Source organism: Triticum urartu, chromosome 6A, assembly GCF_056163025.1.
Source record: "Triticum urartu cultivar PI428250 chromosome 6A, HENAU_Tu73, whole genome shotgun sequence".
Lineage (NCBI taxonomy): Eukaryota > Viridiplantae > Streptophyta > Magnoliopsida > Poales > Poaceae > Triticum > Triticum urartu.
Window position 1 is genome coordinate 200,668,906 of NC_141878.1, and position 69,749 is coordinate 200,738,654.

The window sequence follows — 69,749 nt, forward strand, 5'->3', positions numbered from 1 at the left end:
AGTTAAGGGTGAAGTGACGATGTGTGTTGGAAGTGGTTCCAAGATTGATATGATCATCATCGCACACTCCCTATACTTTCGGGATTAGTGTTGAACCTGAATAAGTGTTATTTGGTGTTTGCGTAAGCATGAATATGATTTGATCATGTTTATTGTAATACGGTTATTCATTTAAGTAAGAGAATAAATTGTTGTTCTGTTTAAATGAATAAAACCTTATATGGTTACACACCCAATGAAAATAGTTCATTGGATCTCGATCGTAGTGATACACATAATCATAATATTGAAACCAAAAGATGCAAAGTTAATAATGATAGTGCAACTTATTTGTAGCACTGCCGTTTAGGTCATATTGGTGTAAAGCGCATGAAGAAACTCCATGCTGATGGGGTTTTGGAATCACTTGATTATGAATCACTTGATGCTTGCGAACCATGCCTCATGGGCAAGATGACTAAGACTCCGTTCTCCGGAGCGAGCAACTAACTTATTGGAAATAATACATACTGATGTATGCGGTCCGATGAGTGTTAAGGCTCACGGCAAGTATCGTTATTTTCTGAACTTCACAGATGATTTGAGCAGATATGGGTATATCTACTTGATGAAACATAAGTCTGAAACATTTGAAAAGTTCAAAGAATTTTAGAGTGAAGTGGAAAATCATCGTGACAAGAAAATAAAGTTTCTACGATCTGATCGCGGAGACAAATATTTGAGTTACGAGTTTGGTCTTCAATTAAAACAATGTGGAATAGTTTCACAAACTCATGCCACATGGAACACCACAGCATAATGGTGTGTCCGAACGTCATAACCGTACTTTATTGGATATAGTGCAACCTATGATGTCTCTTACCGATCTACCACTATCGTTTTGGGGTTATGCATTAGAGACAGCTGCATTCATGTTAAAAGGGCACCATCTAAATCTGTTGAGACGACACCGTATGAACTATGGTTTGGCAAGAAACCAAAGTTGTCGTTTCTTAAAGTTTGGGGTTGCGATGCTTATATGAAAAGGTTTCATCCTGATAAGCTCAAACTCAAATCGGAGAAGTGCGTCTTCATAGGATACCCAAAAGAAAATGTTGGGTACACCTTCTATCATAGATCCGAAGGCAAGATATTCGTTGCTAAGAATGGATCCTTTCCAGAGAAGGAGTTTCTCTCGAAAGAAGTGAGTGGGAGGAAAGTAGAACTTGATAAGGTAATTGTACCTTCTCCCTTATTGGAAAGTAGTTCATCACAGAAATCTGTTCCTGTGGCTACTACACCAATTAGTGAGGAAGCTAATGATGATGATCATGTAACTTCAGATCAAGTCACTACCGAATCTCGTAGGTAAACCAGAGTGAGATCCGCACCAGAGTGGTACGGTAATCCTGTTCTAGAGGTCATGCTACTTGACCATGACGAATCTACGAACTATGAAGAAGCGATGGTGAGCCCAGATTCCGCAAAATGGCTTGAGGCCATGAAATCTGAGATGGGATCCATGTATGAGAACAAAGTATAGACTTTGGTTGACTTGCCCGATGATCGGCAAGCAATTGAGAATAAATGGATCTTCAAGAGGAAGACGGACGCTTATAGTAGTGTTACTATCTACAAAGCTAGAATTGTCGCAAAAGGTTTTCGACAAGTTCAAGGTGTTGAATACGATGAGAGTTTCTCACTCGTATCTATGCTTAAATCTGTCCGAATCATGTTAGCAATTGCCGCATTTTATGAAATCTGGCAAATGGATAACAAAACTGCAATCCTTAATGGATTTCTTAAAGAAGAGTTGTATATGATGCAACCAGAAGTTTTTGTCAATCCTAAAGGTGTTAACAAAATGTGCAAACTCCAGCGATCCATCTATGGACTGGTGTAAGCATCTCGGAGTTGGAATATACGCTTTGATAAGTTGATCAAAGCATATACTTTTATACAGACTTGCGGTGAAGCCTGTATTTACAAGAAAGTGAGTGGGAGCACTACAGCATTTCTGATAAGTATATGTGAATGACATATTGTTGATCGGAAATAATGTAGAATTATTCTGCAAAGCATAAAGGAGTGTTTGAAAGGAGTTTTTCAAACAAAGACCTCGGTGAAGTTGCTTACATATTGAGCATCAAGATCTATAGAGATAGATCAAGACGCTTGATAAGTTTTTTCAATAAATACATACCTTGACAAGATTTTGAAGTAGTTCAAAATGGAACAATCAAAGAAACAGTTTCTTGCCTATGTTACAAGGTGTGAAATTGAGTAAGACTCAAAGCCCGACCACGGCAGAAGATAGAAAGAGAATGAATGTCATTCCCTATGCCTTGGTCATAGGTTCTATAAAGTATGCCATGCTGTGTACCAGATCTATTGTATACCCTACCACTGAGTTTGGCAAGGGAGTACAATAGTGATCTAGGAGTAGATCACTGGACAGCGGTCAAAAAATTGTCCTTAGTGGAATAAGGATATGTTTCTCGATTATGGAAGTGAAAAAGGTTCGTCGTAAAGGGTTACACCGATGCAAGTTTTGACACTAATCTAGATGACTCTAAGTCTCGGTCTAGATACATATTGAAAGTGGGAGCAATTAGCTCCATGCAGAGCATTGTTGACATAGAAATTTGCAAAATACATGTGGATCTGAATGTGGCAGCCCCATTGACTAAGATTCTCTCACAAGCAAAACATGATCACACCTTAGTACTCTTTGGGTGTTAATCACATAGCGATGTGAACTAGATTACTGAATCTAGTAAACCCTTTGGGTGTTGGTCACATGGCGATGTGAACTATGGGTGTTAATCACATGATGATGTGAACTATCGATGTTAATCACATGGTGATGTGATCTAGATTATTGACTCTAGTGCAAGTGGGAGACTGAAGGAAATATGCCCTAGAGGCAATAATAAAGTTATTATTTATTTCCTTATATCATGATAAATGTTTATTATTCATGCTAGAATTGTATTAACCGGAAACATAATACATGTGTGAATACATAGACAAACAGAGTGTCACTAGTATGCCTCTACTTGACTAGCTCGTTAATCAAAGATGGTTATGTTTCCTAACCATTGACAAAGAGTTGTTATTTGATTAACGGGATCACATCATTAGGTGAATGATCTGATTGACATGACCCATTTCATTAGCTTAGCACCCGATCGTTTAGTATGTTGCTATTGCTTTCTTCATGACTTATACATGTTCCTATGACTATGAGATTATGCAACTCCCGTGTGCCGGAGGAACACTTTGTGTGCTACCAAACGTCACAACGTAACTGGGTGATTATAAAGGTGCTCTACAGGTGTCTCCAAAAGGTACATGTTGGGTTGGCGTATTTCGAGATTAGGATTTGTCACTCCGATTGTCGGAGAGGTATCTCTGGGCCCTCTCGGTAATGCACATCACATAAGCCTTGCAAGCATTGCAACTAATGAGTTAGTTGCGAGATGATGTATTACGGAACGAGTAAAGAGACTTGCCGGTAACGAGATTGAACAAGGTATTGGATACCGACGATCGAATCTCGGGCAAGTAACATACCGATGACAAAGGGAACAACGTATGTTGTTATGCGGTCTGACCGATAAAGATCTTCGTAGAATATGTAGGAGCCAATATGGGCATCCAGGTCCTGCTATTGGTTATTGACTGGAGACGTGTCTCGGTCATGTCTACATTGTTCTCGAACCCGTAGGGTCCGCACGCTTAAGGTTTCGATGACAGTTATATTATGAGTTTATGAGTTTTGATGTACCAAAGGAGTTCGGAGTCCCAGATGAGATCGGGGACATGACGAGGAGTCTCGAAATGGTCGAGACGTAAAGATTGATATATTGGACGACTATATTCGGACATCGGAAAGGTTCCGAGTGATTCGGGTATTTTTCGGAGTACCGAGTAGTTACGGGAGAAGCAATGGGCCTTGATGGGCTTTAGTGGGAAGAGGAGAAAGGGCCAAGGGGCTGCTGCGCCCCCCCTCCCCTCTGGTCCGAATTGGACTAGGGAAAAGGGGGCCGGCCACCTCTCCTTCTCCTCCACTTCCTTCTCCCTTCCTCCCCTCTTGGTGGACTCCTACTAGGACTTGGAGTCCTAGTAGGACTCCACATCCTGGCCGCACCAATTGCCTTGGCCGGCCTCCTCCTCCTCCATCCTTTATATACTGAGGCAAGGGGCACCCCATAGACACAAGTTGATCTTCGTGATCGTTCCTTAGCCGTGTGCGGTGCCCCCCTCCACCATATTCCACCTCGGTCATATTGTAGCGGTGCTTAGGCGAAGCCCTGCGACAGTAGTACATCAAGATCGTCACCACGCCGTCGTGCTGACGGAACTCTTCCCCGACACTTTGCTGGATCGGAGTCCGGGGATCGTCATCGAGCTGAACGTGTGCTAGAACTCGGAGGTGTCGTAGTTTCCGTGCTTGATCGGTCGGGCCGTGGAGACGTACGACTACATCAACCAAACGCTTCCGTTGTCGATCTACAAGGTACGTAGATCATACTCTCCCCTCTCGTTGCTATACATCACCATGATCTTGCGTGAGCGTAGGAAATTTTTTGAAATTACTATGAAACCCAACACCTACTCCCTCCGCTGGCCTGGTCGCACGCAATCAACTGCCTCCTTAGTACGCGAAAAAATGATTCCTCCCACTAACATCTGGGGCGCATCGGTTGGGAGGCTAACCTGTGGGCCTACTAAGTTGACGCGTATGCAGGGCTTGTCAACTTAGACAACAAATGATTCTAGCAGCAGTGATCGTTGGATTTGAATCAAACGGTCTTGCTGCTTGTTCAATCGCTGCTCTTCTTGCACCAGCCGCCCAAACCAGTGCCGGCGAGACCGCCTGCTCCTACCTCCCGTGGCCGGCTGTGCTTCCGCGGAAGCCTAACCGCCCCCTACTACTCCCACCGCTGGCCAGGCCCTGCGACAATGGCAGCCTCACACCGCAGTCGAACCAGTGGACTCTTGTACTCCTCTCCACGTGGGCATCCACTGGCGCGTCTTCCCCGTCTCCGCGTCGTCCCTTCCTAGGCCTCGCCGTCGTCCACCGCCCTGGTGCTCTTGGCGCGGCGTGGTCAACGTGGTCAAGGAACGACTTTCGTCGGAAGAGTACTGTACGTGGAGAGGCTGACGGCTGGGTCCACGGCTGCAGCAAGGAAGTGCCTCCTTATTATGCGGAAAATAATGATTCCTCCACCTGACATCAGGGACCCACCGGACGGGCCATCATATTTCGTGAAAAAAATGTTTCCCCCTGACTATTGGGACCCACCAGCTACATCTTTGCATACAAGGAAATGCGTCCATATTACAGGCAAAAAAAATGATTCACCCCCCGACTGCTGGGACCCACCAGCTACATCTTCGCACGCAAGGAAGTGCCTGACAGTCGGGACCCACCTGGTCGAAGCGTACGTAGCATTGTCATTCTGGTCGCGAACGTGTACGTACATACTGGTCGATTAGTTTGTCTGCAGGCTGCAATGATGAATCGTGGCCGTGCAAGAAAGGGCACGTGTCGTAGTAGAGGCGCGCACGTAGCATGTACACGTACGTACAACGGCTAGGGTGCAAGAAAGTAAATACGGCCACCTATGTCCATACGGGCGGGGTCTCGAACGCCTACACGCGCATACGTACGGCCAGGGCTCGTGTACATGGCTGGGTTAGAACGAAGAAACTGCGTCATCGTCGTGTTCATGGGGAGCCAACCAGCTGGCTCGGAATGGAATGCGTCGTCGTTTTCATCGGGAGCCAACAGGCTTGGACGAAGCAGCCGATGGAAACAAGGCCTGACGTACTGCAGAACGGAGGAAACAGCCTTGAGTTCAACCGGCCATGATCAAAACGGGATCTTGTTCATCGGGAGGGGTCTGGCGTACCGCAAAACGGAGGAAACGGACTTCTGTTGGACCTCCTACGGTCGAAACAGGGTCCTGTTGACCGGGAGGGGTGTGGCGTACCACAAAATGGAGTAAACGGACTTGTGTTGGAGCGCTACGGTCGAAACGGGGGTCCTGTTCATCGGGGGGGTGTGGCGTACAGCAAAACGGGACTCCACGGGATACTGTTCATCTCCACCATCGACCTCCTCCAGCCTCCACGGGCTACTGTTCATCTACCGTCGACCTCCTCCAACCTCCACCTGTGATTGTTCATCCACGGGCTCCTGTTCATCCAGCCTCCACCGCGCGCTCCTCCACCGGCTACTATTCAACCAGCCCTCTCCACAGAGGTCCTGTTCAACCACCCCTCCATGGGCTACTATTCATCCAGCCCTCCACCGGCTACTGTTCAACCAGCCCTCCACCGGCTCCTGTTCAACCAGCCCTCCACGGGGTCTTGTTCATCCAGCCCTCCACGGGGTCCTGTTCATCCACCGGCTTGATCGATCGGGGTTATGTTCATCCAGTGGCAACGGCCTCTACTACCACAAGTTCCTGTTCATCCAACCCCCACCGAGAACTGTTCATCCAGACCCCCCAACAACGCTCACTGTTCATCCAGAGGCAGCATCGATCGGCTTCAATTAGCAGCAGTAGCGAAGGAATCGCTCGATCGAGTTCAGTTAACAGCCATCGATCGATCGCTCGGATTCAGTAACGCGTAGCCTACAATGCAATCGCTCGGGTTCAGTTAGAGCGCAACGCCTCGCACACACGCGCGTATGTACGAGAGAAACGCGCATCACTTGGCCCCCGACCACCCACCGTAATCAGGAACTCCCCGATATTTTCCTCGCCCTCGCTTCTATGAGGTTCTTTCCGTCATGGACAGCCCAAAAAAATTCATGCAGCTGCGTCTCCGGCCCGCCCAGGACAAAAAGCCCATTTTTTGTCATGATTTTTCATAGAAGTAGGACCCCACCACATCTATGATGATACCGGGTTTTGTCACAATTATTGTCATAGAAGTGTCATAAGTATGACAGATTTTTTTTTGTTCGGCCCAAAATGTCACCGATATGTCTATTTTATAGTGATAGTCCAAATTTCCAAAACTAACCTGGTGACCTCGGGCGTAGCTGTCGATCTGCTCTAGATGGCCAAGCGAGTTGGCTCGTAGTGCGAAGCCGCCGAACACAAAGATCTGACCGGGGAGGAAAACCTCCCCCAGGGCAGCATTGTTGTAGATGATTGATGGAGCCATCGAACCTTCTGGTGACGACGTAGCAGAACTCTCAATGAAAGCACCAATGTCGGTGTCAAAACCGGTGGATCTCGGGTAGGGGGTCCCGAACTGTGCGTCTAGGGTCGATGGTAACAGGAGACAGGGGACACAATGTTTACCCAGGTTCGGGCCCTCTTTATGGAGGTAATACCCTACTTCCTGCTTGATTGATCTTGATTAATATGAGGATTACAAGAGTTGATCTACCACGAGATCGTAATGGCTAAACCCTAGATGTCTAGCCTGTATGATTGTGTTCCCCTCTACGGACTAAACCCTCCGGTTTATATAGACACTGGAGGGGCCTAGGGTTGTACAGAGTCGGTTTACAAAGGAAGGAATCTACATATCCGAACGCCAAGCTTTCCATCCACGCATAGGAGAGTCCCATCTGGACACGGGAGGAAGTCTTCTGTCTTGTATCTTCATAGCCCATTAGTCTGGCCCATGTTACATAGTCCGGACGCCCGAGGACCCCTTAATCCAGGACTCCCTCACCTGCTGGTTGCCGTACTCATCGACATGCAAGTCATGAACCTATTACAAAACATGATCATCTCATACACCAACATATATCACATCACGTTTTGGCCATACCATATCACAATATGCCCTGCAATAACAAGTTAGACGTCCTCTACTTTGTTCTTGCAATTTTTACGTGGTTGCTAGGGAAAACTATAAGAACCATTCTTATCTATGCAAAACCACAATAGTGATATACAAGTTGCCTTTTAACATTCTAGAAGGACTGTCGTTGTGAAATCATATTCAACTAAGGTGGGAGAGATATATACCCGCAAAGCCACTTTTATGCAATACAAGTTGCATGCTAGTCAGTGGAACCGGTCTCTTGTGTGAGAACAAGTAAGGTTGGCCCGAGCCGCTTCATCCCACAATACCGGTGAATCCAAATAAGACAAAGGAAGTAAGCAATTTGAACATCAACGCCCACAACTTCTTTGTGTTCTACTCGTGCATACACATCTACGCATAGACCTAGCTCTGATACCACTGATGGGGAACGAAGCATGAAAATCAAAAAAATTCTACAAACACCCAAGATCTAATGTAGGAGATGCATGGCAACGATAGTGGAGTGTGTCTACATACCCTTGTAAACCAAAAGCGGAAGCTTATATAATGCGGTTGATGTGGTCGTACTCTTCGCGATCCAACCGATCTAGCGCCGAACAGACGGCACCTCTGAGTTTAGCACACGTGCGGCTCGGTGACGTCCTCTCCTTCTTGATCCAACAAGCTAGGGAGAGGAGGTAGATGAGATCTGAACCAACACGATGGCATGGAGGTTGTGGCAGCAGCGGAACTGCAGCAGGGTTACGCCAAGTGTCTGCGCGAGGTAGAGGTGGTGTAACGGGAGGGAGACGGGCAAGGGTGGAAGGGTTGCTGCCCCAATGCCTTCCCACCTTTATATAGGCATAGAGGGTATGGTGGCTTTCCCTTCAAGCCCCTAGGGTCATTGGCCAAGGGGGGGAGGAGATCCCTCTTTTGCTTCCCCACCGACCGCTATCCCCTTTTTTAGGGATCTTGATATTATCTCTTTGGGATATGATCATATTACTTTTAGGGGTCTTGGTGCGCCTAGACTAGGGGTAGTGGGGCCTTTCCCCAATACCCACATCCATGTGGGCCCCACTCCAGAACCTTCCCGGTACAATACCCCCAAAACCCGAACATTTTCCGGAACCCTGAATATGACTTCCCATATATAAATCTTTACATACGGATAGGCAATCGTTCGATGCCCAATTAGAAGGTGAAAAGGTTTCAGGGCATGAGAATAAGTATTGCGTCTGATACCAGAGTAGATCACTAGGAAGGTGACCCGTCAATTACATACGTAGCCAGGCTCAAGGAATAACTTTGGCAACAGGGTGTACAGGAGAGTCAGGTTTCGATCCTATGAAACTGTGGGTTATGGGCCCACCATGTGGGTTAAAAGTAGGAAGGACGAAGACGTCTTGCGTGATCATGCAAGAAAGGCATGTCAGAGGGTAGCCTGTCGATTATGTCGGCAACAACATCGATACCAAGGGCGAGGGACGAAGAGAACCATTTTCCTACTCGTTGAACGAGGCGGACCAATAGGCAAAGTTCTCGTCCATCGGTGGTTACCGAAATGTCATCAACAATGGTAACAGGGTCTTACTGACAGAGTTGTACACCGAGGTGTTTACATAAGCAGTAGAATAATACTGCTTAGATTATAGACCTCAAGAAAGGTTAACCAAACAATGGAAAGGACATATGATTATCAGATTAATCAGGCGATGGAAAGGAAAAATGTGTTTTAGTCATATAATTCAGGGATATATCCTTCCCAAGGACAAGCAGAGCATGGTATTCGTGGCAGGATATCATGTAGAAAACCCTTTAGGTAAGGGGAGAGAAATTTCATGACACTACCCATACAACGGTGTTTAGATAATTTAGCAAGAAACATTTAGCATTGGCTTCAAATGTTCTTGTTGAAATTCGGAGTACCACAGACATGCTTCGAGATAGCCTTGACATGGTCATTAGGTAAAGATCAGGCTATGGATACACAAAGGATCCATCAGGAACAACTTATAGAATAAGTCTTACAATTTCCTCATGGAAGAATGGATAACCTTACTAAAATGGAAACTATAACAGCAGGTCATCCGGCCAGGTGTGCTGGGCATGCCATCACCTTACCGGGTCATAAAAGTCCAGTGTTATAACTCTTGGAAAAATGTTCCAACCATCATATCTGACCGAGATTCAGATTCGATTGGCATCAGGATACCTCAGGCTCAGGATGCTTGAGAAGAAAAGGTGCAACACCAACTGACGAGATGACAATGTAAGATTCTTGGGAAATGACTATGGAAGTGAGTTCCGAGACAAGGGTTCATCATCATTAAACCAAGGAGAGGATGAGGGAGGGGGTGGCTGATAGACTCAGCGACCATTCATCGAGAATTCCAAAAATATGGATTTCCACAATCATGTGAACAAGGAGATAACATTTTTCAGATCAAATGACATAATGATGTATGCTCGAGGGAAACAGACACAATTTAAACATTGGTTGAAAGGTGCACCGAAATATGGGCTTAGGTAGCATGATCAATACTAGAATGGTGATTCAATAAACAATAGAATTAGAATGAAATTGTAGACCAATAACTTCAAAGCAATAGGGTTGCTAGAAGTTTATAATTTACACATCACAGACCATTTGTCGGTATTTCGGTTAGAAACAACACGGAGACCAAGAAATGCACGCAAAAGGCGAGAGATATTACTATATCAAGAATTCTCAAGAGGTGGTAAAATTATCACGACATTCTTGACATAAAAAGGTGGTAATATTCCAAGGTAAAGAAGAACAAATGCTGGATAGCAAGGATCTCAAGGTATAACACCAAACACGAATAAGTTTGTGGTGAACGGAAGGCAATAAAGTGGTCGGTGATAACACAAACCAATGAGGGGTGAGGATGGTATTTCTCATCAAGAATTCGATATATATCTTGGAAGAGCTCAGGATGTTGATGATGACCACGACACATTTGTCGAGAGATTTCATGAAGATGTAATCGGTCGGCGATGACATCTAGTCAAATGATGATGCAGCGAAAGTCAAATAATACTGGAAGAAGAACTCATAAGAAATTATGTAGTTCCATGATAATCTCGAGATACCAGAGGGGGTAATACTCGATGACAGATCAAAGTAGAGGTTGGACTGGGGTATTGCTCTACAGAAGACAAGCGCTTAAACTTGCACGTGAAATGGTATTTAAAGGAGAACATGGTCGGAACCACGATTGCAAAAGGCCAGATCCCAGATATAAGATGAACTTATACCAAAGGAATAATTAATTTAAGAGAAGCTTTAATGATAAGATCTACATCGTGTCCATGGGCATGAACACAAAGTTCAAGGTCGACTCCCACTTCTCCAATGCATAACCTTTCATTCACTTCTCACTTTCGAAGAAGTTGTAGTGTTGAAATTTTATCTGGCAAAATACCAGAAGTGTATGACTCGTGAAAACTTTTGAGTTCACACGGTTTAGAGAAGGCATATGGTCAACCCATAGGGGCTTCTTAGAAACATATACCACAAGTTTCAAGAGTAAATATCACAAGCTCGAAAGTAGAGCAAGGTTGAGAAAGTAGATGATACAATTTACCAAAGGCATTATGTATCCGAGGGAAGGCTCACAAGGTTATTGAATATGAAGGACACTGTTGGATAAAATCCATTAAAGGATCTGTCGGTCCATAACAGAGCTGATGTGAGCATCGGCACACCACCAGAGGAAGTAACAATGCAAATGCATTGGATTATGGAAACAACTGACTAATCCAGAGCTCAAACGCAAAGGAATTATGATTTTCAAATCAAGGGATCAGAAGCAATGTTCTGATTAGGGATGGATAAGTTGAATAGCCTTAGGGGTACAATCGACGGCAATTGGATTTGTTGAGAACCAGCTCATGTTTAAAATGAGTCTGAGCCGGAAAGATAATTTGAAAGGATCAAATGATGATTGCGTGCATTCGCACTCATGTTGAATCAAAGGGATCAAAATGACGGTGCCTAAGGATACTAACGAATATTGCCAGACATATGGAAAGCATCCATCATGCAAGCAGACAAGTATTGCAGAGCAATAAGCTACTAAGGATTTTTGGAGGATCGAATAGTATTTTGATGACCATTGTGAAACACATGAACAACTGGGGGATGAGCGGATACTCGATAAGTGCGAGAATTATCCGTAGGGGTATTCAGGTGACAAAGAACAGCAAGGCAGTAAGCTCAAAGGATTATCGAAACAACGACGAGTATTTCGGGGTATCTTGTAATAACAAGACCAACTGGGGATGAGTGTAAGAATGGCATGTGCATGTAGTTATCCATAAGGGTTGACGGTGGAAGGGGAATTGCAAACGCGATGAACACAAGTTCTCGAGATAACATCAGAGAGAAACTTTGGGGTCTTCTAATGAATCAAGCCATCATCTGGAGTGGAGGGGCTCTCCGGGTGAAAATGATCACGAGATCCTAATGTTAGATTTATCAAAATGCATTTAACCCGAATAGAAGAGAGATGAGAGTCCCAGAGTATGGTCAAGGAATAAAAGATCCTAATACCACCCAAATGGTGACGTGGGCCCGTAAGACACATAGCCATGTTAGTAAAAGTTTTTGCAATGTCTAGACTCGACTTCGGCCAAGGAGTGTGGAAGGGGGATTCCTACAGGCAGTCGGCTCTGATACCAACTTGTGACGCCCCCGATTCAATCGTACACTAATCATACACGCAAACGTGTACGATCAAGATCAGGGACTCACGGGAAGATATCACAACACAACTCTACAAATAAAATAAGTCATACAAGCATCATATTACAAGCCAGGGGCCTCGAGGGCTCGAATACAAGAGCTCGATCATAGACGAGTCAGCGGAAGCAACAATATCTGAGTACAGACATAAGTTAAACAAGTTTGCCTTAAGAAGGTTAGCACAAACTGGGATACAGATCGAAAGAGGCGCAGGCCTCCTTCCTGGGATCCTCCTAAACTACTCCTGGTCATCGTCAGTGGGCTGCACGTAGTAGTAGGCACCCCCCGAGTAGTAGTAGTCATCATCGACGGTGGCGTCTGGCTCCTGGGCTCCATCGTCTGGTCGCAACAACCGAGTATAGGAAGGGGGGAAAAGGGGGAGCAAAGCAACCGTGAGTACTCATCCAAAGTACTCACAAGCAAGGAGCTACACTACATATGTATGCATTGGTATCAAAAGGAATAAGGGTATCATATGTGGACTGAACTGCAGAATGCCGGAATAAGAGGGGGATAGCAAGTCCTTTTGAAGACTACGCTTCTGGTAACCTCCATCTTGCAGCGGGAGAAGAGAGTAGATGGTAAGTTCACCAAGTAGCATCGCATAGCATAATCCTAACCGATGATCCTCCCCTCGTCGCCCTGTGAGAGAGCGACCACCGGTTGTATATGGCACTTGGAAGGGTGTGTTTTATTAAGTATCCGGTTCTAGTTGTCATAAGGTCAAGGTACAACTCCAAGTCGTCCTATTACCGAAGATCACGGCTATTCGAATAGATTAACTTCCCTGCAGGGGTGCACCACATAACCCAACACGCTCAATCCCATTTGGCCGGACACACTTTCCTGGGTCATGCCCGGCCTCAGAAGATCAACACGTCGTAGCCCTACCTAGGCACAACAGAGAGGTCAGCACGCTGGTCTAAATCCTATGGCGCAGGGGTCTGGGCCCATTGCACACTTGCACGTTGCGTACACGGCCGGTGAGCAGACCTAGCAACCTCCATTACAAAGGAGGTTGCGTTACGCGGTCCAACCCGGCGCGCACCGCTCAGTCGCTGACGTCACGAAGGCTTCGGCTGATACCACGATGTCGAGTGCCCATAACTGTCCCCGCGTAGATGGTTAGTGCGTATAGGCCACTAGCCAGACTCAGATCAAATACCAAGATCTCGTTAAGCGTGTTAAGTATCCGCGAACGCCGACCAGGGCCAGGCCCACCTCTCTCCTAGGTGGTCTCAACCTGCCCTATCGCTTCGCCACAAAGTAGCAGTCGGGGGCCGTCGGGAACCCAGGCCCACCTCTACCGGGATGGAGCCACCTGCCCCTTCAGCCCCCATCTCCGTACAATATCATAAGTAATGTAACAGTATAAAGTGTATAACATATGCCCGTGATCACCTCCCGAAGTGATCACTGCCCAGTAGTATAGCATGGCAGACGGACAAGGGTGTAGGGCCACTGATGGAACACTAGCATCCTATACTAAGTAGTAGGATAGCAGGTAAGGGTAACAACTGTAGCAACAATGACAGGCTATGCAGTAGAATAGGATTAACCGAAAGCAGTAACATGCTACACTACTCTAATGCAAGCAGTGGAGAAGAATAGGCGATATCTGGTGATCAAGGGGGGGCTTGCCTGGTTGCTCTGGCAAGAGAGAGGGGTCGTTGACACCATAGTCGAACTGGGGTCGCCGGCAGTCTCTGGGTCTACCGGAAAGGAGTAACGAAGGGGGAATACAATAAATAATAAAGCAATCAAAGTATCACAAAGCATAACAAGACAATACGCGGTGCTAGAGGTGACCTAACGCGGTACGAGATGATACCGGTGAAGGGGGAAAACATCCAGGAAAATATCCCCGGTGTTTTGCGTTTTCGGGCAGAGGAGCCGGAGGGGGGAAAGTTGTGAGTTCGATAGGTTAGGGATGCGTGGCGGACGAACGGGCTACGTATCCAGGTTCGTCTCGTCGTTCTGAGCAACTTTCATGTACAGAGTGTTTTCGTCTGAGCTACGGTTTATTTTATATGATTTTCTAAAGTTTTTAAGCATTTTTAGAATTAACAGAATTAATTTGATTTAGAAAATGCCATTATGATGTCAGCATGAGGTTAGCGTGATGTCATCAGTCAACCAGTCAATTGACTTAGTCAAGCTGACTGGAGGGTCCCACTGTCATTGGCTATTTGTTAACAATTTAATTAAACAAAGTTAATTAGTTTCGTTAAATGATTAGGTTAATTAAATACAATTAATTAAGTTAATTAATCTTTTAATTAATTAATTAATTAATATATCTTTAGTTTTATTTATTTTTTAAAATGTTTAATAGGGGCGTGCCCCACATGTCAATGGCCCAGGGGGCCAAATGGGCTAACGGGTGCGGGCGCCGGGCGGCGGATGCACACGATGCCCAAACGGGCGCTGGCGTTCGGGGCCGCACCCGAACGGACGTGCGCCCAGGACAGCAGGGGAAGCGCCGGCCACGGCAGCAGGCGCCAGCGCCGACGAGCGGCGACCAGTAGGAGGCGACAGTAGGCGGCGCGAGAAGGGGCGGCCGGCGCGGCGAAGCAACAACGGCGATGGCGGGGCTGCAGGGCAGGGGCGGCGCGGGCGAGTGCAGGGGAAGAGGTGGCCGCGGCCTCAAGCAGCGGGGCAGAGGTGGGGCGGCGCCTGGGGTGAGCAGCAGCGGCTGAGCGCGGGTCGTCCGGCGCGGCGCAGGAGCAGAGCGCCGGCGTAGGAGGGAGGCAGCAGCAGCGCGAACGCGGGCGGGGCGAGGTTGCGGCGTGCAGGATGAGTAAGGGATACGGGTAGCGGGGGGGGGGGGGGGGGCGACCGTGGGCGCATTCAGGGGCGCCGGGGCGTGCGCGATGGTGCGAACAGCGCGGGGTGCAGCGCGCGCACGCTTCGGCGCGGCCAGGAGAGGGCACAAACGAGGAGCGCGCCGGGAGCTACATGGGGAACGACGTGGCGGGCACGGAGCGGAGGCAGGGAAGGGGGGAGGGCGATGCCCTCACCGGCGTTTGAAGAGGAGCGGGGCGGCGAGGCTCGACGTGGTCCGGTGGGGAAGAGGTCGGGGACGAGCGACGGAGGCGTTCCGGCGAAGTGGTCCGTGACGTGGTGCTGACGACGACGTGTGTGGACGGCGTTCGGCGAAGAGGGGGGCGAGGACGAGCGACGGGGAGGCGGCACCGACAACAGCCGGTGGCGGGGCGGCCCCGACGAGGGTTCCGGGCGGCGGCGGCGCACACCCCTGATTCGATCCGGATCGAGGAGGCCAGAGGAGGAGTGGAACGAGTCAGGAGGGAGTGGAGCAACAGGGGGAGGGGGTGGTTTGCCCCGATCTAGTAATCGGGGGGGGGGGGGAGTGGGGGAGCGAGCGAGAAAGAGTGGGGGTCGGGGTAGTGGGGGAGAGGGGCTAGGGTTTCTAGCGCCCAACGAGGAGTAGTAGCGGGCGCGGTTGGGCCGGACTGGCGGCCCAGTAGCCTGCTGGGCCGAGGCCCAGCTATGGGGGGTCCTTTTACTTTGTTTTGCTTTTGTTTTAATCATGTTTAGTCTTTTCTTTTTATTTATTTTTCTCTTTACTGTTTTATTTGTAGTCCCATCTTATCTGAGTTTTATAAAAACATAAAAGCTGTATCAAAATCAATATTACTAATTATACCTCTGTTACCAAAGTTTAAACCCCTAGATGAAATATTTTAACATTTTATTAATTATAAATCAATTTAAACATTTATTCCTGCTACCGTTTTAATCACCTAAGAGTATTTAAACATTTTATAAAAGTGTGGTTCCTCCACCGTAGTTACTTCTGCATCATTGGGAACAACCCAAACATTTTAGTTTTAAAGTTTGAAAATTTTGATGTTTGCCTTTTATTCAATTTTGAATTTGAATTGGTCTTTGAACTAACGCGGGATTACCAACAGTAACTGCGGTGATGTGGCGTTATTAACGAGGGATTACTGTAGCCTAATTATCCGGGCGTCACACCCAGCATTCTCAGTACTGGCCTTCATCGGAATTAATGAATCATCTACAAATAATAGATTAGCGATGGTCGGTGCTTCCCTGCACACCTTCACTACCTCAAGTTTCCCTTCTTCCTTAGCTTTATTTAGCAAAGTAGTCAATCCTTCGGTAGATAACAAAAATAAATGAGGCAACAATGGATCTCCTTGTCTCAAGTCTCTAGACGGTTTAAAAGTTTATGTTTCTTCTATGTTAAAACATACACGGTATTCTACTGTACTAACACATTGCATGACCAGTTTAACCCACTCTTCATGAAATCCCAATTTCAGCAGAATACCTTCCAGAAACGGCCTTTCAACTCGGTCATATGCCTTGTGCATGTCCATCTTCACCGCACACCAACCATTATGGCCATCTCTCTTGTTCTTTATCTCATTAAAACTTTCATAAGTTAGCAAGACATTGTCTATGATCAAACGCCCAGGAAAAAAACACTCTACATTGGGCTAATAATGTCTGGTAAAAAAACTTTCAGCCTTGCTGCTAGCATCTTTGGTATTACCTTGTAAACAACATTGCATAGGCTAATAGGTCGGAACTGAGTCACTTTCTCCAAAGAATTTACTTTCAGGATCAAAACTATAGTAGTGTCATTCCAATCAGTGGGATTGTACCTGAATTGACGGCCTTCAACACTTCATCAACAAGATCTTCTCCAAGCAAGGGCCAAAACCTCTTGTAAAATATCGCATGTAAGCCATCCGGTCCTGGGGCCTTCAGATCGCCAATATCGAACAATGCTTTCTTGACCTCTTCGACCGAATAAGGAGGTAGCAAAGCATTATTCATGTCCTGTGTTACTATTCTTTTAACCGATGCCAAGACATTCTGATCAGCAACATCAACGTCAGTTGTTAATAAACTAGAAACTTACTGCATACTATGGTCACTAATTTCAGCCGTACCCTGATGCCACATTCCCGTGTCATCGAGCAACTTCTTTATACAATTTCATTTCTTCTTGTCATGGCCATATTGTGGAAAAACTTCATGTTTCTATCGCCATGTAACAACCATTCCGTCCTGCCTCTTTGAAGCAAGAAGATCTCCTCTTGTCCCATAATATTCTCCAACAAAAGAAGAATTTCCTTCTGCATGGCAATGGAATCGGGAGAAAAAACCCCATGTCTAAGTTTCTCAAGTTCCTTTTCAATTTACCCACCCACTTCTTCGGGCCTTTTAAGACATCTTTGTCCCATTGGTGCAAATCTGCATGTACAACCTTCGTCCTATCAACCAAGGACGGTCACATACCAGCTAATCTCTCTTTTTCCCACGTCATATTAATGATTTCGTTCACTGTTTCTTCACATAACCAGCGGGCCCTAAACTTTTTGCAGTACGATTTCCTGAACTGAGATCCATCATAATGTTCAACAACAATAACCGATGATCAGAGTACACATGATGCTCGTGAACAACTGCCACCAGTGGAAACTTTGTTAACCATCCCTCGTTGCCTACCGCCCAATCCAGTCTCTCCCGGATATCACCATGTCTCCATTTAAACTGATTTCCCAAAAACTCAACTCCGTCCAGGCCACATTCAAATAGACAATCACTAAAAGCTTGTGTGGTCAAGTATTCCCACCTTCCTTCTCACTTGGCATTAGAATTTCGTTAAAATCTCCAATTACTAGCCATAGACTTGTAGCATCTCCCTTAAACTCCCTAAAATAACACCAAGACAAATGACACCGGTCCCAAGCTGGTTCCCAGTAGAACCCGGTTAATCGCCAATCTGACCTATCCCCCTTCATAACCAGAACATTGATAAAATTTCGTGTCATATAGTTCAGAACCACTTCCAACTCATTATTATAAAACAAAATGAGGCCACCAGAGCGACTATCGCTTTCAATAACATGAAGGGAATCAAACCCTAAATTAATCCTCAACTGAATTACCTTAACTTTGTTCAGATGAGATTCAGACAAAAAGATCACATCTGCTCTCACCCGCCCTTGAAGATCCAACAGCTCACGTACTGCCGTCGTTGAGAGCATACTGCAACAATTCCATGTAAGGACTTTCATTGCCGTCGACAATCAGTGCAACGAGGAACATCGAAGAAAAAAACTCTCGGCGACAGGAACCGCCAGAGGACAACAATCCCTAGCTATTCTTGCTAGGCGACAACAAATCTATAGAGAAGCCTCCTCGTCGGATCATCAAGACCAACAAACTCTAGCAGGCAGCGACCGTCGAAACGACGACGAACGTCAAAAGAGAAACTCTAGCCGACCAAAGGACAGCAAACCCTAGCCTTCTTTGTTAGGGGACAGCAAGTTAAGAAAGGAGAACCCTAGTAAGATCATCTACATAGTTTCAAGAAGAAACTAGCAGGCCAACAGCCGGCGGTGGCGGTGGTCCTGCGTGCATGCGTTTATAGAAATAAGTGCATGCATGAGTGTATGCGAGTTTAAAACAAACTCAGGTAAGATTTTTGGTGTTTCCGTTCATTATAAGTTCCAACTTTTAAGTTTCAAGAGTGAGCTCGACCCAAGCTGAACCACACCGAGATCAAGCCATGACAGTCCTGGCCTTTGGCGCCGCCGCTACCTGGCCGGAGGCCGTCGTCCAGTGCCTCCTCTTCGTCCTCGCCGCGGGTATGCTCGTGGCCCTCCACTCCCTCCCCCGCCGAGTTGCCCATCGTCTCCGCCGCGGCGCCGGCGGCTCCTCGGCCGCTCAATCGCGCCGGCACTTCGCGCTGGGTGCCCAGCTCCTCGCCCGCGCGCGAGCCGCTGCTCCGAAGCCCCCGGGCCCGCTCGCCCGCGCGGCCCTCGCCGAGGCCGACCGCGCCATCGCGCTCGACCCCCGCGACGCAGCGCCGCTGATCCTCAAGGCCCTCGCCCTCGACCTCCAGGGTCACCGCCTCCCGGCGCTGCGCACCCTCGACGTCGCCCTGGCGCCGCCGCTCGCGCGATCCCTGGAACCGCGGGAGCGCGGGGACGCGCTCGCCAAGCGCGCCGAGATCGCGCTAGCGCTTAACCGCCGCCGCCGCCTCGACCAGGCCGCCGCGGATCTCACCGAGGCCGTCCGCCTTAGCCCCGAGAACCCCCGCGCTCATGCCCTGCTTGGCGAGTGCTACGAGAGGAGGGGCCTCGCTGCCGAAGCCAGGAACTCCTTCAAGACCGCCGCGTCAATCGACCCATCTCTTGCTACCGCGCACGACGGCCTCCGTCGGACAGGCGCAGGCAGCGAAGTCAACGAGAGTGACTGATGTAAGCAAACTTACCTTGATTCTTATCTTGAACTTGTAAGTTGCAAAATATCTAGGGTTGAATCACACAGGCTTCGCAAAGAGAGCAGAAGGAGTTATTTTGGTACACAAATTAGTGATCTTATGCATTATGTAAACGAAATTTGTTAGAGCATTATGAACTGAAATACTGCAGTAAGAAGTCTGATGCTGAGTACTAAATGCAAGTGTTTCTCTCTTTTCAGGACTCGTTTTTATATTGTTATATATTTGGGGGCGGGAACGAACGAACCCCTTGAAGACCAAATATGGTAAATGTGACATGTATAATGCTTTGTGGCTTTGCTGTAGTTAGTTACCTTGAAGATGTGCTGCTTACTTTTGGCCCTCTGTTGTTGGTTAACTGAATATGCAATTTTAATCCAATGCGTATGCTGACTATTAGTACCATCTCCCTCCTTCCTCACATAATGTTGTCCAGAATCCAGATTCTACTGGATGAATATTTGCAAAATCGATAATTGTTTGTTCCTGATATGCCTTAGAGCATCTCTAGCCACGCCCCCAACAGGCCCTCCCCAGGCGTTTTTGCCGCGCCGGCGCCAAAAAATCGGCCCAGTCACGCCCCGAATAGCCCGTTTTTCGCCGGCTTGGGCCGAAACTGGCGCCGGCGGACCCGAGCCGAACTCGGCGCGCTGTGGGGCGCCTAGGGGCGCTGGCGCAAGCGAAAAGGGGCGTGGGGCCGCTCTGTCGGCGAGTCGAGAGCCTCTTCCCGCCGTTTCTTCCCGCTTCCCCCCCCCCACACTTCCCTCTCATTCTCTCCATTCCTCCCGCCAACCTCCCTCCCGCTCGCCTCCCAGCCGGCCGCCATGCCGCCGAAGAAGTACGTGATCCCTCGCGCCGCAACAACTGCGACCGCCACCGTCGCCCAGCCGAAACAGAGGAAGCCGAGGGCGCCGCCGTCCAAGCCACCGGGCATGCCAAACGCCGACTGGAGGGCGGAAGTTCAGCGCCGGGAGGCTGTCACTGTCGACCGGTGGAATAGGGCCATCGCCAAGAAGTCTCGGGAGAACGCGACGCGTGCGGCTGCGGCCGCGGCAGATCAAGCCGAGGCCGAGGCGGCTCGCGTGGGGATGATGAATCCACCCGGCGGCCACGCCCAGTACGCGCCTTGGAGCCAGCAAAGCGTCGGCTCTCCGGCTGGCTTCTCGTCGTCGCCGCAACCATGGGGATGCACGCCGTCGTCGGGCTACTCCGACGGGGACGCGCACGGTGGGTTCAACCCCAACGTCACCTTCCCCCATGGACACCCGGCCCAGCGCACGCCCTCGCCCGCCTTCGCCGGCGTGCAGTACCCTCCGTACAACTACTGGCCGCTGGCTTACGCGTCCTCCCCGACGCCCCCTCTCCGCCGTGGTGCCCTGCCCTTCTCACAAGCTTCCACGTCGCACCTCGGTGACACCGACGCCGACATGGACGACATCATCGCGGCAGGCTCGGCCGCGGCCGCTGCGTCCCCTGGGTTCGCTACCCAGGACGACACGGTGGACCTCAACGGCGGCATGGACGGCGAGCTCGAGTACGGTGAGGAGGAGCTGGAGGAGCAGGAGGAGCTGGCGACTGTTCCGGCGAGGAGGCGCAAGAAGAAGGGGGCGGCCAGGACCGGCAAGCCGCGCATCAAGTGGACGTCCAAGGAACAGGAATGCCTCGCCGAAGCGTGGAAAGTCGTCTGCCTCGACCCGACCACTGGCACGAACCAGAGCATCGAGACGTATTGGGAGCGCATCAAGGCCGAGTTCGACGAGCGCAAGCTCGTCGACCCCTACTTTAAAGGCGTCTACATGCAGCGCGGGTCGAAGGCAATGGCGAACCATTGGGGGCTCATCCAGGCGGCGTGCAACAAATGGCATGAGATCGTCGAGGAGACCGCGGCTCGCCCGGAGAGCGGCGCCAACGTTGAGGATCAGGTATCGCTCGCCGGTCTCCCGCTTCTCTTCGCCGTGTGCGCCTGCCAACTGTTTGTTCCTCGGCACAGCTGCTGCGCATGTTCGCCTTGTATCGCCTGGGCAACAACGACCAAGAGTTCAAGTACCTCCACGTCTACAAGCGGATCGACAAGTGCGAGAAGTGGGCGGAAGTCCGGCGCACCCTCGACAAGGCCAAGGAGACCTACAAGCCGGACGCACCGACGGCGGGCGAGTCAGAAGGGCGGACGGACGGCAACAAAGGGGCCAAGAAGGGGAAACACGCCGACGCGGCAACCGCGCGAGTGCAGGAGTCCATCGAACACTGCCTCGCCGACGCACAGGCCCGGGCCGCCCTGCGTGAAGAGAAGACCGGGGCGCTGTGGTCGGCGTTGATGATGAACAACGTCGTCAAGCTCGAACTGCTCTGGACCAATGTCGCCGCGAAGAAGAGGAACACCGACCTGGCTTTTCTGATGGGCGGGGCGGACATGCTCCAGAGCAACGACGAGAAGCTCAAGGCGTGGTACATGGCGGAGCGTGGCCTCATCCTGAACCAGCCGACGACAACGGCGCCGCCAACTCCTGCGCCCACGCCCACGCCGCCGCCAAGCCTATTGATGCCTCCACGACGCCCAGCAGCACCGAAGCCGCGCCGCCGCCGCCCAGCACAAAAGCAGCTCCGACACCGCCTAGCCCGCGCACGCCGACTCCGCCGACGCCGGAGGCCGACCCCGCCGAGTGGTGCGTTGCGCACGTGTCCAGACTTGTGGCGCTCTTTTTTTTGTACGCCGGACATTTATCCGATCGCCGAACTGTGTCCTGTGATCGCCGGACTTGTGGTGTCTTTTGAGTGGGAACGACCAAGTTCGAAATTGCCGCGTCCTGGGCCGGGGCCTGGGGGTGTGACTGCAAGCTAGGGCGCCCCCAGGGGCCAATCTAGTGCCGGTTCGCCCCCAAGCCGCTCTTTTTAGGCGCCCTGGGGGGCCGAACGGCTGGAGATGCTCTTAGTTCTGTTCCTGATAGTTATTTTTGGGTTAGTTTAGCACTCCACATAGAGATGCTTTGCAACAAGCAACAGGTTTGTACAGCAATAGGACATATCAATCACATTATAAGGTATTGATACATGTTTGGACAGCACCTGACCAGGTCAATACACGTTTCCTTACCCACAAAATGGAACTTTAGAGAGAAAATGGAATGGAATAATCAGAAGCTAACAAATGGAAATAATAACACACTTCAACACCCAAAGATGTGGAGGGCAAGCAAGTACTGTGCTGAATAACTCCACAACTCATGAAAAAAATGCCAGGAAAGATGAATTGTAACTAAAGACAACTGATATACCCGTTTTAACTGAGCTACTGGGTATCTCAACTGCTTTGTCTATGAACCTATAAGTCCTAAAAAACCAGAGTCAATACTTCAAGTATCTGAAACTCTAAACATGTTTTATGTTGAACTTGAAACATCAAACATCACATTATTAAGGTTATGGTGACACTGGCATGTTCAACTAAACATGGTTGTTTCAGAACAGATTGGATATGATGTTCATATATGTACCCCCTCCCCCGTCTAGGGATACTAGTACATCATCCGCAAAGAGCATACACCTTGGGATATCTCTTTGTATATCACTTATGACCTCATCCATCACCAAAACCAAAAAAGATAAGGGCTCAAAGCTGACCCACGTGCAGCCCTATTTTAATTGGGAAGTCATTAGTGCCGCCATCACTTGTTCGAACACTTGTCACAACATTATTGAACATGCCCTTGATGAGGGTAATGTACTTTGTTGGGAGTTTGTGTTTCTTCATGGCCCACCACATGACATTTTGTGGTATCTTATCGTAGGCCCCAAGCTAATGACCACCATATGCATGTCCTTCTTTTACTCTATGCATCTCTCTATAAGTTATCGTACCAAGAAAGTGGCTTCCACGGTCGACCTCGCAGGCATGAAACCAAACTGATTTTTGGTCACGCTTGTCATTCTTCTTAAGCGATGCTCTCTCTCTCTCTCTCATGAACTTAGTTTCACGGTAATTAGTGAAACTTTGGACGCCCTCTTGTTCTTGGAGATTGGTACTAATGTACTTCGCCTCCATTCTTCGGGCATCTTGTTTGACCGAAAAATGAGGTTGAAAAGCTTAGTTAGCCATACTATCTTTATGTCTCCAAGGCCTCTCCAAACCTCAATGGGTATGCAATCAGGGCCCATTGCCTTGCCTCCTTTCATCCTTTTTAAAGCCTCTCTGACCTCAGACTTCTGGATTCATCACACAATTCGTCACACAAAACGTCTGTTGGGCATAGCGAAGTTGTAATTAAATTAGTTGCAGTGTGTAATGCAGTCTTCTGTCTTTGTGCTCGGAATAAAGAAGAATAAAACAGAACTGGGATGAAGGAGCAGCGCGGTGGTCTTATTTGAATTCGAGTTGTGGAGGGGAGGCGATGGATGAGGACCTGTTAAGGACAACCATAGTATATCGTCTCTTGGGCTATAGCAGGAAGGGAAATGTAATCAAAGGAGGAGAAGGCCAATCCTACGTGTGAGGGGGTGAGAGCCTGAGAGGAGAATGAAACGGACCACCACCACCAATTCCCTTCATTATAGTCTTCATAGTAGTACAGATATCAACAGAAAGTTATTTTCACTGGAGGAATATTAAGTTGGATTATTTGTGGCATCAGTTTTGTTTTATTTTACAAATTTGACCTGGGGTATTTTTTGTTGTGATAGGTACATTAAGGCTTTCTTTTTCTGCTAGAGCTCAGATGGTGAATCTTTGTCATGTAGACATGTACAGAGGACTAGAACAATCATATCAGTCACGATATAATCTGTAGTGCACATAGGGGAATTTATTGAGTGTGGTGTTTCTGCAGTACAGGTACTCAATCCATCTGCACAGCCATAGGGCAACAGAGTTAATCAGTTAATTGTATCTTTGATTCTTGCATTCTACTCTTGGATGCCTTTATTAGCATTTCTTTCACAAATAATGGATTTATTTATTTTCCCATCATCCTTTTTTTGGAAGAAAACTTGTCAGGGGACCCCAAACGCAGGGCTGGAATTCGAGCCGAGTTGAGCCAGCTCGGCTCGACTCGCTAGAGCTCGTTTCGTTAACGAGCTAGCTCGACTCGACTCGTTACTATAACGAGCTTAAACCCAAGATTGGCTTGACTCGTATAACTCGCGAGCTGGCTCGTTTAGCTTGTTAAGCTCGTTAAAGATATGAACATAAGACCCAAAATGATAAAAATGATTATGTATATATTAAACATATATATCACTAAACAATTGTAATTTCCTTGTAACGCATGAGTCTCCTAGGCAGCTGGGCCTTCAACAGCTGGGCCTTGTGTTGTGCGCCTGGAACGTAGGGTGCTGAGTGGCTTATCTTTTTTTGTATTGGGAGTGGCTGATCTTTTGTACCGAGCCTAACGAGTTACACGAGTATTCCTGAGATTGGCTCGTTTAACTTGGTCTATAAACGATCTTAAACTAAAGCTTGGTTTGACTCGTTATTCTTCGAGTCTGAGTCGATTCGAGCCGAGTCACGAGCTACTCGTTTAGCTCGCGAGCTTCGAGCTTTTTTTCCAGCCGTATAGATAGAAACCTGAAATTCGCCTCTTCATCCTTATTTTTCACTGTTGCAAGGGTGATGTGTCAGGACCCTACTGAACCAGTATCTATATCATATAAGGAAGATACTGATTCAGTTATCGGACAGTAGAACTACTTCGAGCACCAGATGGATGAATGGCTGTGATCCATTTTACTTGCAGTCGCATTTACTTCAGTTGATACTGTTTTACTCTGAACTTTCACTAGTCACTGTTTATCTTCCTCACCGTTGTAAGCCAGGCTGGCTATATGTATTCTGTTCGATGCTTGAATGAGTAGTGAGAAAGGAGGTAAACTAATTTATGTAGTGTACTGTAGCTATATTTTGCTCCTCCTTCAGGCAAGATTCCTCGTTCAATCCCTTAATCGGGGACGAACCTATCCAAAATTCCCCACTTGCGTCTCAGTCCTTACATGACTCTCTCTGATCCTACTTACATTTCTGTTGACATGATCCCATTTTATCCTATGAATGAGAAAACCGGTGCATGAATCATGCATTTTCTTTAACCTTGACCATACAGAAGGTCAGAAAGAGCATGTTTGCATAGTTACTGTACTACTACCTCCATTCCAAAATATAAGGCGTTTTGGCAGGCTAGTTCTTATATTTTAGAACAGAGGTAGTACAAATTAATGCCTACATGCATCCTGGCAGTATTCAACAGATCTGGCAGTTCATTTCTTTGGTAGCACGGACGATCTCTGTTATCTGCTCTACAAATTGCAGGCAAAGGACATAGCAGCTCACTCTGAAGCTGAGTTATATTCAGAGTTGTATCAAGTTGTGCCAAATGATCAAAGCATTGGCTGGTTTGCTGAAATAGAATATTGCTCGTGTCCCGTAAAAAGAAAGATTGGTAACATCTCGTCAAGTTATTGTGCAATCACTGGTTTTGTGACGTTGTGATGATGTTGGGCAGTTACATGTTGTGTGGATTGTGTTACTTTTTTAACGGGGTTTCATCCGTCTACATTTCCTATCATGGATGGACCGTTGAGGCCTACCCTGTCCACAAGAGAGGTGACACTCTTTCATGTATGCTTATGTTATGCATCTCAGCCCTGAAAACATACTACCAAGACTCGTCATCATTAGTATGACAATAAAAAAGTGCAAACTGCATTGACAAGTTTTCCCGGGTCGCCTCCGCCCTCAGAACTGGCAACTTCACGCCTCCTAGCATCTCTCACCCCCCTCCCCAGCAGAAACCCCAGGCTCCCGAGATGACCTGCTCCCGACCATGAAGTTCTCATATGCAACTGCGTGATATAATTTTTTCCCAAACCGTGTTCCTCATAAAGGAAATGAAGAGGTCAATTGTCCCCGTTGCGCTCATGAATCCTTAGAGTTACTAAGCTCCCAAGAAATGGAGCTCTGTGGTTAATCGGGGCTGTATTGACCGTGGCAAATTTGACAAATTTAACCTCTGGATGAAATCAAATTACGGAATGAACTGCCCGTGAAACTATTTCATGCGGCTGACCTTTTTGTATGACGCCCGACATGAAGGCGCCACACTACACTGTGCAACGTCTCACAGATAGGTGTTACACGTCTGCCAGCGTTGCACACCAGACTGCCTAAAAATTGCTAAGTCATTGTGCAGAGCCTAAAAGCTAGGCGCTGCACTGTATAATGTGGCGCCTAGCTCTCAGGCGTTGCACTAATGGTTGCACTACAAAATAAAGCAACCACTAGTGCAACGCCTAGAAGCTAGGCGCTACACTGTATAGTGTGGCGCCTAGCTCTCAGGCGCTGCACACTGACTTAGTAATTTTCGGTTCATACAGGTGCGACACTGGCCAGGCGTGTAGCACCTACCTGTGAGGCGTTGCACAGTGTAATGTGGCGCCTTCGTGTTGGGCGTCACACAAAAAGACCAGCCGCGTGAAATAGTTTCACGGACAGTTTATTCTGTGATTTGATTTCGTCCACAGGTCAAATTTGTCAATTTCGCCATTGACCGTTGGGATCAGCCTCTAAGTCGGTTTGTGCTTTTTCTTTTTCAGCGAAACAGTCCCACTTGCTAGGCAGTAGGTGGCTGTGCGGGCGTGCTGACGATGGGGCGATTCCCCCTGTATCTCTCTCTCAAAGAAAATCCCCCACGAGACGGCGACCTCCTCGGCTTCTCCAGCACGCGCTATTGCGTCGTCACCCTTGATACGGTGGCTTTCCTGCCTCGCGGCCGCTCCTCCGGCTTTCCTGCTTCTGTGCACCGTCGTTATTCTCGTGGGCTTGCGGTACTGGCGGCAGATGGGGGTGGCGGCTGGATCTGGACAGCAAGGGCGGCAGATTAAAGAGAGACAAAGAAGCCCTGGTCTAGGTGAGTCCGAATCCCTCTCTTCTCTCTACTCGCGGGGCTTGGTCGCGGTCGGGAGCAGCAGACAGACGGGGCAAGCGGCTGCTGAAGGATCTCAACGCGAGTTCCCAGGACAAGTGATCCAGCGCGATATCGATGCCGACCTGAGTGTTTGTTGCTGTCGTACTTCTGGACAGAGATGATGCTCCTCATCGCGCTGTCGAAGCACCAAGAACCACGTCCAGGTCATGGGGCCGTTGATGGGAGATCGACATCTTACCTGGGCACTACTCCTGCACGCCGGCGTCATGGCCAAGCAAGGCCTGCTGGTAATTTCGTTCCCCTTTCATATTTGGGTCAGCAGCGGCTGCTTGAGGGTGTACAGTTCCAGATGATAGCCCTTTTCCCCTTAAATTTTTGCACTAACCTCTTCTCTATACTACATGTGCTTCATGGTGAAAAGCGAGGACAGCAATTTGACAGTTATAATATGTGTAGGTGCATATATGAGTAGCTTTATGAAAAAAGTAGATGCATATATATGTATTTCTTGGGCAAATCTATCTGTGTACAAATAGATGCATATAGCATATAAAGCTACTGATATAAGAAATAGTTATTGCCCCTTCATGGAAATTGGCTTCAGTGGCTACATAATTATTTTCTCATTGTGTTTTAGTTAACATTTATGCGAATCACAGAAAAAAAAAGTGTATGTATCTGCATAGTCGCCGGATCCACACCACTGGTGACCATGGCTTAGCATAGGAACACCCCCGGATCACACTCTTGCAACAGGTGGTTTAGTTCACATGGCTTCAATTTTGGCTATGTGATGAGGTCATCCCCTTCTCTCCTTTTTGAGAATTTTGAGTTCGATTTTACATTTATTTCAGGTTAAGTAGTACTGAATGATGTATTTTTGCATGCTTTCTGCAGTCTATGCATGTTCGTGGTTATACAGGTTGGAGCCTGCAACTGATAATAAGCTCAGTCTTAATCTATGCATTGTTCTACATGTTTGTTGGCAGATAGAGATAAAAAGGGAAAGTGAACATATGGTGATTGAATTTACTTCCTGCATCTATAGTATTTTACACCAATGCAACATTTGTGAAATCGAGATAGTATATTTATTTGCCACATGTATTGTGTTGCCCCTGAATGTAATACTGTTCGGTTATATCTTGGTATTTACGTTATCTGAATCACTTCGTTTTGATACGTGCATTGCCATTTTCAAAAGTATATCCATTGTTCCTTCCTGGTGGTCAAGTGGCAATGCAGAGCATGCTGGTGAACTTTCAAACTCATCTGCTTTCGTGTTGATGATATGTAGACAAAAGAGCAAGACATAGAGTAGTTAATTTAGACCGATGACTTTGTACGGGCAATGCAAAGCTAGAAGTGATCGATATGCTTCAGGAGGCAACGAAGCAGATTGAAGGCCACACGATCTGCGCCCTCAGGGATGCTGCAGCATGGCCTGTGCAGGGTCTTATCAGGCACTTCAGGCCTGAGCTGGAAAGGAGGATCCGCGATCGAGTTGATAACGAGCTGCTGATGGCAGCTTCTGCATGAGCACCACTTCTATTTTCCTGATTTTATTCACAGAAATAATGCAAACTGGTGAACTCATTTCTGTACAAGCAAATGTAGGTTACCTTATTGGTTTGAACCTTTTTATGTCCATGTTTATTTGATGCGCTGATGAAGCCGGTGTACTTTGATGGAGAAGTAGAAACGAATATGAAGGATTGTACCCTGTATGTTGCATGAGCCTGATTTTCTTCTTTAATTTTGTAGAGAATGACTTGCTTCTAAATCCTCATAATCTGACTGAACTCTAAAAATATGTTGGCATCTGATGGTTAATGTTTTCTTAAGTTGATTTTTTTTTGAAATTTTGCTTAAGTTGATCTTAATAATGGATTGGTGGGCCACTTCTATTCGGCTTCCTGAACAGCAGGCAGCCGAAGCTAAAACGAAGCCATAGTTCTGTATATGCAACATATATTAATGTTTTCTTATGTGTTTGTAACTAATTCTCTCACTTCTATTTCATTTTTCTCTCAAGAGTCAAGACGGAAGGTCTCTGAACACGTGGCTATTCCTTCCATATGGCACTATTAAATTGTGAAACATCATTATTTTTTTATGTAGCTGTAACTTTTAGCGAAAATCCAAGAAAAAACTGATGAAGAGAATCCTGATTCGTTTCCTTCCCTCTTCCCCGCTGCTCCGCGCCGCGCCGCCGCTTCTAACGCCCCGGTTGTCTTGTGTGCAGCTTTGGACATGCACGCCGCCGGCCCCAACCCCCAACACCCCGCCGCTTCGCTGTCCCTTCTCCGCCTCCAGCATCCCCGCTACCCCGCCCGCCTCCACCTGCTCTGCCTCTTGCATCTCCGCAGCCGCCTCACTGTCCCCGCGCCCCTGGTCGCCGCTCCATCACCCTCTGGCTTCCAGAGTCGGGAAGGACTGGGTGAGGTCGCAAGGGAGAGAGAGGCCTCGTGATGTGTTTTCCTCCTCCTAGGCCTCCTCCACTGCCGCAAGATCCATCCCGAGGTGACCTCTTTTGTTCTTGATTTGCTCTGTAAATCGAAATGAGAATCTTTCTTCTTTCTCCTCTTCTTCAACCTAACCCTGGTTAGTTTGTTTTGGCGTCTGATCAACCATGGTGACTATATGAGTATATGGCTGCATCTGAGCACCCGTTCTTCAAGTGCTACCACTCAATTGATTGAATCTCCAAAGAGGTTGTCTGAAAAATCCAAGTAAGTAATGTAAGTGCAAGTAAAATTGGTGGGAGGCTACGGCTCAATCGATTGCGTCTCAAATGCATCAACGCAGCTTACGGTGATTTTTGAAACCTGTCATGTATGCATGCCTTAAAAACAACTAAAAATTTAATTGCACCAAATGAATGGGAATGTTAAATTTGTTTGTTTCAGTACCTATATTCTAAAGAGCCCCACCCATGTTGTTTCCCTTGAGATTTAGACTTCTAGAGAAACCAATTTGCTGACAGATACTGGGACATCGCTCACTTGCACATTGCTGTTACTGAAGTCCACATACATGAGCTTCCTCAATCCTTGGAGACCTGAGGAATCGTTTGCTTCAGAATAAGATGGTTTATAATGAAAAAAGCTCCCAAGTAAAATTAAAGTTTCACCCATGCAACAGTACGAGTTACATACCCTAAAAAATTTGAAACCAAGCGTGTTGTCCAGAAAAGTTCAGTAGCTGAAGCTCCCAAAATAGGCTCGCGGGGATCCATGTCATCTTCCGTTCGATTACACAGGGTTTGATCTTCTTCCTTTCTCCTTTAATTCTTTGTCTGCTCTTTGATGTTCTACTTGCGGATTGGAGCTGCTGTCAGAACAGCGGTATATGTGTCCTATTCCGTTTAAGTATAAGGTTGTGCGGCCTTTTTTGCTCCATATTTCCTGAACTCATAGTTCATTTCCCTGTTATGTGTAGATCTGCAGGCAGCATGCAAGATCATTTGGTTCGTCAGTTTAGTTAGAACTCCCATTGTTGATTTCTCTTCCTAATGTAAGCCTTGGTGTTGCATTCATCAGGTGTGTTGCTATTTCGTATACAGTTCTGAATGATTAGTGCCAAGAAGTGAGCTCCAAACTAGGTGAGTACTTTGACGAACAGAAAAACTTTCAAGACCTATGGCCAGGAACATGTATTGTATCCAATACAAATGAAGCTCTAAATAATGTTGGGCTAAAAATGATTAGTTCTTCACTGAAACTTTGATTTTAGGGTTTGCTGGACTTTATGTACGGAATGCATTTGAGTGCCATAACTTAACATTTGGATACATCACGAATTTTAGTAGGTTAAACTAAAATCTAAATGGAATTACGAATGCATATCAGTTTGCTGCACAATTATGCAGCAAGGCCAAAAGTATTATTAGTCTGCATTATATCTTATAATATATGAGTTTTTGCCATTAGTCTTATTTTCTTCTACGACTACCATGTATTGTTTGACTCATTGTTATCATATATTTTCTTCTGATGCAAGCCTGTATCTACACTTCCACTCTCATTTCTTTCTTTCTTTTTTATTTTGCAGGGCACATGTCTTTCAAGTACAATAAAAAGATTACAGTTAACTTGTTGAGTAATAATATATGATTGCTGGTGCCTCCTGATTTGTGTGATAAACAAATGGTGTACATTTTGTGTGTAAATCCGAGATTCCTCGAAAGGTTGGGAAGTGAACTTATTGAACTTGTTAGCCCTGTTTAATTCGGTAGCATGTCAAACTTGATGTTCGTTTCGGCCCATAGCTTTTTCCCTGAAAAAGTTTGAAAGTGTGAATTATCCCTCTATCAAGTATTAGCTTTTTTGTTCTTTGAACAAGCCCCATTCACGCTGACTATATGGGAACGGTAAAACAAGCTAACATGGACCATCATGATGATTTCTTGGTATGTTGATCATCATTGATTTTAAGAGTTGAATGGGAGTGAGCGAGCTTCTATTCACTTGTTGCCGTCTACGTATGTACACTTTGTGACATCGGTGAGTAATGTACATATGATTTCTCTTACCATCAAAGACATCATATGAATGATATAGGAACCCATGGATCCAGTTGAATCACACATGTAAAGAAGGACGAGCTAGCTATATAGTTAGATGCATAGAGTGAGGCATTTCATTCCGTGATAACATGTATGAATCATGCATAGAGCTAACGATTAGTCCTGCATTACTCCAACAAGACTTGATCTATTACTACAAATATGCTATTAATGTTCTTCCATTTTCAGTTTCCCATCCAGTAAGCAATGAGCAAGAAGTCGAGCTCAATTGTAGTGAGATGGAGTAAGGGAAGGCGGTTTGGGGGCGGAGTGATGCTGGCGGTGGCTGCAGTTCCTACGGTGTCCAGGGCACGACTCTTTTTGCACGCCGAATGCTGCCAATTAGTTTCAGCTTCGCTGCACCACACCATCATGTGACACATATTATGACACGCGCACCTTGGCGGGCTGCGACACCAACAAGGACACACTACGGCAACCCTGTACGGGGGTGTCCGCCCCCTTGGGGATAGGTCACCTTCTTCCACAAGCCATGGTCGACAAAGTCTGCATCAAGACTCTTGATTCATCCTTCCCCCCTCTCTCCCAGCATGATTAAAAATTGATATCTGCTGTTTTTTGTTGCTCGGTTTGCATGTTTTTTTTTGCCTTCTGAGGGAGACTATTCAGGCATACGATGGTTAGAGAAACGGATCCGCTAAAAATCAGTCGACTGAGACTTGGCGAAGTCTCAGTCGACTGCTCAGCCGTCCGATGCTGAGCGTGTAGATTTGCGCTGAGGCTGGTTTGTCCCTTGTTTCGGCCTGTGTAAGGCGTGGACCGGCCCATTTTCCTTTTCTTCTTTGTGGAACCGCGATCCCGCGCGAGCGTTTCGCTTTTGTAGTGGGCTGGGCTGTTTTTCTGTGCGGCTTTTTTTTTTTGCTGTTTTGTTTTTTGAGAAGTGGAAGCGGCCGCCCCCATGGTGATTAAGAAGAGGTGAACGGGCAGTCACAGCTCAATCCACATCGTCTCTCTCCATTCCCCAATATCAAATCAGAAGACGAACCAGAGGACGAGAGAGGGGAATGGCCGGCGCTGCTGATGCAGTGAGTTCCCCCCTAATTTTTCTTCCCCATCCTTCTTTCTTGTCTTTGTTTTTGCTGATGCTACACCGTAGATCTGTAGGGGATTGGGGTCCTTCTTTCTGTCTTCGTTTTTGCTGATGCTACACCGTAGATCTGTAGGGGATCGAGTGTAGATTAGTAGATTCAAGTCTACGATGGACTCCAGGATTTATAGGCATTTTTTTGTATCCTTACTTGTTCAAGCAATCAACGGATTGGAGGATTGATTTTTGGAGGTGGTAGTTTGTACGAACAAGTTCAAGTTGTATTTTTGTAGTGTCTCAAAGGGGGCGGCCAGAGTAAGCGGCTGCTAGGCCTTTTTTGTTAGGTGGTGCAGACCTAACGCCAAGTTAACCTCACTTTTTAGTCTTTTTAATTTCACTTTTTTTGTTAGCTTCTTAGTCTGAAAATAGATTTTAGTCCAGGGGCTTGTTGTGAGTCAGCAACATGAGGTCCTCGCCCAAGCTAAGTGCATGTCTGCTGCAATGTAGGAATGTGTTACTGTGCCCATGTATCCAGTAGAGTAGATAGGATTTTTGTATGTCCATAATCCCCCCGCAAGATGAGGTACCGTTCTTTTTCTTTTTTGTATTAAATATCTGATTAGTAGTTTGAAGCAGAGAATTGCGTCCATAGTTTATTTTTTTATGTTTTTCTTGCATGTTGAATGCACAATAGTGTCTCTCGCTTAATGAATGATACGCACACTCGTGCATATTCGAGAAAAAAAATTAGTGTCTCTCGCTCACGCACGTCGATCGGCAATGTCGGTGTGGCAGATCATAGTGCCAAAGTTCTTGTTGGTGATATACCTCATATCTGAAGAGATTAGGGTAGTTGTTTGTGTGGATCAAGCGAAGTTTAATACCTTCAACTCTATAATCGACTCTAGGATTTTTTTAGTTATTTTTCTTGTGTCCTTATTGTTCAAGCAGCCAATAGATTGGAGGTGTTTTTGTGTGTTTTTCATGCAGTTGTAAGGTGCTGGAGAGTGGCAGATCATACTGTTTTTATGTGTTTTAAGTTCAGTTAGGTTCAGTTAGTCTGGTTCTTTTCTGCTTCAGGAACCTGAACGGACCCTGTGTGAAGCTATTCGAAACTACTTTTTGTTTGTAATTCCTTTTTTTTCAGAAGAGTGTAATAGTAACCACATGTACAGCAACACTTTCGTTTCTTTCTCTTTCCTGAAACTGAAACTACTAGTCTTTTTACAGCATAAGTACTTTTGTTTTGGTTGTACCATCGGGTAAGCATGGTGTTTGGGCTTTTTTCGCAATCATTAAGCTGCATGAATACATTGCGAAATATATATATGTTTTCTGAGGTGAAAGAATGACACTGTAAAGTGTTTTTTTTTAGTGAGTTATCCATTCTAATTTTTTTTTGCTTCCTTTTTTGATGTGTACAGGGGGTTTGTGGAGTTTGTTTCAACCATTGCAAGTATGAGAGCAAGGGAAGCGGTTTCAGCATGGTTGCATGGGAGGAGTTCAAGAATGCAGGGGTAACCAACTCCTAACTTTTTGTACTAATGTCATCACAATACTCACAACTTTTTGTCGTGACATCACTCCTAACTTTTTTGTTTTTTTGTTCAAATCAGGTTGTGCCTTGCAATGAAAGGGCCCATTTCAACAATGTGACAGGAGAGAAGGTGACGTTTGTGTCAAACCAACGGGCATACACTGTAAAGTGTTACAAGGGTCGCATAAAGAGCGCTATGTATGGGAGAGGTTGGAGGAAGTTCTATGAAGACAACAATCTGGGCAAGGGTCAGATGGTGGTGTTCCACCTGGATGAACCTTCACCTACGGCATCTATTTTGTGGTTCCAGGTGGGCAACGGCTCTGAAGATGAACAGCCTATGGAAGAGGGTGATCCCATTGAAGATTCAGATTCAGGTAATGAGGATGGAGAAGCTTCAAGCGATGATGGTGAAGGCATTGTTCGCACTAGGGGGCTTTTGCTTAATGAGACAGAGGATGCTCAGCTACAAGGGCTGCTGCCTCTCAGTGATGGTTTCATCGGGTTTGCTTTTGTTCACCGCCTGACAAGGACTGACATTCGCTTGGGCATGATGGTATGTATCTCTTTGTCTTCGTTTTTTCTTTTTTTTGTATGTGTATGCTACAGGCATATATATGTGAACACACAATGCAAATATGATTCCTTGAAAGAGAAGGGGCGGGGGGTAATATATGTATGCTACAGGCATATATATGTGAACACACAATGCATGTTTTGAACATGTATTCGTGCTCAGTTTTTTTTCCAGTATGCTCTTTTTTTCAAGCAAAAAAAATCTGAATTGTGTTTTTTACCCCTTTTTTAAAGTATTCAAAGACCAAAGAAAGTTTGATTGTTTTGATATAAACACTCACATTTTTTCATGTCTGTTTGTGTTTTTTTGACAGAAAATACCCAAGAAAGTTGCTGCTGCCACGCCGTTTGAAGAACAGGGGGTTGTTGGTATTTCTGTGGATGGTCGGAGATTCAAAAAAATCTCATACAAAACTACTGATGATGGCCGCATTGTGTTTGGCAGCAAGAAGTGGAAAAACTTCGCAGCTAGCAGAGGACTCAAAGTCAACACAGCTGTTCTTATTGGCTTCAAGAGCAGCGAGAGGGATGATGTCCATGTCCTGGTTATCTTGAAGAAGCTTGGCTAGGCACCAGGCACAGCAACTGATGACAAGCAGAGCTGCGTCTATAATACTCATCTGTTGGGTATTCTATATATTTCTGTGTCGAAGTCTGTATGACGAACCTTTTTTCATTTTTATGCCATGTTGAACCTGTCAGTGTAGTTTTGCGTTTCTTATGTGTCCACCAAACAATGCGGCTTGAATAATATATGATGGGAACCCCTTTTTCTACATTATATTCAAGTGTTCACCTAAGTTTTTTTATTGATTTTTCAGTAAACATTCATATACTTTTTAATTTATGTGCACATGCTATTTTTTAAATGTCAAAATGTGTGCTATTGTATTCGTTTCAAAGACAGCAGACTTCCTCTATACATGTCAATTTTTTTTCCATGCAATCCAACCAGCTTATGTGTTTTTAATTGTCGTGTCGAGGAACACGCTCCTTACACGCAAACGAATGGAGAATGTGGACGATGAAACATTTATAGATTTTTTTAAGCCTGTCGCGATCTATTTTGGCTATTGCATGTCTTTTTCTAAAATGATTACTGGGGGGGGGGGGGGGGTGGTGGGTGGGAGACCTTTGTTTTGTTGGAGGGGGCGGCGTCAAAAGACATGGCCCCCAATTTACATGTTCCGCACTAGGGGGCACGTAAAACTACATGTCTTTCTACATTGGTCGCAACTAGGGGAGGGGACATTTTGTTTTCTTGGTCGCAATGGGGGGAGGAGGGGGGCACCTTTTTGTTTTGTCGGAGCGGGAGCCGTCGAGAGACACGGGGGCCTATTTGCATATCCCACACTAGGCACGGAACTACATGTTTTCTCTAACTTGGTCGCAACACCGACTACCCTACGTTTTTGTCGAATGGGGTGGCATCGAGAGACATGGGGCCTAGTTGCATGTACCACAATAGGCACGCAACTGCATGTCTTCTAGCTGGGTTGCATCCTGAGTTCCATTTTTTGTTGGTTGCCGGAGGGGCGGCTTCTAGTTTTCTGGTCCCAAGGGGAGGGGGGGGGGTACCCAATGTTTTTGTCGAATGGGGCGGCGTCAAGAGACATGGGGCCCAGTTGCATGTCCCACACCAGGCACGCAACTGCATGTCTTCTAGCTTGGTTGCAACTAGAGGGCTTTTGTCTTGTCGGTGGGCGCGGCGTCGAGAGACATGGGGGGGGGGGGGGGGGCAGTTGCATGTCCCAGACCAGGCACGCAATTGCATGTCTTCTAGCTTGGTCGCAACTAGAGGGATTTTTTCTTGTTGGAAGGGCGCGGCGTCGAGAGACATGGGGCCCCAGTTGCATCTCCCACACTAGGCACGCAACTGCATGCCTTCTAGCTGGGTTGCAACTTGACTCTCATTTTTTGTTGGTTGCCGGAGGGGCGGCTTCTAGTTTTCTGGTCCCAACTCTGGGAGGGGGGCGAGTACCCAATGTTTTGTCGAATGGAGCGGCGTCAAGACACCAGGCACGCAACTGCATGTCTTCTAGCTTTGGTCACAACTAGAGGGATTTTTTCTTGTCGGAAGGGTATGGCATCGAAGAGACATGGGGACCGAATTGCATCTCCCACACTAGGACACGCAACTGCATGTCTTCTAGCTTGGTCGCAACTAGAGGGATATTTTCTTTTTTTCGGAAGGGTGCAGCGTCGAGAGACATGGGGGCCCCAGTTGCATCTCCCACACTATGCATGCAACTACATGTATTCTAGCTTGGTCGCAACTCGACTTCCATTTTGTTGTTTTTATCGGAAGGGCGGCTTCTATTTTTGTTGGTCGCGTCTCGGGGGGGGGGGGGGGATACCCTTTTTGTTTTGTCCGGAAGGGCGCGGCGACGAGAGACATGGGGCCCCAGTTGCATGTCCCACAGTAGACACGCAACTGCATGTCTTCTAGCTGGGTTACAATCTTTGACTTCCAGTTTTTGTTGGTTGCCGGAGGGGTGGCTTCTAGTTTTCTGGTCCCAACTCGGGGGGAGGGAGGGTACGCAACTGCATGTCTTCTAGCTTGGTCGCAACTAGAGGGCTTTTTGTCTTGTCGGTGGGCGCGCCGTCGAGAGACATGGGGGGCCCAGTTGCATGCCCCAGACCAGGCACGCAATTGCATGTCTTCTAGCTTGGTCGCAACTAGAGAGGATTTTTTTCTTGTTGGAAGGGCGCGACGTCGAGATACATGGGTCCCAGTTGCATGTCCCACACCAGGCACGCAACCGCATGTCTTCTAGTTGGTCGCAACTAGAACGTTTTTTTCTTGTCGGAAGGGCGTGGCTTCGAGAGACATGGGACCCCAATTGCATCTCCCACACTAGGCACGCAACTGCATGTCTTCTAGCTTGGTCGCAACTAGAGGGATTTTTTCTTGTCGGAAGGGCGTGGCGTCGAAGAGACACGGGGCCAAAGTTGCATCTCCCACACTAGGACACACAACTGCATGTCTTCTAGCTTGGTTGCAACTTGACTTCCATTTTTTATTGGTTGCCAGAGGGGCGGCTTCTAGTTTTCTGGTCCCAACTCGGGGAGGGGGGCATGTCCCCCAATTTTTTGTTGAATGGGGCAGCGTCAATAGACATGAGGGGCCTAGTTGCATGTCCCACACCAGGCATGCAACTGCATGTCTTCTAGCTTGGTCGCAACTAGAGGGATTTTTTCTTGTCGGAAGGGCCCGAGTTGCATCTCCCACACCAGGACACACAACTGCACGTCTTCTAGCTTGGTCACAACTTTGACTTTTTCCATTTTTTTGTGCTTTGTCGGAGGGGCGGCTTCTAGTTTTTAGGTTGGCAACTCGGGGGGTGAGGGTACCTTTTTGTTTTGTCGAATGGGGCGGGGTCGAGACATCGGGCCTAGTTGCATGTCCCACACTAGGCACGCAACTGCATGTCTTCTAGTTTGTTCGCAACTAGGAGGGGATTTGTTTTGTCGGAGGGGGCGTCATCAAGAGACATGGGGCCCAGTTGCATGTCCCACACCAGGCATGCAACTGCATGTCTTCTAGCTTGGTCGCAACTAGGAGGGCTTTTTTTGTCTTTGTCAGTGGGCGCGGCATCGAGAGAAATGGGGTCCTAGTTGCATGTCCCACAGTAGGCACGCAACTGCATGTCTTCTAGCTGGGTCCCAACTTGACTTCCATTTTTTGTTGCTTGTCGGAGGGGCGGCTTCTAGTTTTCTGGTCCCAACTCGGGGAGAGGGGGGTACCCAATTTTTTATCGAATGGGGCGGCGTCAAGAGACATTCGACCCAGTTGCATGTCCCACACCAGGCACGCAACTGCATGTCTTCTAGCTTGGTCGCAACTAGAGGGCTTTTGTCTTGTCGGTGGGCGCGGTGTCGAGAGACATGGGGGGCTCAGTTGCATGTCCCAGACTAGGCACGCAATTGCATATCTTTCTAGCTTGGTCGCAACTAGAGGGCTTTTTGTTTTGTCGGTGGGCGTGGCGTCGAGAGACACGGGGGAGGCCCAGTTGCATGTCCCAGACCAGGCACGCAATTGCATATCTTCTAGCTTGGTCGCAACTAGAGGGCTTTTTGTCTTGTTGGTGGGCGCGGCGTCGAGAGACACGAGGGGGGGGGGGCAGTTGCATGTCCCAGACCAAGCACGCAATTGCATGTCTTCTAGCTTGGTCGCAACTAGAGGGATTCTTTATTGTTGGAAGGGCGCGACGTCGAGATACATGGGGCCCCAGTGTCATCTCCCACACTAGGCACGCAACTGCATGCGTTCTATCTGGTTTGCAACTTGACTTCCATTTTTTGTTGGTTGCCAGAGGGGCGGCTTCTAGTTTTCTAGACCCAAATTTTTGTTGAATGGGGGGGGGCAATTGCATGTCCCAGACCAGGCACGCAATTGCATGTCTTCTAGCTTGGTCACAACTAGAGGGATTTTTTCTTGTCGGAAGGGCACGGTGTCGAAGAGACACGGGGCCCGAGTTGCATCTCCCACACTAGGACACACAACTGCATGTCTTCTAGCTTGGTCGCAACTTTGACTTTTTCCATTTTTTTTGTGCTTTGTCGGAGGGGCGGCTTCTAGTTTTTAGGTTGCAACTCCGGGGGGGTGAGGGTACCTTTTGTTTTGTCGAATGGGGCGGCGTCGAGACATCGGGCCTAGTTGCATGTCCCACACCAGGTACGCAATTGCATGTCTTCTAGTTTGTTCGCAACTAGGGGGGCTTTGTTTTGTCGGAGGGGGCGGCGTCAAGAGACATGGGGCCCTAGTTGCATGTCCCACAGTAGGCACGCAACTGCATGTCTTCTTGCTTGGTCGCAACTGGGAGGGACCTTGTTTTGTCGGAGGGGGCGGCGTCAAGAGACACGGGGACCAGTTGCATGCTCCACACTAGGCACGCAACTGCATGTCTTCTAGTTTTGGTCACAACTAGGAGTGGCCTTGTTTTGTCAGAGGGGGCGGCGTCAAGAGACATGGGGATTAGTTGCATGTCCCCACACCAGGCACGCAACTGCATGTCTTCTAGTTTGTTCACAACTAGGGAGGGGCTCTGTTTTGTCGGAGGGGGCGGCGTCAAGAGACATGGGGACCAGTTGCATGTCCCACACCAGGCATGCAACTGCATGTCTTCTAGCTTTGGTCGCAACTAGGGGGGCTTTGTTTTGTCGGAGGGTGCGGCGTCAAGAGACATGGGGAGCCCAGTTGCATGTCCCACACCAAGCATGCAATTGCATGTTTTCTAGCTTGGTTGCAACTAGGGGGGAGAGGGGACTTTTGTTTTGTCGGAGCGACCGGCGTCGAGAGAGATTGGGGGCAAGTTGCATGTCCCATACTAGGCACGCAACTGCATGTCTTCTAACTTGGTTGCAACTAGGGGGGCATTTGTTTTGTCGAAAGGGAACGGCGTCAAGAGACATGGGGCCTAGTTGCATGTCCCGCACTAGGGCAGCATTGAGAGACATGGGGCCCAGTTTGCATGCCCAACTATACTCATGCAACCGCATGTCTTTCTAGCATGGTCGGAACTTAGTGTCTTCCAACTTAGTTGCAATTAGGGGACTTTGTTTTTACCGGAGGGTGACAATAAGAGAGGGCAACACCTAGTCATGCAATTGCAAATGTTGTCCCCCGGAGTATAACTACATGTTCTTTTACAAACATTTTTTTCTCAAACTACACTTTTTTTGCTTGGTCGGAAGGGGGCAACTCCCCCCGTGAATCCTCTACCCTCACTATGTGTCATACGAGCATCATAACACCGCCGTTTTCCACCACGCTCGCAAACACAAATCAAGCATGCTCTACCCTCACTGTGTAGAAGATTTATGAAAAAATAATATTCATATACATTTGTTTACTTTCTTCTTTTTGCATTTTTGTTTTCCCAAGGATTTGAGAAAAATATATATTTTTTTGTATCTTATTCTAACAACGGAGCTCATTTTCTCAAAAAGAAAAGGAGCATATTAAGGAAGAAGAGTTACTTTTCCAGATCCTCGGACACATTTTTTTAATACATTTTGTGTAGGAAAGGAGTTTTTTCGAAATGGAGGCAAAAGATTTGTCTTATCGATTAATTAACCAGAGATAATTGCCCAACAAATCAACGGAAAACAATGACTACACACGGTGTGCTGCTCTTTTCTATTTTCTTTTTCTTTTTTTCTTTAAGTCTCCAGAATGTGGACCCAGGCTCTACTTCTTTCTAGAGGTCACCCAATGGCACATAGACACAGAGAGAGAACGGGAAAGGAAGGAAGCCGCATCACGGGGGCGGTCACATCCAAGGTTTCCGGGGCGGAAGTCGCCGGCGACGAGATGCTCGTCGACGCCCGCAGCGAGATGCTCGGCGGCGCCCCTCCAGAGTTCGCGCGCCTCGCTGATGAGGTGAGCTACGACCCCTTTTCCGCTCTCTCCGCTCCACCCACACAAATCGCCCCCCGTTTGCATGTACGCGAGGCGAAATCGAGCTGCGGATGTCCATTTTCTGCAGTATAGGATTCATAATTTGTTGAAGAATCACGATTCCGTGAGGGAATTGCAAGTGTAGAAGAGGGATTTTGGTGTGTTTTCGTGCAGCGGCATGGGGGGGGACTAGCGTGGTCGGCCGTGAGGTGAAATGGGCGCCAGTGGTGCTGCCCGACGAGAGGGTGTCAGGGGCAGCGTGGTTGTCTTCTCCATCGTTCTCCAGCGGCACCCCGGCCAGCGCCACGCCCGGTCAACATGATGTGGAACTTAGTAGGACTATGTCTGAATTTTATTATGTGCTCTATGAGAGCGTCAGTCTAATTCTGTTCACTGTCAGAAGGCATTCTGTTTGTTTGTGTTTTTTCTGAACTTAACATGTGGGAGCTGCTCAGATACAACGGCAACTAATCAATTTAGAGAGCGGGAACACGAATCATGGACAGATATGTATGCATGTTTTTGCAGTTTGCTGCTTGTTTTTTAGTTTTGCAATCTTGATATGCGGCGTCAAGTATAGTCCCCTTGCAGAATTTGCGAACTGGAATTTGGAGCGAATGATTCCTGTACTTGAACAATGTTTGTGCACTCTGTTGCCTGAAAATTCAGAGTTTGTGTACTTGAACATGTTTTTATTTGTACTTATGCTTTGAACAAGATATATCTGCGATTCACAAGTAAATGATGGCACCAGAACTGCTAGTCTATAGCAGAATTTAGCAGTTTTGTAGTCCCCTCGCTGAATTCACGAAAATTGGAATATGTTTTTGCGTCTTGTCCCCTGGATGAATTTGCTAACTGGAATATGTTGTGTCTAGTCCCCTTTTGTCTAGTCATTCAGTGATTTGTGATCATGGGAGGGATTTTGTATTTTGTTGAGATTGCGTCTTAGGAGAATGTACGCACCTAAGAACGTTTTACAATTTTAGATCTACACAATTTCTTGCAGACATCCGCCCTGAGTTTACAAGCAAAACATTCAGCCGGATCAAACCATTTTTTTGTGAAAGAAATGCAGCATGCTCCAAGATGGCAGGTGTCTTTTTTGGGTAATTTTTTGTCGCTGTTTCAAACCGAAAAAGATACTATTTGTGATTCTCTTTCTGCTACTTGCAACTCTTTTTGAGAAATCAAGTATATATTAGGCCATATTCCTCTTTGAGGACAATGCTCGGTTTATTTTCATATGCATAAATTCCTCTTAAGCAATTCTAAACCATATCCCGGCTCTGTATCTTATTTTGTTAGCTAAGTGGCACAGTAAAGTTTTTGAGAGGGAATCCAGTGATCATTTTTATTTTTTGTCTTTTTTGTGTGTAAATCCACTTTTGTGATCTATATTTTTTAAATTAATGTGCCTCTTTTTTTATGGAGCAGTGTCTGATGGATGCCCGCAAGAAGATTGAACACGAGATCAAAAGTAAAGCCAAGGCGTCCTTGAAAGAAGGGTTAGGTCAAGAGCTTAAAACTGTACGCACTCGAAATCTCATCATCTTTTTTTATTTGTTTTGATTTAACCCCTTTTTTTGTACATTTTGTTATGAATCTCATCATCATTTTTTTGGGCATGAAGTTTGTGGAGATGGAGTATATGGTGTGAATATAGATTCTGGGATGGAGTTTGTGGATATGACCATTTTTTTGGGCATGTTTTTGGTTGCTTTAGTCGTACTTGGTTGCCACTGATGTATTTTTTCAATTATTTTTGGCCTGCTTGTACCAAGTATTTTTGCCAATGCCTGTTTGAATTTTTTTCTGAGGCATTTGGCATACTGAGATAGTTGATTTTTTGTTTTGAGCCAATGTGTGTGTTCTACACCAAGCTCGGCCAGTGTTGTGTTATACATAGTTCTGTTTCTAGGCAATTCTAGCCATACTCCATTCCCTCACAGAAATCTGAGCTGGGCTAGTACTTGCGACGGAGGGACACGTGGGTGGGCGGCAACAGCAAATGTGGGGTATGCGTGCGTGCGTGCTTCCGCGTGGCGCGACGAGCATTGTGTTTGGGATCGGATGTCCACACCGCGAACGAGGCTGTGACTTTGAGCACCTGCTAGTTGTCCTTCTTTTTCCTCACACACGAAAAAAGAAACCTGCTACTTTTATTAAGTATTTTGTTTTTGCCTAACTGCATCTCACTTAGCAGCACCTTTCTCAAGCCTGCACTACTAACCGAATCAATCATAATCGTTGTGTTTTTCACTTTCCCTTATCTGAATTTAGACTCCAAGATCATAATCCTTGTCTCTGATGCATAACTTTTTTGAATGATTTTGGTGCAGTATTTTTTCTTTTAGCTAACTGCACAGTAAAGTTTTGAGAGGGAATCAAGTGATCATTTATCTTTCTCTTATTTGTGTTTGTGTTAAATCCACCTTTTCTTTTTAGCCAACTGCCTCTTTTTTGTTAAATGCAATCACCCATTTTTGTATGCTTTTTGCAATGTCTACTGCTTGGTTTTTCGTTAAGCATTAGCAAACAAGGGAAGTTACCCTGCAACATATGTGTGTTGTTTTTGTTATTTATCTTTTTTTGGCCTAGAGTATGTTTGCAAAAGATACATGTTACTATGCAACACTAATGTATAATATGCATTTTTTTGTGAACACAGCCACACCCAGGTACAGATATTGAAGATGAAGAAGGGAACCCTGGTAGTGATAGGAATGAAGAAGGGAGACATCAATGTGTGGAAGATACTGATTTAGATGAGAGAGGCTATGATGTCGAGATCACTGACACTGAAGCATCAGACGATTTGCTATATGAAGAAGTTCTGACGGTGGTGTGTAACTCTTTATATACAAATACACACTTTTTCTTTTTCCAAGGTTATTAGTTCATATAGGAAGTTTTTAACTAGGCAACACATGTTGAAAGAGAGGCTATGATTATTTTCTTTTTTTGATGTTTAAAAAAATAGCTAACGAATGATTTGTGTTGCCTCTTTATTTTCTTTGGCAATAAGCTGATGAACGAAGATATGTCTGACGACCAGATCATCCGTTGTTTCCTGGTTGTGGCATTATCAACATTCCTCTGCCCAACATCAAACACTAAACCAAGCACCAAATATATGGGAGCTCTAGTTAATGTGGAGCAACTCAAGCAACTAAATTGGTGCAGGTTTGTTCATGATTGGGAGTTGATGTATATAAAGAAATACCAAAAGGAAAAGCTGAAGCAGAACCGAACAATGATGACTCTAGGAGGATGTATATACCACCTAGCAGTATGTCACTCTTTTTTTTCAAATCCAATGTGTTATTTTTATGTGATTAAGCCATTTTTTGTGTTTGTTTTATCTTTGTTGGTGTAGTCCTATATCATCTAATCTAATGCTTTACCTATTTTTTTGTTTTTTTGCAGGTCCGTTGTCTTGATTTTACTGATTTTGGCTCAATTCAAATCCCATCTTTGATGCCTAGAATATGTGTCTGGAAGGGAGATATGGTCAAGCATTTAAGTGACATGACCATTGGAAGAGATGGAAAGTATGGATGTCTCACAGTAAGTTCTTTTGCCCTCCTTTTCTTTTTGTCATCCAAAAGCATGACATCCTTTGTGCAACATTTTCTAATTTTTAAATTTCTTACACTTCTTTTATTTCTATATGCATTTTTGTAGATAAAAGAAGTATCAGAAACCTGCTACAAGGATGGAACATACGAGTGGGCAAGTACGATTAAGAATTCAAATTTCAGGAAAGCGATAAACAATGTTGCAGGGAATTCTTTGTCTGACAAGGTTTGTGACCCCGTGCTTTTTTTCATTGAAGCAAACCCTTCTTTTTTATGCGGTTTCTATATGTACAGCCTATGTCTTTTTTACAAGTTTTCACTTTTTGTGATGCATCATGTATTTTTTTTGGACTAGGTCAAAGAGGATATCTTCCTCGCTTACGAAAACCATATGAAGAATGAAGACATAAATACTTGCATCAAAGCTAAAGGGCTTCTGCTAGACACGATCCGCATCATAACCAATGCCTCTGGTGAATCAGGTGATACAGTTAAAGTGGGCTCAACAGGAACTGAATTGAATGCAAGCCAACAGTCCAACAACTCAGGAGACACTGTCAAACTACAATCGACTGAACTTCAAGAGGAAAATGACGGAGGTGTGTCACCATTTTTTTTGCTGTAATCCTTCAATAGTAGTTCCTTTTCTAACATGTGCCTACAAGTCAGTCTATAAGTCAACATTTTTACAAAGGTGTCACACCTCCCGTCTGGTGCCCCCTTTTTTATCCTCCCCACGCAGGGCATCTGCTGCAAAGGAAAACGGATGTTCTATCAACTAGCCAACAGTCTGCTGGTTCTTCTGCATCAAAAACAAATGCTGGAAAAGGGAGCATAAATGAAGCTAATGGGTTTTGTAGCAGCCCTCCTAAAGTCCATGAAATAGGCAAGTTGAAGGTGCGCACTGCAAACACATAGCTTTTCTGATCTCACACCATTTTTTCTTTTTATTTTTGCGTCTAACCATGTCCCCTTAAACAGTCTGACTCCGGAGCACAATGTCAAAGAGAGCATTCCTCAAAGGACCCCATGCCAGAAATGTGTGTTCCAGCCGCATCAACTTTCGCTCCAGGAAACCATGTAGATGGAGGTACAACTTTTTGGTTTTTTGTAACTTTTTAATGTTCTTTTCTTTTTCTCGTTCTCTTGAACTTACATTCCTAACTCCATTTTTTTCATTTTTGAACCACAACAATTTTGATGCAATACAAAAGGAGGAGGATAGATGCCCAATCAAGCAGCGGACCACATGATCCCTGTTCAATCAAGCACAAGAAGCCTTTGGAATCTCTTTTGAAGGTACAGAATGTGCTTTTTTTTTCTTTTTCGTAATGCAAGTTGATTTTCAAAAAGATTTGTCTAACATAGTTTTTTGCTTTTTGTGTTTGCATTCTTTTCCTGCAACAGGCTGACAAAAAAAATCCCCTCAAAACAGGGTGAAGAAAAGGATGAAGTCCACACTCTAGATAATCAACAAGAGAAAAGCAGCAGCCTCAACTACATACTTATTGGAGAAGCAAAAGAGAACCACGTTCAAAATGTAGCAGAGAGTGCCAAGGAAGACATCCCAACAGAGCTCATTCAGTCCAAAATAATTTTCACGGAATCAAAGCAAACAACATTTTCTAGTTTTCAAAACACATCAATTCAGGAATTGGTACACAAATTTTATTTTTCTTCATGTCAGCAGTGGCATTCATAGACATGCTTACACTCTCTAGTTGTCAATTTTTTTGCCTTCTTCTATGTGTTTTAACTGTGTCTTTTTTCTTTGTTTTTTGTTTGTTTACTTGAAAACAGGACCTGCAGAGGAAAAATTTTAGGGGGCGCCTGGATAACCTGAGCATAGACATTAATGTAAAAGCGCAACCAGAGAGTGGTAAGCATGTCTTCTATTTTTTATGCTCTCTATTTTATAAAAACTGAAGCATAGACATTAATGTACCAACACAATAAGAGGTCTCATTTTCTTGTGTGTGTGTGTTACCGAAATGCTTTATTTGTTTTCAGGGACACATACAGATGAGGTTTTTGCAAGAGGATATAAAATCATTAGCGACTTTCTAGACAAGGCAAGAGAAAAATATTTCTTCGCCGATGATAGCACCCCCTCATTCAGGATCTCTGAAGATGTGGATGAATGTGGAAATATAATCGAAGAACATGAATTGTGGAGGCCTGTATGGATGAAGGATGAGTGTTACAAAAAAAAGATAGAGGCTAGTTTTTCAATATCTTTTTTTCATCCACAAGTGGTTTCTCCTGTCAACATAAATGCCATATTTTCAATGCACATAACATTTTTTCTTTTTCTCATAAACAGGCAACGAAGTCGAAGATCACCAAAAACTTCAAGGAAGTATAGCCAGAAGAAGTTGACATTTGTGTGCAAGGGAATACAAACTTGAAGGTATTCTCCCCCCCATCTGTTCAAATTTTTCCTATAAACCCAGGCTATATTTTTTTACTTTTTTTGTTCTCTCTCTGTGTTTTTGTTACTTGGTTTTTGCAACGTGCAACACAGAAGCAGGGAAGCAGTAGTTCAAACTACGAGCTAAGCATTCAGTGCGCCCAAAGGGAAGTACAAAGAAGTTTGATGTGTGAGACGCCATAGCCCCCAAAACCAGTTGAGGAGATTTTTGATTTGGTCAGTTTCGCAAAAAACTTTATTGTCTTGTAGTAGTTTATCACAAATAGGCTTTTTTCTCCAAGCATTTCCAGGGTTGACTTTTCCTTCCTTTTTTCTTTTTTATTCACCCTATGTGGCACAGACAACACCTGAAGTTCAAATGTCAACTGGGTGGAATCACAGGCAAACTTGCTACTCACCATGCAAAAATAATAACGAGTACACAGCCGAGACTCCCCCACTCAAAATGAAGAAGGTAGTCCTGAAATAGCAGATTTCTTATCAAATACAAGCATGTATTCTTTTTTCGTACTAAAACAATCCTTTTCATATGCACTTTTGTGTGTGTTTGGTTCTATTTTTATGTTTCCCCCAGGACTACTCCATGGTTCCAATAATAGGAAAAAGGTTATTTGCAGAGGAGGAAAGCTGTCAACAAGAATCCAGTGGCAGTAAAAGGAATCCAGTACAACTAATGGAAGAAAAAACTGTAAGAAGCCGTTTTTTATTTTTTAAGTGCTCTCTGTTTGTTAATCGTTCTTTTCTTTTTCTGAAATTCTTTTTAATTATGCATCTAACATTTTTATTTTTTCTTGCCCTTTTTGTGTCATATGTATAGTCAGGACAACTCAAAATTCATGGAGAAAACATGTTTAGGCAAGAGCGCAGCACATTGGTCAACATAACTGATGATTTTTACAACACAAATCTCTCGTTAGTAAGGCCAAGCAGTTTCCGTGGAAAAGAAAATGCACCACCAAAGAGGATTGTCCAACCAAGCAGGTACCGTAGCTCACCGTACGACTGCAGCGAAAGGGGCCCAATAATGCCACATGAGAGAAAGATGTATGAGAACATAACATCTCTGGCCAATGTTGAAGGATCGTGAGTTTTTTCTCAGATGCACTATTTCTTTTTTGCAAAATGTTTTTCTTGCCTTATACTCACTGTAAAGACTTTTTGTGCGTAAGCTAACCTGCAAGCTGACATGTTTTCCTTTTGTTCTATATGTAAAGTGAACCTGCAGTTTTGATTGACAAAACCATTGCCACATTTGGACAGTTGGGTAACTCGATGAAAATAGGTGGCCGGGTCCAGGCCTATGTCATAAATGTGTACTGTAGGCACCTATTTAATGAAAATCATCCTAGGAACTCACTCAAGCACTATTTCTTCCACACTGCATTTGCAAGCAAATGAAACCCAACCTTTTTTCTCTCTGTTTGTTTTTTATGATTTCCCTTGTTTTTATTTTTTCTGTCATCGTACTTACCTACCTTTCAAAATTTTCATCATTCAACAACTTAAAAGGAATATTTCCTGGGCAAATGGAAAAATGATGAGGCAAGAATTTGGTGGAGGAAGAAACTGATTACGAGTTTCATTGGAGCTGGAAAAGCACATAATCTTTCGATGTCAGACAAGGTTTTTTGTCAAACTTCCTCTTTTCATTTTTCGACAACACAAGTTCAGCTATAATTTGGTTTAGTGTTTTTTCCTTATTTCAATATACACCAACTTGTTGTCTATATTTTCCCTTTTTCTGCATCAACTCCAAAATGGATGTACACAAGTTGTACTTTCCAACACTACACGAAGAACATTACTTTCTGTTCGTCGTTGACATCAAGGGTCACATGTTTTATTTTCTAGATTCTTTCTACGATGAGAAGAGCTCATATCATATGAACATAAAAAAGAAGATTGTAAGTACAAGGGTTTTAAATACTGTTTTTTTGTTTTTGTGATAATTATATTTTGTCTGCAAGTTTTTCCTGCAAACATCAATAAATGTTTATTTTTTATATTTGAGGCAGATCGCAAGCTTTATATGCACTTGGTACGAAGCTCGGCTCCAGCCAATGGATTTCAATGCATTCCCTGCTGTTTACCCTAAAGTCCCTCAACAAGATAACGAGTATGAAACCAAACATCTATGCTTTTATTTTCCCTGACTTCCTTTTGCTTTGTTGTATCTTTTTAATACATTTTTTGTGATTTTTGTTCACAAACACCTGTACCTTTTTTGTGTGTATGTCCTTTTTTAGTATTGATTGTGGCATTTTCACTATGAAACTAATGGGATGGTGCCCAAGGAATCCAACCCCTATAGTTTTTTCACCAAAAGATGTCCCAGATGCAAGGATCTGATATGCTGTTGATCTCCTGTTCAGCCACTACAACACTTTGGATGACGAGAAGAAGCGTGTGAAGGAGTTCCGCCTATAGGTTAACCCCATATGCATTTTTCTAGTTTTTTCAGATTCCTTTGCTTTATGTTTGTGACAGGATTTTATTAAGTTTCCCCTTTGTGTTCTTATCCTTCTGTGCAGACATGAAAAAGTGCTGACAGCTCCTAAAAGACACCACTCATAGATGATAAGAGGAGCTGTATCAAGAGTCATATGTGAACACACAATGCTACAGGCATATATATGTGAACACACAATGCAAATATGATTCCTTGAAAGAGAAGGGGCGGGGGGTAATATATGTATGCTACAGGCATATATATGTGAAAACACAATGCATATATATTAGTTTTTAGTATCTGCAAGCATGTTTTGAACATGTATTCGTGCTCAGTTTTTTTTCCAGTATGCTCTTTTTTTCAAGCAAAAAAATCTGAATTGTGTTTTTTACCCTTTTTTAAAGTATTCAAAGACCAAAGAAAGTTTGATTGTTTTGATATAAACACTCACATTTTTTTGTGTCTGTTTGTGTTTTTTTGACAGAAAATACCCAAGAAAGTTGCTGCTGCCACGCTGTTTGAAGAACAAGGGGTTGTTGGTATTTCTCTGGATGGTCGGAGATTCAAAAAAATCTCATACGAAACTACTGATGATGGCCGCATTGTGTTTGGCAGCAAGAAGTGGAAAAACTTCGCAGCTAGCAGAGGACTCAAAGTCAACACAGCTGTTCTTATTGGCTTCAAGAGCAGCGAGAGGGATGATGTCCATGTCCTGGTTATCTTGAAGAAGCTTGGCTAGGCACCAGGCACAACAACTGATGACAAGCAGAGCTGCGTCTATAATACTCATCTGTTGGGTATTCTATATATTTCTGTGTCGAAGTCTGTATGACGAACCTTTTTTCATTTTTATGCCATGTTGAACCTGTCAGTGTAGTTTTGCGTTTCTTATGTGTCCACCAAACAATGCGGATTGAGTAATATATGATGGGAACCCCTTTTTCTACATTATATTCAAGTGTTCACCTAAGTTTTTTTATTGATTTTTCAGTAAACATTCATATACTTTTTAATTTATGTGCACATGCTATTTTTTAAATGTCAAAATGTGTGCTACTGTATTCGTTTCAAAGACAGCAGACTTCCTCTATACATGTCAATTTTTTTCCACGCTATCCAACCAGCTTATGTGTTTTTAATTGTCATGTTGAGGAACACGCTCCTTACATGCAAACGAATGGAGAATGTGGACGATGAAACATTTATAGATTTTTTTAAGCCTGTCGCGATCTATTTTGGCTATTGCATGTCTTTTGCTAAAATGATTACTGGGGGGGGGGGAGACCTTTGTTTTGTTGGAGGGGGCGGCGTCAAAAGACATTGTCGGCGTTCTGGGAACGGGGGTCCCCAGACTTGCCTGCCTGCGGCCTGTGGCGTGGCTCAAAGGGGGGCCCAGCACGGCCCATCTTCACCAACACAAACCCAAGACCCTCGCGAGGGGCCAAGCCTCGCGGGGCGGACGACGCGGAGCTTCCTCAGGTGCGGCCTTGTCAGGCTGGCTCACAAGGAGGCGGAGAGATCAAGGCGGGATACGTCACGAGGTGCTCGAGACGCAAGCCATGACGATCGGGGGCGCCAGGGGGGTGCCAGCCCGCGCAGTGTCCTCCCTTCCTCTTTGGTGCAAAGGGGGCAAGCGCAGCCGCGGAGTACCGAGGCATCAGGCAAAGGTTGCCATTTCGGTGCAACGAGACCAAGACCAGGAGAACTATGAGACGGAGGTCACCGTGGAGCCCAAGACGGCGTCATCACCAGAGCTTTGCGCAGGCGAAGACTACTTTTGTCAGGATAGTTGATACTAGCTATCCCCCTTCAAATTAGCCTGCCATTGTTGGCTCCCTTCCCGCTCGATATTTGGGAAGAGGACCAGGGCCTCTATAAATAGGACCAGCCACCCACAGAGCAAGAGAGGCAGGCAGGGAAGAGAGAGAGAGATAAAGGTGATTGAGCTCCTCCCAGCAGTTCATCACCCCAGTCAAGAACAGACCCTCACGAGGTTGTTCTTCCTTGTATTGTTCATCATCATCAGCCCAAGAGGCAATCCACCACACCACACACTGGAGTAGGGTATTACACCACAACGGTGGCCCGAACCAGTATAAACCCTGTGTCTCTTGTGTTGTTCTTTCCTTAGTTCAGATCCTAGCAAGGCGGAGGGGTGCAGGTAGGTAGGAGGCGAAATCTCTGCGCGCACCCCAGTGTTCGAACCTCAAGGGTCTGCCGGAACCCGAAATCCGACATTTGGCACGCCAGGTAGGGGTGCGCCGGGATTCGTCTTCCACCACCCCGTTCTCCTCCGACCATCACGCCCATGTCTGACGCTCGTCGGGCCCACGCCGAGCGCCGGGCCGTGCTCGCTTCCCGCGTCGCCCAGACGGCCCCTGTCGGCAGGCGTCCTCGCCGTTCCCCGTCACCTGCCGTCAACGCCGCCTCCGGCCCGGCGGGGGACGAGCATCAAGCATCGTCCCAGCATCCGTCCGTGTGGGAAGACGGCCGCACCGCAACTCCCTCGCTCACCCTAGCTGGTTCTTCGTCCCGCGCGCTCCGCGCGCCCATGGAGGCTCGGGCTGCACTCATCGCGGCGAACGAGCTCCTGCGTTACCGTCCCGTCGATGACGTCTACGAAGAATGGCTCGACCGCGTCGCCGAGCTTGTCCACGCCGCAGGGGGCTCTCCTGCGCCGCCCGTTCCGCTGCACCGCACCCCGCCCTGCGCGGGCAGTGAAGCCCCGGCGACGCCCCGGCCGCCTCCTCCTCAGGAAGGCGCCATGGCTCCAAGGCGCATGGCCCCTGGGCGGAACCCGCTCCGTCAGGCGCCAGCGCAGCAAGAGCAGAGCTGTCAAGAAGTCCCTCGCCCGCAGGAAGCTGCCCGGGCGCTCCCTGCTCCAGCACGTCGCGACCATGCTCCTGCTCCCGCGCGTCAGGACCCTGTGCTGCTCCCAGCTGCAGCGCGTGGGGACATGCAAGACCAAGTTCCCCGTCATCCAAGGCCTCCCCTGGCCATAGTAGGCTGCCGCACCTTCACCGCCGAGCTACGCAACGTCGCGTGGCCCGACAAGTTCAAGCCAGACCTGCCTCCTTGCTACGACGGCACGGCTGACCCTGCGGAGTTCCTCCAGCTCTACGAGCTGGGCATCGAAGCTGCCAACGGAGACGAGGAGGTCATGGCGAACTGGTTCCCCATGGCGCTCAAGGACGGGGCCTGGACCTGGCTCCTGAACCTGGCTCCAGGCACAATCTCCTCCTGGGACGAGATGCGCACCCGCTTCATCGCCAACTTTCAAGGCACTCGCGACCGGCCACCCGCCGTGAGCGACATGCACCGCATCAAGCAACAGCCCTGGGAGACCCTGCAGAAGTACATCCAGCGCTTCAACAGCGCGCGCCTCAAGATTCCCAAGGTGACTGAGGAGGCCATCATCTCAGCCTTCTCCGACGGCGTGCGCGACGTCAAGATGAAGGAGGAGCTGGCGATGCATGAAGACCTGTGCACTTCCCTGGAGCTGTTCAACTTGGCAACCAAGTGCGCCAGGGCCGAGGAAGGGCGTCTCTCCCTCCTCGAGCTGCCTGCCGCAGACCCAGAAGAGAAGAAGCCCAAGGCCAAGGATGTGAAGTGCAAGGGGGCTGCCGTGCTCGCGGCAGAACCAGACACCAAGCGGGGCAGAGATCAGCCCGAACCTTCCAAGGGCAGCCGGTACTGTGTGTACCACGACCTCCACACCCACAACACCAACGAATGTCAAGAGCTCTGAGCCGTGCGAGAAGGAAGGATCGGCCGTCGCCCTGACCGCAGTGATCGGGGCTACGGTCGAGGAGGAAGGAACGCATGACGCTGGGAAGACCGTGGCCCGCGCCAAGGGTGGCGCGATCAACCTCGCGAGGATCGCTGGCAAGACCCGTCTCGCGAGGGAGGCTGGAGAGATCAGCCTCGCGAGGGAGACTGGAGGGATCAGCCTCGCGAGGATCGCCCGCAAGGCAACGCAGGCCTCCCACCGCTGCCGCCGCAGCCAAGGAGAAACGAGGACCGCCACCAGGACGAGGGGGCTGGGGGCTTCCAGGAGCCGCGCGCGATCCCCTGCATCCTGGGCGGGGCACAAGCCCCAGCCTCTCAGCGTATCTTCAAGCAGTTCGCCCGCGAAGTGAACGCAGTCCTCCCCAGGCTCGAAGCCAAGCGCCCTCTCAGGTGGTCGGCGTGCGCCATCATGTTCAGCTCAGCAGATCAGCTCAAGTGTGCGACTACAGCCGGAGTTCTCCCGATGCTTTGTTCCCCAATCGTCAGCAACGTGGTGGTCACCAAGACCCTCATCGATGGCGGGGCAGGGCTCAACGTCCTGTCCGTGGAAACATTCAACAACCTCCAAGTGCCCTACAACCAGCTTCAGCCAACCAAGCCTTTCTCCGGTATCACCGACGGCTCCACGGTCCCGATTGGGCAGGTCCGCCTCCCTGTCACCTTCGGGGCACGCGACAACTACCGCACCGAGCTTATCGACTTCGACATCGCTCACATTTGCCTGCCGTACAACGCCATCCTTGGGTACCCAGCGCTGGCCAAGTTCATGGCCGTAACTCACCACAGCTACAACGTCCTCAAGATGCCAGGAAGCGGCGGAGTCATCACGGTGCCCTGTGAAGAAAAGGACGCGATGTGTTCCCTGGAACGAGCCTTTCAGGCCGTGTCACTGGAAGACCCGGATCGTGGAAGCAGGAGGCCTCCCGGGACCGCCCTTAAGAAGAAGAAGACACCGTTCGACCCGACCACTCAGGAGGCAGGCCCCTCTGGGCCCGCGCTTGCCCAGGGGGAACCTTCTTCCATCGCATAGGAAAGCGCGCCCGGCGCCCTCGTCAGGCAGGGCTCGGGGGCTCTCCCCTGGAGGGCCACCGACCTAGCCAGGGTCACGAGGGAGGCGCTTGGGCACCACATGGAGGCGTGTTTCGAAGCACGTTTCCCTCAAGAAGGAGCAAGGCAAGGAGATCCAGACCCTCAGGAGTTCGCCAGCAAGGCCATTCAGGAGCTACAGGAGTCAAGAGTCATGAAAGGCAGCCGCCGCCTACCAGCAGTGGCTCCCCATCTAGGCGAGAATGGTGGGCTGCACGTCTGCATCGACATACCAGGGCTCAACCGAGTCGCCTCTCTGGAGCGCCTCTGGCCCTCGTGAGTGGGGCGCTGCAGAGGCCCACCCCACAGCTACGTTCGCATGCCTTACGGCTTGCCGAACGCGGCTGCCACGTACCAGCGCCTCATGAGGGGCATCATGGAGGCACAAGAGGCCAGGCATTCCGCAGCCCTGGCAGGGATGGAGATGGCCCGTGAGGAGCCGCCAGCGCCTCCGGAGCTGCCCGAGGCCCCTGGGCCTGGGGGCTCGTGAGGATCGTCTCCCGCAGCCCACCGAGTCTGGTACACCAACACCCCTTCGTCCTTAGCGTCATCAGGTGACATCTTTCAAGTTTTCACTTCCAGCTGGGAGCACCCCCCAGGGCTGCATTATTCCCAGGCCGCGTGGGTCCGTCCCTACGGCGTGTATCCCTTTTTACTCCATGTTGTTAGCTTACCTTGTTGGGGGCGCCCCTCGGGCCGCATGAACCCCAAGCCGCTCGGGCCAGGCCCAGCAGCATGTATCCCGTTTGTGTTTATTTCCGATTATGCGTTAGACCCACCATGCTTGATTATTTGATGCCGGTCCACGGCACTTCTTCTTCTCCATGCCGACCACTTGCACGTTAAGGGGGGGGGGTACCTGAGCATTGCGACTCAGGGCTCTTACTGGCTCTCCAGCCCTCACCCTCTGGCCTTATCCATGGCATCGCGACCTGGCATACCAGCGACGGCTGAGACCAGCTCGAGGGCCGAGCCCGGGGACGTAGAGTGCCAACATCTAACCAAATTTGTAGGGACACATCACAAGATAAGGCCCAGTGCCAGGCGCAACCCGCCTAGAGGTAGGGCCCCGTGAGTCCCGCGCTGGTTCACGGGTGCCCAGATACACCTCGCCAGGCCCTACCGTGCCAGCCACGTGTCAGGGCGGGGCTGTACACGCCCCGTGGGCTCCTCCCGGAGGGGGCCCCCTCCCACGTACCAGTGGAAGCACCATGCTCCGCGCTGGCTGACGACACTGCCGAGGAGCGGCTATGCCCGTACACATACGGTAGCGCTATGCTCTGCGCTGGTGATAAACAACTGAGGGTGGCCCCCGGGCCGCACCAACCTCAGGGAGCCCAGAGCTCAGTGTCTAGCCTCGTCGTAACGCCTCCCCTCGGGAGTGCCGCGCGAGGGGGCTGGGCACGGGGGCTGCGCCTGGGTCACACCCAGACGCACGCCGCTCAGCCAGGTCCCCCCGGGCCTGGTTCGTCACGCGTCTCTCCCCAAGCGGAGCCAAGGTACGAAGGCCATTCATGCGTCAAGGGGGACTCCTGAGCATCGCGACTCAGGAGCCTAACTGGTCACGTAGCCCCTCACTCCGTGGCCCCGTCTTGGTTTCCGGTCGGGACCAACGCTGGGTGAGGTACGCGCGCGGCCGGGCTCTGCAGACGTTGAACGATAGATCCACCCGCATCACACCTCCCTACTTGCTGTTCGTGCGCCAAGGGGGACTCCTGAGCATCGCGACTCAGGAGCCTAACTTGTCACGTGGCCCCTCACTCCTTGGCCCCGTCCTGGTTTCCGGTCGGGACCAATGCTGGGTGAGGCATGCGCGGGGCCGGACTCTGCCGGCGTAGAACATAAGCAAGTAGGAAGGAAAGGCACAAATTTCAAGGAATTCAAAAGCAAATATTACAGTCCACACTGTTATATCAATGCCAAACGCAAGTTTAAACGCCTCCTCGAGGCATGATACATGTGCAGGAATTAAAGGCAGGATAGGAGCCGCGACGGAGTCACTTGTTGGCGATGGAGCAGCGCGGATTGGGTACGCCTCACGGAGCGGTGGGGTCGGCAGCGCCTTGCTTCGGCTTGGTGCTGATGGCCCGGAACTTCCCCAGCAGGGCCTCTGCGCGACCCTTCACGGCCTCGGCAGCGGCACGGCACGCTCGCCGCTCACTGGCTCCAGCAGGCTGTCGAGGTCGACACCGGGATCGCGAAGGTAGATGCGGGTGAGGACCCGCGTCATTACTGCAGAAGACAGGACACGCGCCTCGGCCTCGGCCGCGGGGCCCAGGCCAAGGGTGACATCTTCAAGAGCGTGAACTAGGAAGGGAAGCAGCTTGGCGGGGCCGTCCTCGGTGCCAGCCAGTGGGCTCTCCAGGCCGCTGTCGTAAAGCATCCTCAGTGAGGAGCGAGCCCTCGCCTCCATCTCCGTGAAGGCCACACGGTCCTCGGCAAGAACCAGGGCCTCGTGGTCCAGCTTGGCCTTCCTCGCCCCCAGCTCCTGCTCCAGCGCGCCTAGGCGGTCGTGGCGTTTCCTGAGCTTGACCTCCCTCTCCTTGAGAGCCGCCTCGCGAGCCTTCATGCCTTCTTCCTGCTCTTGGCAAAGGCGGACCTCGTTCACGAGCTGGTCCCGTAGACCTTGCAGTTCGCCCTCCAGCGCCTTGCAACAACCACGGACGTCGACCACCTCCCCCAGGGCTGCATCACGAGCAGCCTTCGCCTCAAGGACGGCCTGCTTCTCCTCGTCGCATGCCGTCGAGGCCTGGACCAGCGCCGCCCGAATCGAAGCGTTGGAGTGAACCCATCCTGAAGCCAGCTCCAAGCGCCCGGCCACCAAGTGGGGGTCGGCGCCAAGAAGATCCTGACGCAGTCGGTCCAGCTCAGCAACAGCACGATCCAGAACGGCAGAAGGAGTCGGAGAGACAGCAGCTGGTGGAGTAGGAGGAGAAGACGGCAGCGCGGCCACAACATCCTGAGGCGGAGTTTGCTGTGCCCCGACAGCCGAAATGGCGGCGGCAGGCAAGAGCACCTCGGGAGCCACTTGGGCCGTGGGGGCTGAGCTCGCCCCAGCCGGCTCAGCCAGGCCTCGCGAGGATGACCGGGCAGGAGAAGCCTGTGCGTCGCGGTCACCCTCCTTCGCGGGCAGAAGCGCTACCACAGATGGAACCTCGGGAGCCCCCTTCGGCTTCTTTGTGGCGGGCGCCAGCCTATCCACGAGACGCAGACGTCAAGCTTCAGAAGAAGAGCAAGAGATAAAGACAAGAATCGAATGCTTACGGGTCATCGCCAGTGAGCTCAAGCGGCCTCCGGCCAAATTTGAAGCCTGAAAGCCGGCTGGAAGGGTCAACCTCGGGAAGCTTGGAGGCGGAAGGCGCATCTGCGGTCTGCCCCGGGGCCGGGGCAGACCCGCGGGAGATCAGCCCGGTCCTGTCCTTCTTAGGGATCGGGGGTGAGCTCCCGCCGTCCTGCTCGTCGTCGTCTTCATCGTCATCCTCGTCGCCATCGCTCGGAGAGAGGCGGAGAACGCGGGACCGACGCCGGGGGAGGGGAGCCCTCGACTCTCCGTCAGTCGCCTCGGAGTCAGGCCCTTTTCCCCGCTCCCCTCCTTCCTCCTCTTCGCTGGAGTCGTCGGAGGGCACGTCCACCGGTTCCTCGGGACTTTCCACGGGCACGGGCCCATCCCCATTGAAGACGGGCACGGACTCCACTACCTGCTCCCAGTCGTCGCGGAGGAACAAGGGCGTAGGAGCGCCCGCCAACCTCACCACATCGCCCCCGACCAGAGATTGGAGGACAGCAGCCAGATCTCCGTCGGCTAAGGCCGCGGGGCTCGGACGGGGCCTCCACATCGAAAGTGAGTACTGCCGAAGCGGGGCCAGATGGTGCTCCAGGAATTCCCTTAGCAGCGACGTGCCGGTCAGCTTCGCCGCCGCCATGTTGGCCGGCCTCAGATCCGCGTCCATCTTCTCCAACATCAGCTTTGCGCGGGTGTCCGTGAGCTCCGCTCGACCCCAGTCGCTGGAGCTCGTGGGCTGCTCCGTGGGCAAGATCAGCCGAGGGTGGATGCGCCCAGCATCCACCAAGACCCACTTGCTCCTGAAGCCCTCAATCCTTTTCCCGGGGTTCGAAATGGCAATGGCACCACCGTACGCGACGAAGCTCGCGCACGCGGCAGTACCACGAGAGGTCCGGAGGTAGAAGTAGTGGCGCAGCAAGGCCACTAAAGGCTGCACCCCTACGTGAGCCTCGCAGTAATAGGCGAAGATCGCCAGGAGAAGGACGGCGTTGGGGTGGAGATGCAGGGCTTGTAGCTTATAGTGATGGAGGACAGAGAAGAAGAACTCGGAGAAGGGAGGCACCAAGCCAGCAGCAATGGCACTTACGAAGAGCGGATAGAAGGTGCTCCCTTGACCCTCAGGGGTGGCGGAGCCGGCTTTGAACACCTTCGCCCTGTTGACGCCCCGCGCCGTCGCCATCCGGCCCAACCGGGCGAGGCTTGCCTCCGACACATTCGGCGGATCCAGGGCAGACGAGTACCAAGCTACGGCCGGGGGCTGACGAGGCGCCATGGCTTCCTAGGTCACACGGTTGGAGTGGATCTGGAAATTTTGGAGGAAGGAAGGAGAGGCCCAAGAAAGGGTATCTGAGCAGCAACCGGGGAAAGCAAGAAGCAAAGCCTAGGTGGATGCCGCTCCTTTATCAACTCGCGCAGTTGCTAGGGCGCCCACGTCCAGTCAACCGCCACGCGGCGCCCAAGGCCACAGTCTGTTAGGGCCCGTGGCGCTTCGCTCTTGCCCTTCCGCCTCCCTGCACGGCCAAGTCCGGGCACGCCTTGGGCCCGGGGGCTACTGTCGGCGTTCTGGGAACGGGGGTCCCCAGACTTTCCTGCCTGCGGCCTGCGGCGTGGCTCAAAGGGGGCCCCAGCGCGACCCATCTTCACCAACACAAACCCAAGACCCTCGCGAGGGGCCAAGCCTCGCGGGGCGGACGACGCGGAGCTTTCTCAGGCGCGGCCTCGTCAGGCAGGCTCATGAGGAGGTGGAGAGATCAAGGCGGGGTACCTCACGAGGTGCCCGTGACGTAAGCCATGACGACCGGGGGCGCCAGGCGGGTGCCAGCCCGCGCAGCGTCCTCCCTTCCTCTTTGGTGCAAAGGGGGCAAGCGCAGCCGCGGAGTACCGAGGCATCAGGCAAAGGTTGCCATTTCGGTGCAACGAGACCAAGACCAGGAGGACTACGAGAGGGAGGTCACCGTGGAGCCCAAGACGGCGTCATCACTAGAGCTTTGCGCAGGCGAAGACTACTTTTGTCAGGATAGTTGATACTAGCTGTCCCCCTTCAAATTAGCCCGCCATTGTTGGCTCCCTTCCCGCTTGATATTTGGGAAGAGGACCAGGGCCTCTATAAATAGGACCAGCCACCCACAGAGCAAGAGAGGTAGGCAGGGAAGAGAGAGAGAGAAGATCAGAAAGAGAGAGAGAGAGAAAGGTGATCGAACTCCTCCCAGCAGTTCATCACCCCAGTCAAGAACAGACCCTCACGAGGCTGTTCTTCCTTGTATTGTTCATCATCATCAGCCCAAGAGGAAATCCACCACACCACACACTGGAGTAGGGTATTACACCACAACGGTGGCCCGAACCAGTATAAACCCTGTGTCTCTTGTGTTGTTCTTTCCTTAGTTCAGATCCTAGCAAGGCGGAGGGGTGCAGGTAGGTAGGAGGCGAAATCTCCGCGTGCACCCCAGTGTTCGAACCTCAAGGGTCTGCTGGAACCCGAAATCCGACAGACATGGCCCTCAATTTACATGTTCCGCACTAGGGGCCACGTAAAACTACATGTCTTTCTACATTGGTCGCAACTAGGGGAGGGGACATTTTGTTTTCTTGGTCGCAACGAGGGGAGGAGGGGGGCACCTTTTTGTTTTGTCAGAGCGGGAGCCGTCGAGAGACACGGGGGCCTATTTGCATATCCCACACTAGGCACGGAACTACATGTTTTCTCTAACTTGGTCGTAACACCGACTACCCTACGTTTTTGTCGAATGGGGTGGCATCGAGAGACATGGGGCCCAGTTGCATGTACCACAGTAGGCACGCAACTGCATGTCTTCTAGCTGGGTTGCATCCTGAGTTCCATTTTTTGTTGTTCGCCAGAGGGGCGACATCTAGTTTTCTGGTCCCAACTCGGGGAGGGGGGTACCCAATGTTTTTGTCGAATGGGGTGGCGTCAAGAGACATGGGGCCCAGTTGCATGTCCCACACCAGGCATTCAACTGCATGTCTTCTAGCTTGGTTGCAACTAGATGGCTTTTGTCTTGACGGTGGGCGCGGCGTCGAGAGACATGGGGGGGGGGGGCAGTTGCATGTCCCAGACCAGGCACACAATTGCATGTCTTCTAGCTTGGTCGCAACTAGACGGATTTTTTCTTGTTGGAAGGGCGCGGCGTCGAGAGACATGGGGCCCCAGTTGCACCTCCCACACTAGGCACACAACTGCATGCCTTCTAGCTGGGTTGCAACTTGACTCTCATTTTTTGTTGGTTGCCGGAGGGGCGGCTTCTAGTTTTCTGGTCCCAACTCTGGGAGGGGGGCGAGTACCCAATGTTTTGTCGAATGGGGCGGCGTCAAGACACCAGGCACGCAACTGCATGTCTTCTAGCTTTGGTCACAACTAGAGGGATTTTTTCTTGTCGGAAGGGTATGGCGTCGAAGAGACATGTGGACCGAATGGCATCTCCCACACTAGGACACGCAACTGCATGTCTTCTAGCTTGGTCGCTACTAGAGGGATATTTTCTTTTTGTCGGAAGGGTGGAGCGTCGAGAGACATGGGGGCCCCAGTTGCATCTCCCACACTATGCATGCAACTACATGTCTTCTAGCTTGGTCGCAACTTGACTTCCATTTTGTTGTTTTTGTCGGAAGGGCGGCTTCTATTTTTGTTGGTCGCGTCTCAGGGGGGGGGGATACCCTTTTTGTTTTGTCCGGAAGGGCGCGGTGCCGAGAGACATGGGCCCCAGTTGCATGTCCCACAGTAGGCACGCAGCTGCATGTCTTCTAGCTGGGTTACAATCTTTGACTTCCATTTTTTGTTGGTTGCCGGAGGGGTGGCTTCTAGTTTTCTGGTCCCAACTCGGGGGGAGGGAGGGTACGCAACTGCATGTCTTCTAGCTTGGTCGCAACTAGAGGGCTTTTTGTCTTGTCGGTGGGCGCGCCGTCGAGAGACATGGGGGGGCCCAGTTGCATGCCCCAGACCAGGCACGCAATTGCATGTCTTCTAGCTTGGTCGCAACTAGAGAGGATTTTTTTCTTCTTGGAAGGGCGCGACGTCGAGATACATAGGGCCCAGTTGCATGTCCCACACCAGGCACGCAACCGCATGTCTTCTAGTTGGTCGCAACTAGAGCATTTTTTTCTTGTCGGAAGGACGTGGCTTCGAGAGACATGGGACCCCAATTGCATCTCCCACACTAGGCACGCAACTGCATGTCTTCTAGCTTGGTCGCAACTAGAGGGATTTTTTCTTGTCGGAAGGGCGCGGCGTCGAAGAGACACGGGGCTAGAGTTGCATCTCCCACACTAGGACACACAACTGCATGTCTTCTAGCTTGGTTGCAACTTGACTTCCATTTTTTGTTGGTTGCCAGAGGGGCGGCTTCTAGTTTTCTGGTCCCAACTCGGGGAGGGGGGCATGTCCCCCAATTTTTTGTTGAATGGGGCGGCGTCAATAGACAAGGGGGGCCCAGTTGCATGTCCCACACTAGGCATGCAACTGCATGTCTTCTAGCTTGGTCGCAACTAGAGGGATTTTTTCTTGTCGGAAGGGCCCGAGTTGCATCTCCCACACCAGGACACACAACTGCACGTCTTCTAGCTTGGTCGCAACTTTGACTTTTGTTCCATTTTTTTGTGCTTTGTCGGAGGGGCGGCTTCTAGTTTTTGGTTGGCAACTCGGGGGGTGAGGTACCTTTTTGTTTTGTTGAATGGGGCGGGGTCGAGACATCGGGCCTAGTTGCATGTCCCACACCAGGCACGCAACTGCATGTCTTCTAGTTTGTTCGCAACTAGGAGGGGATTTGTTTTGTCGGAGGGGGCGTCGTCAAGAGACATGGGGCCCAGTTGCATGTCCCACACCAGGCATGCAACTGCATGTATTCTATCTTGGTCGCAACTAGGAGGGCTTTTTTGTCTTTGTCAGTGGGCATGACATCGAGAGAAATGGGGTCCTAGTTGCATGTCCCACAGTAGGCACGCAACTGCATGTCTTTTAGCTGGGTCCCAACTTGACTTCCATTTTTTGTTGTTTGTCGGAGGGGCGGCTTCTAGTTTTCTGGTCCCAACTCGGGGAGAGGGGGTACCCAATTTTTTGTCGAATGGGGCGGCGTCAAGAGACATGCGGCCCAGTTGCATGTCCCACACCAGGCACGCAACTGCGTGTCTTCTAGCTTGGTCGCAACTAGAGGGCTTTTGTCTTGTCGGTGGGCGCGGTGTCAAGAGACATGGGGGGCTCAGTTGCATGTCCCCAGACTAGGCAGACAATTGCATATCTTTCTAGCTTGGTCGCAACTAGAGGGCTTTTTGTTTTGTCGGTGGGCGTGGCGTCGAGAGACACGGGGGAGGCCCAGTTGCATGTCCCAGACCAGGCACACAATTGCATATCTTCTAGCTTGGTCGCAACTAGAGGGCTTTTTGTCTTGTCGGTGGGCGCGGCGTCGAAAGACACGGGGGGGGGGGGGGGGGGGGGGCAGTTGCATGTCCCAGACCAGGCACGCAATTGCATGTCTTCTAGCTTGGTCGCAACTAGAGGGATTCTTTATTGTTGGAAGGGCGCGACGTCGAGATACATGGGGCCCCAGTGTCATCTCCCACACTAGGCACGCAACTGCATGCGTTCTATCTGGTTTGCAACTTGACTTCCATTTTTTGTTGGTTGTCAGAGGGGCGGCTTCTAGTTTTCTAGACCCAAATTTTTGTTGAATGGGGGGGGGGGGGGCAGTTGCATGTCCCAGACCAGGCACGCAATTGCATGTGTTCTAGCTTGGTCACAACTAGAGGGATTTTTTCTTGTCGGAAGGGCACGACGTCGAAGAGACACGGGGCCCGAGTTGTATCTCCCACACTAGGACACACAACTGCATGTCTTCTAGCTTGGTCGCAACTTTGACTTTTTCCATTTTTTTGTGCTTTGTCGGAGGGGCGGCTTCTAGTTTTTAGGTTGCAACTCCGGGGGGGTGATGGTACCTTTTGTTTTGTCGAATGGGGCGGCGTCGAGACATCGGGCCTAGTTGCATGTCCCACACCAGGTATGCAATTGCATGTCTTCTAGTTTGTTCGCAACTAGGGGGGCTTTGTTTTGTCGGAGGGGGCGGCGTCAAGAGACATGGGGCCCTAGTTGCATGTCCCACAGTAGGCACGCAACTGCATGTCTTCTTGCTTGGTCACAACTGGGAGGGACCTTGTTTTGTCGGAGGGGGCGGCATCAAGAGACATGGGGACCAGTTGCATGCCCCACACTAGGCATACAACTGCATGTCTTCTAGTTTTGGTCACAACTAGGAGTGGCCTTGTTTTGTCGGAGGGGGCGGCGTCAAGAGACATGGGGATTAGTTGCATGTCCCCACACCAGGCACGCAACTGCATGTCTTCTAGTTTGTTCATAACTAGGGAGGGGCTCTGTTTTGTCGGAGGGGGCGGCGTCAAGAGACATGGGGACCAGTTGCATGTCCCACACCAGGCACGCAACTGCATGTCTTCTAGCTTTGGTCGCAACTAGGGGGGCTTTGTTTTGTCGGAGGGTGCGGCGTCAAGAGACATGGGGAGCCCAGTTGCATGTCCCACACCAAGCATGCAATTGCATGTTTTCGAGCTTGGTTGCAACTAGGGGGGAGAGGGGACTTTTGTTTTGTCGGAGCGAGCGGCGCCGAGAGAGATTGGGGGCAAGTTGCATGTCCCATACTAGGCACGCAACTGCATGTCTTCTAACTTGGTTGCAACTAGGGGGGCATTTGTTTTGTCGAAAGGGAACGACGTCAAGATACATGGGGCCTAGTTGCATGTCCCGCACTAGGGCAACATTGAGCGACATGGGGCCCAGTTTGCATGCCCAACTATACTCATGCAACCGCATGTCTTTCTAGCATGGTCGGAACTTAGTGTCTTCCAACTTAGTTGCAATTAGGGGACTTTGTTTTTACCGGAGAGGGTGACAATAAGAGAGGGCAACAACTAGTCATGCAATTGCAAACGTTGTCCCCCGGAGTATAACTACATGTTCTTTTACAAACATTTTTTTTCTCAAACTACACTTTTTTTGCTTGGTCGGAAGGGGGCAACTCCCCCCGTGAATCCTCTACCCTCACTATGTGTCATACGAGCACCATAACACCGCCATTTTCCACCACGCTCGCAAACACAAATCAAGCATGCTCTACCCTCACTGTGTAGAGGATTTATGAAAAAATAATATTCATATACATTTGTTTACTTTCTTCTTTTTGCATTTTTGTTTTCCCAAGGATTTGAGAAAAATATATATTTTTTTGTATCTTATTCTAACAACGGAGCTCATTTTCTCAAAAAGAAAAGGAGCATATTAAGGAAGAAGAGTTACTTTTCCAGATCCTCGGACACATTTTTTTAATACATTTTGTGTAGGAAAGGAGTTTTTTCGAAATGGAGGCAAAAGATTTGTCTTATCGATTAATTAACCAGAGATAATTGTCCAACAAATCAACGGAAAACAGTGACTACACATGGTGTGCTGCTGTTTTCTATTTTCTTTTTCTTTTTTTCTTTAAGTCTCCAGAATGTGGACCCAGGCTCTACTTCTTTCTAGAGGTCACCCAATGGCACATAGACACATAGAGAGAACGGGAAAGGAAGGAAGCCGCATCACGGGGGCGGTCACATCCAAGGTTTCCGGGGCGGAAGTCGCCAGCGACGAGATGCTCGTCGACGCCCGCAGCGAGATGCTCGGCGGCGCCCCTCTAGAGTTCGCACGCCTCGCTGATGAGGTGAGCTACGGCCCCTTTTCCGCTCTCTCCGCTCCACCCACACAAATCGCCCCCCGTTTGCGTGTACGCGAGGCGAAATCGAGCTACGGATGTCCATTTTCTGCAGTATAGGATTCATAATTTGTTGAAGAATCACGATTCCGTGAGGGAATTGCAAGTGTAGAAGAGGGATTTTGGTGTGTTTTCGTGCAGCGGCATGGGGGGGGGGACTAGCGTGGTTGGCCGTGAGGTGAAATGGGCGCCGGTGGTGCTGCCCGACGAGAGGGTGTCAGGGGCAGCGTGGTTGTCTTCTCCATCGTTCTCCAGCGGCACCCCGGCCAGCGCCACGCCCGGTCAACAGGATGTGGAACTTAGTAGGACTATGTCTGAATTTTATTATGTGCTCTATGAGAGCGTCAGTCTAATTCTGTTCACTGTCAGAAGGCATTCTGTTTGTTTGTGTTTTTTCTGAACTTAACATGTGGGAGCTGCTCAGATACAACGGCAACTAATCAATTTAGAGAGCGGGAACACGAATCATGGACATATACGTATGCATGTTTTTGCAGTTTGCTGCTTGTTTTTTAGTTTTGCAATCTTGATATGCGGCGTCAAGTATAGTCCCCTTGCAGAATTTGCCAACTGGAATTTGGAGCGAATGATTCCTGTACTTGAACAATGTTTGTGCACTCTGTTGCCTGAAAATTCAGAGTTTCTGTACTTGAACATGTTTTTATTTGTACTTATGTTTTGAACAAGATATATCTACGATTCACAAGTAAATGATGGCACCAGAACTGCTAGTATATAGCAGAATTTAGCAGTTTTGTAGTCCCCTCGTTGAATTCATGCAAACTGGAATATGTTTTTGCGTCTTGCCCCCTGGCTGAATTTGCTAACTGGAATATGTTGTGTCTAGTCCCCTTTTGTCTAGTCATTCAGTGATTTGTGAGCATGGGAGGGATTTTGTATTTTGTTGAGATTGCGTCTTAGGAGAATGTACGCACCTAAGAACGTTTTACAATTTTAGGTCTGCACAATTTCTTGCAAACATCCGCCCTGATTTTACAAGCAAAACATTCAGACGGATCAAACCATTTTTTTGTGAAAGAAATGCAGCATGCTCCAAGATGGCAGGTGTCTTTTTTGGGTAATTTTTTGTCGCTGTTTCAAACCAAAAAAGATACTATTTGTGATTCTCTTTCTGCTACTTGCAACTCCTTTTGAGAAATCAAGTATATATTAGGCCATATTCCTCTTTGAGGACAATGCTCGGTTTATTTTCCTATGCGTAAATTCCTCTTAACCAATTCTAAACCATATCCCGGCTCTGTATCTTATTTTGTTAGCTAAGTGGCACAGTAAAGTTTTTGAGAGGGAATCCAGTGATCATTTTTATTTTTATTTTTTTGTCTTTTTTGTGTGTAAATCCACTTTTGTGATCTATATTTTTTAAATTAATGTGCCTCTTTTTTTATGGAGCAGTTTCTGATGGATGCCCGCAAGAAGATTGAACACGAGATCGAAAGTAAAGCCAAGGCGTCCTTGAAAGAAGGGTTAGGTCAAGAGCTTAAAACTGTACGCACTTGAAATCTCATCATCTTTTTTTATTTGTTTTGATTTAACCCCTTTTTTTGTACATTTTGTTATGAATCTCATCATCATTTTTTTGGGCATGAAGTTTGTGGAGATGGAGTATATGGTGTGAATATAGATTCTGGGATGGAGTTTGTGGATATGACCATTTTTTTGGGCATGTTTTTGGTTGCTTTAGTCGTACTTGGTTGCCACTGATGTATTTTTTCAATTATTTTTGGCCTGCTTGTACCAAGTATTTTTGCCAATGCCTGTTTGATTTTTTTTTCTGAGGCATTTGGCATACTGAGATAGTTGATTTTTTGTTTTGAGCCAATGTGTGTGTTCTACACCAAGCTGGGCCAGTGTTGTGCTATACATAATTCTGTTTCTAGGCAATTCTAGCCATACTCCATTCCCTCACAGAAATCTGAGCTGAGCTAGTACTTGCGACGGAGGGACACGTGGGTGGGCGGCAACAGCCAATGTGGGGTATGCATGCGTGCGTGCTTCCGCGTGGCGCGACGAGCATTGTGGTTGGGATCGGATGTCCACACCGCGAACGAGGCTGTGACTTTGAGTACCTGCTAGTTGTCCTTCTTTTTCCTCACACGCGAAAAAAGAAACCTTCTACTTTTATTAAGTATTTTGTTTTTGCCTAACTGCATCTCACTTAGCAGCACCTTTCTCAAGCCTGCACTACTAACCGAATCAATCATAATCGCTGTGTTTTTCACTTTCCCTTATCTGAATTTAGACTCCAAGATCATAATCCTTGTCTCTGATGCATAACTTTTTTGAACGATTTTGGTGCAGTATTTTTTTCTTTTAGCTAACTACACAGTAAAGTTTTGAGAGGGAATCAAGTGATCATTTATCTTTCTCTTATTTGTGTTTGTGTTAAATCCACTTTTTCTTTTTAGCTAACTGCCTCTTTTTTGTTAAATGCAATCACCCATTTTTGTATGCTTTTTTCAATGTCTACTGCTTGGTTTTTCGTTAAGCATTAGCAAACAAGGGAAGTTACCCTGCAACATATGTGTGTTGTTTTTGCTATTTATCTTTTTTTGGCCTAGAGTATGTTTGCAAAAGATACATGTTACTATGCAACACTAATGTATAATATGCATTTTTTTGTGAACACAGCCACACCCAGGTACAGATATTGAAGATGAAGAAGGGAACCCTGGTAGTGATAGGAATGAAGAAGGGAGACATGAGTGTGTGGAAGATACTGATTTAGATGAGAGAGGCTATGATGTCGAGATCACTGACACTGAAGCATCAGCCGATTTGCTATATGAAGAAGTTCTGACGGTGGTGTGTAACTCTTTATATACAAATACACACCTTTTCTTTTCCAAGGTTATTAGTTCATATAGGAAGTTTTTAACTAGGCAACACATGTTGAAAGAGAGGCTATGATTATTTTCTTTTTTTGATGTTTAAAAAAATAGCTAACGAATGATTTGTGTTGCCTCTTTATTTTCTTTGGCAATAAGCTGATGAACGAAGATATGTCTGACGACCAGATCATCCGTTGTTTCCTGGTTGTGGCATTATCAACATTCCTCTGCCCGACATCAAACACTAAACCAAGCACCAAATATATGGGAGCTCTAGTTAATGTGGAGCAACTCAAGCAACTAAATTGGTGCAGGTTTGTTCATGATTGGGAGTTGATGTATATAAAGAAATACCAAAAGGAAAAGCTGAAGCAGAACCGAACAATGATGACTCTAGGAGGATGTATATACCACCTAGCAGTATGTCACTCTTTTTTTTCAAATCCAATGTGTTATTTTTATGTGATTAAGCCATTTTTTGTGTTTGTTTTATCTTTGTTGGTGTAGTCCTATATCATCTAATCTAATGCTTTACCTATTTTTTTGTTTTTTTGCAGGTCCATTGTCTTGATTTTACTGATTTTGGCTCAATTCAAATCCCATCTTTGATGCCCAGAATATGTGTCTGGAAGGGAGATATGGTCAAGC

At 48.1% G+C, this 69,749-nt stretch overlaps 5 protein-coding genes across 13 annotated transcripts in view; all 5 read left to right on the plus strand.

Annotated features, from left to right (window-relative positions):
- Positions 1-18,955: 18,955 nt before the first annotated feature.
- Positions 18,956-24,720, plus strand: LOC147964742 (Tetratricopeptide repeat (TPR)-like superfamily protein). Of its 3 annotated transcripts, none has more exons than XR_015607919.1 (3): positions 18,956-19,800; positions 20,024-20,089; positions 24,109-24,491. XR_015607919.1 is itself a non-coding variant. In XM_048678262.2 (2 exons), exon 1 carries the CDS (start codon positions 19,107-19,109, stop codon positions 19,797-19,799), a length of 693 nt encoding a protein of 230 aa, XP_048534219.1. In that variant the 5' UTR covers positions 18,959-19,106; the 3' UTR covers position 19,800; positions 20,024-20,219. The 3 variants fall into 3 exon arrangements, 1 of the variants encoding a protein (XP_048534219.1); XR_007285751.2 differs by lacking the exon at positions 24,109-24,491 and adding an exon at positions 24,498-24,720 and having other exon boundaries at positions 18,957-19,800; XM_048678262.2 differs by lacking the exon at positions 24,109-24,491 and having other exon boundaries at positions 18,959-19,800; positions 20,024-20,219.
- On the plus strand, positions 20,365-24,102 carry LOC147964743 (uncharacterized). The gene has a single exon (XM_087527560.1). It carries the CDS (start codon positions 20,648-20,650, stop codon positions 22,136-22,138), a length of 1,491 nt encoding a protein of 496 aa, XP_087383686.1. The 5' UTR covers positions 20,365-20,647; the 3' UTR covers positions 22,139-24,102.
- A 2,693-nt stretch (positions 24,721-27,413) lies between the features above and the next one.
- Positions 27,414-36,242, plus strand: LOC125513218 (uncharacterized). Of its 7 annotated transcripts, XM_048678259.2 has the most exons (8): positions 27,414-27,715; positions 27,889-30,256; positions 30,343-30,465; positions 31,276-31,337; positions 31,787-33,346; positions 34,773-34,865; positions 34,965-35,441; positions 35,776-36,242. In XM_048678259.2, the coding sequence occupies exons 5-8, from the start codon at positions 33,326-33,328 to the stop codon at positions 36,028-36,030; spliced, it is 846 nt and encodes a 281-aa protein (XP_048534216.2). In that variant the 5' UTR covers positions 27,414-27,715; positions 27,889-30,256; positions 30,343-30,465; positions 31,276-31,337; positions 31,787-33,325; the 3' UTR covers positions 36,031-36,242. The 7 variants fall into 7 exon arrangements, with proteins under 7 accessions (XP_048534216.2, XP_048534215.2, XP_048534212.2 ...); XM_048678258.2 differs by having other exon boundaries at positions 27,889-30,465; XM_048678255.2 differs by having other exon boundaries at positions 30,343-31,337.
- A 5,535-nt stretch (positions 36,243-41,777) lies between these two features.
- On the plus strand, positions 41,778-51,064 carry LOC147964744 (uncharacterized). The gene is made up of 13 exons (XM_087530140.1): positions 41,778-41,846; positions 43,302-43,394; positions 44,536-44,709; positions 44,893-45,156; positions 45,294-45,434; positions 45,552-45,671; positions 45,801-46,044; positions 46,188-46,342; positions 46,427-46,548; positions 46,853-47,102; positions 47,246-47,324; positions 47,456-47,625; positions 50,810-51,064. Exons 1-13 carry the CDS (start codon positions 41,778-41,780, stop codon positions 51,062-51,064), a joined length of 2,136 nt encoding a protein of 711 aa, XP_087386266.1.
- A 15,068-nt stretch (positions 51,065-66,132) lies between these two features.
- LOC147964745 (uncharacterized) overlaps positions 66,133-69,749 on the plus strand; it is a 6,037-nt gene continuing 2,420 nt past the window's right edge. The window contains exons 1-5 of the mRNA XM_087530141.1: positions 66,133-66,201; positions 67,666-67,758; positions 68,902-69,075; positions 69,258-69,521; positions 69,659-69,749. The exon at positions 69,659-69,749 is cut by the window's right edge and continues 50 nt beyond it. Coding sequence (XP_087386267.1) covers positions 66,133-66,201; positions 67,666-67,758; positions 68,902-69,075; positions 69,258-69,521; positions 69,659-69,749 — 691 coding nt within the window. The remainder of the gene's footprint in view (positions 66,202-67,665; positions 67,759-68,901; positions 69,076-69,257; positions 69,522-69,658) is intronic.

Coding starts and splice junctions, on each gene's coding strand:
- LOC147964742 (XM_048678262.2), top strand. CDS start 19,107: ATGACAGTCCTGGCCTTTGGCGCCGCCGCTACCTGGCCGGAGGCCGTC.
- LOC125513218 (XM_087527561.1), top strand. CDS start 33,326: ATGGCCGGCGCTGCTGATGCA. Junction 33,347..34,772: donor TGGCCGGCGCTGCTGATGCA/GTGAGTTCCCCC, acceptor TGATGTGTACAG/GGGGTTTGTGGAGTTTGTTT. Junction 35,442..35,775: donor ACATTCGCTTGGGCATGATG/GTATGTATCTCT, acceptor TTTTTTTGACAG/AAAATACCCAAGAAAGTTGC.
- LOC147964743 (XM_087527560.1), top strand. CDS start 20,648: ATGCCGCCGAAGAAGTACGTGATCCCTCGCGCCGCAACAACTGCGACC.
- LOC147964744 (XM_087530140.1), top strand. CDS start 41,778: ATGCTCGTCGACGCCCGCAGCGAGATGCTCGGCGGCGCCCCTCCAGAG. Junction 45,157..45,293: donor GATGTATATACCACCTAGCA/GTATGTCACTCT, acceptor GTTTTTTTGCAG/GTCCGTTGTCTTGATTTTAC. Junction 45,435..45,551: donor GAAAGTATGGATGTCTCACA/GTAAGTTCTTTT, acceptor GCATTTTTGTAG/ATAAAAGAAGTATCAGAAAC.